General features: G+C 49.2%; 2 protein-coding genes, 4 non-coding genes and 1 pseudogene across 8 annotated transcripts; 6 read left to right on the top strand and 1 right to left on the bottom strand.

Moving 5' to 3' along the window:
* Positions 1–11,946: 11,946 nt before the first annotated feature.
* SYNGR1 (synaptogyrin 1) lies at positions 11,947–39,277 on the bottom strand. Of its 3 annotated transcripts, none has more exons than XM_066358447.1 (4): positions 38,986–39,277; positions 21,811–22,048; positions 20,247–20,392; positions 11,947–15,643 (listed from the first exon to the last, which is right to left on the bottom strand). In XM_066358447.1, exons 1-4 carry the CDS (start codon positions 39,085–39,087, stop codon positions 15,422–15,424), a joined length of 708 nt encoding a protein of 235 aa, XP_066214544.1. In that variant the 5' UTR covers positions 39,088–39,277; the 3' UTR covers positions 11,947–15,421. The 3 variants fall into 3 exon arrangements, with proteins under 3 accessions (XP_066214544.1, XP_066214546.1, XP_066214547.1); XM_066358449.1 differs by lacking the exon at positions 11,947–15,643 and adding an exon at positions 18,656–18,972 and having other exon boundaries at positions 38,986–39,263; XM_066358450.1 differs by lacking the exon at positions 11,947–15,643 and adding an exon at positions 18,979–19,492 and having other exon boundaries at positions 38,986–39,275.
* A 7,362-nt stretch (positions 39,278–46,639) lies between these two features.
* LOC136389447 (heterogeneous nuclear ribonucleoproteins A2/B1 pseudogene) lies at positions 46,640–47,750 on the top strand (annotated as a pseudogene).
* An 8,069-nt stretch (positions 47,751–55,819) lies between these two features.
* On the top strand, positions 55,820–63,117 carry RPL3 (ribosomal protein L3). Its single transcript, XM_066358443.1, has 10 exons — positions 55,820–55,971; positions 56,947–57,139; positions 58,314–58,482; positions 59,075–59,210; positions 60,221–60,407; positions 60,832–60,992; positions 61,837–61,938; positions 62,275–62,370; positions 62,700–62,819; positions 63,015–63,117. Exons 1-10 carry the CDS (start codon positions 55,969–55,971, stop codon positions 63,057–63,059), a joined length of 1,212 nt encoding a protein of 403 aa, XP_066214540.1. The 5' UTR covers positions 55,820–55,968; the 3' UTR covers positions 63,060–63,117.
* LOC136389789 (small nucleolar RNA SNORD43) lies at positions 56,472–56,535 on the top strand. The gene has a single exon (XR_010748361.1). It is a non-coding gene; the product is annotated as a small nucleolar RNA SNORD43 (small nucleolar RNA).
* Positions 59,019–59,074, top strand: LOC136389968 (small nucleolar RNA U82P). Its single transcript, XR_010748505.1, has one exon. It is a non-coding gene; the product is annotated as a small nucleolar RNA U82P (small nucleolar RNA).
* LOC136389943 (small nucleolar RNA U83B) lies at positions 60,468–60,561 on the top strand. Its single transcript, XR_010748485.1, has one exon. It is a non-coding gene; the product is annotated as a small nucleolar RNA U83B (small nucleolar RNA).
* Positions 62,144–62,224, top strand: LOC136389944 (small nucleolar RNA U83B). The gene has a single exon (XR_010748486.1). It is a non-coding gene; the product is annotated as a small nucleolar RNA U83B (small nucleolar RNA).
* Positions 63,118–69,910: the final 6,793 nt, after the last annotated feature.

Here is a 69,910-nt window from a genome sequence, read left to right as displayed (position 1 = left end):
CGACTCCTGGGTGCCTGGCTCAGGGTTACAGAAACAGGAGCACTAGAGGAGCAGATTTGGACCTGAGCTGGGAGGACTTAGGGATCGATAAAGGAGCGTGGGGATGGAGAGGACACTGAAAAATTCAAATCTGCAAACTTGGTGTATTATTGCATGCATTCCAGACATCTGTTATAGAAGGGCAAGACCAAGGAAGTGGCTGAAGCGATGATAGGAAGTGGATAGTTTGAACAATATTTAGGAAGTTGAATCAACAAGATCTGGGGGATGCTTGGATTTTTGAAGAGAAGGACAAATGTCAGATAATAATCCCATGGGGGATCTCGGGGATGATGGTACCTTTTTCTGAGATGAGGATCATGGGAAAGAAGGAGGTTTGGTGGGAACATTAACTCATTAACTCAACAATTCTCAATTAAGTACCTACTACGTATATGCCAGGTACTTTTGTGTTTGGTATAGAGCAATGACAAAGTCCCTGCCCTCATGATGCTTACCCTCAGTGAGAAGAGCCAGACAAGAAAGAAATAAACATATGGCAAGTAGTAAAGTGGGGGTGGGGGCTCATTTTTAAAAGGTATGAGCAGTGGTGATCCCATTGAGAAGCTGTCATGTGTACAGAGCCCTGGAGGTAGGAAGAACACTCCAGTTAGGGGAAACAGCGAGTGCAAAGGTCCTCAGGTGGAAACACACTAGGTGTGTTCTAGGACCAGCAGAGAAGCCAGTGTGGGCGAAGCAAGGGCAGAGTGGCAGACTGTGGGATGGGAGAAGTAGCAGAGGCAGATCCTGTGGGGTCATGTAGGTCATTATAAAGATTCTGGATTTTATGCTGAGAAAGACAGGAACGCTTTCTGAAGAGTTTTGAGCAGAGGAGACCATGAGCTGACTTGTATTTTAAAAGGTTAGTGACTAAGAATTCCTTGGTCTTTAGATCCCATTCCATTCCTTTCTAGCTATGTGATCTTGCATAAGTTATTTAATTTCTCTATGCCTCAGTTTCATTATCTATAAAATGGGGATAATAATAGTACTTGCTTTATGTGGTTATTGTGAGAATTAAGGTTAATGTAAAAAAAGCCCTTGGAGCCTGACCTGTGGTGACACAGTGGATAAAGCATTGATCTGGAACGTTGAGGTCTCCAGCTGAAATCCTGGGTTTCCCAAGTGAGGGCACATACGAGTTGATGCTTCCTTCTCCTCCTGATCCCCCCTTTCTCACTCTTTCTCTCTCATCTCTCTAAAATAAATTAATAAAATCTTAAAAAGAAAAAAAAGAAAGCACTCAGAACAGTATCTGGCACATTCTAAGCACTGTATATTGGGAGCAGTTATTATGATAACAATTATTATCATGGCTGCTGGTGGTGAGGACAGACTGGAAGGGCCAGGGCGGAAGCAGGATGTCATTTGGGCAGCCCTGCAGTGGTCCAGGAGAATGACCAGCATGGCTTAGACTGGATCGGCCACAGTGGAGGTGGAGAGAACTGGTCAGAATCAGGAAGAGGTGGAGGTGGAGAGAACTGGTCAGAATCAGGAAGAGCTGACTGAATTTGCCGATGGATCCAATGTAAAATATGAGAGGAGGAAGAGCTGAGGATGGTTCAAGGATTTTTTTTAATGGGGTGACATTGATAAATCAGGGTACATATGTTCAGAGAAAACATCTCTAGGTTATTTTGACATTTGATTATACTGCATTCCCATCACTCAAAGTCCAATTGTCTTCCATCACCTTCTAACTGGTTTTCTTTGTGTCCCTCCCCTCCCCCAACCCCCTCCTTCTCCTCCCCCCCATAACCCCCACACTCTTGTCCATGTCTCTGAGTCTCATTTTTATGTCCCACCTATGTATGGAATCATATAGTTCTTAATTTTTCCTGATTTACTTATTTCGCTCAGTATAATGTTATCAAGGTCCATCCATGTTGTTGTAAATGATCCGATGTCATCATTTCTTATGGCTGAGTAGTATTCCATAGTATATATGTACCAAAGCTTTTTAATCCACTCGTCCTCTGACGGACACTTGGGCTGTTTCCAGATCTTCACTATTGTGAACAATGCTGCCATAAACACGGGGGGTGCATTTCTTCTTTTCAAACAGTGCTATGGTGTTCTTGGGGTATATTCCTAACAGTGGGATAGCTGGGACAAAAGGCAGTTCGATTTTTAATCTCTTGAGGAATCTCCATACTGTTTTCCACAGTGGCTGCACCAGTCTGCATTCCCACCAGCAGTGCAGGAGGGTTCCCTTTTCTCCACATCCTCGCCAGCACTTATTCTGTGTTGTTTTGTTGATGAGCTCCATTCTGACTGGTGTGAGGTGATATCTCATTGTGGTTTTAACTTGCATTTCTCTAATGATTAGTAATGTTGAGCATTTTTTCATATGCCTATTGGCCATCTGTATATCCTCTTTGGAGAAGTGTCTATTCATTTCTTTTGCCCATTTTTTATTGGATTGTTTGTCTTCCTGGTATTGAGTTTTATAAGTTCTTTATAAATTTTGGTTATTAACCCTTATCAGATGTATTGTCAAATATATTCTCCCATTGTGTAGTTTATCTTTAGCTGTGCAGAGGTTTTTTAGTTTGATATAGTCCCATTTGTTTATCCTGTCTTTTATTTCACTTGCCCGTGGAGATAAATTGGCAAATATATTGCTGCGAGAGATGTCAGAGAGCTTACTGTCTATGTTTTCTTCTAAGATGCTTATGGTTTCACGGCTTACATTTAAGTCTTTTATCCATTTTGAGTTTATTTTTGTGAATGGTGTAAGTTGGTGGTCTAGTTTCATTTTTTTGCAGGTAGCTGTCCAATTTTCCCAACACCATTTGTTGAAGAGGCTGTCTTTACTTCAATGTATGCTCGTACCTCCTTTGTCAAATATCAATTGTCCATAAAAGTGTGGGTTTATTTCTGGATTCTCAGTTCTGTTCCATTGATCTATATGCCTGTTCTTATGCCAGTACCAGGCTGAGTACAATGGCCCTGTAGTATAACTTGATATCTGGAAGTGTGATATCTCCCACTTTATTCTTCCTTTTCAAGATTGCTGAGGTTATTCGTGTTTTCTTTTGGTTCCATATAAATTTTTGGAATATGTGTTCTATATCTTTGAAGTAAGTCATTGGTATTTTAATCAGTATTGCATTGAATTTATAAATTGCTTTGGGTAATATAGACATTTTAATGATGTTTATTCTTCCTAACCATGAGCACGGTATATGCTTCCACTTGTTTGTATCTTCCCTGATTTCTTTTATCAATGTTTTATAATTTTCTGAGTACAAGTCTTTAATCTCCCCGGTTAAATTTATTCCTAGGTACTTTATTTTTTTGGTTGCAATGGTAAAGGGGATTGATTCCTTAATTTCTCTTTCTGACAGTTCATTGTTAGTGTATAAAAATGCCTCTGATTTCTGGGTATTAATTTTATACCCTGCCATCTTGCTGAATTCATTTATCAGGTCTAGTAGTTTTTGACTGAGACTTTAGGATTTTCTATATACAATATCATATCATCTGCAAATAATGATAGTTTTACTTCTTCTTTTCCAATTTGGATGCCTTTTATTTCTTTTTCTTGTCTGATTTCTGTGGCTAGGACTTCCAGAACTATGTTGAATAAGAGTGGTGGAAGGGGGCACCCCTGCTTTGTTCCTGATCTTAAGGGGATTGCTTTTAATTTTTGCCCATTGAGTATGATGTTGGTTGTGGGTTTGTCATAGATGGCCTTTATCATGTTGAGGTATGTTCCCTGTATTCCCACTTTGCTGAGAGTTTTGATCATGATGGGTGCTGGATTTTATCAAATGCTTTTCTGCATCTATTGAAATTATCATGTGGTTTTTCTCCTTCCTTTTGTTTATGTGATGAATCACATTGATTGACTTGCGAATATTGTACCAGCCTTGCCTCCCACGAATAAATCCCACTTGATCATGGTGTATGATTTTTTTCATATATTGCTGGATTCGGTTTGCTAAGATTTTGTTGAGGATTTTAGCATCTAAATTCATCAGGGATATTGGCTTATAATTTTCTTTCTTTGTGTTGTCTTTGCCTGGTTTTGGAATCAGAATTATACTCACCTCATAAAAGGAGCTTGGAAGTCTTCCTTCCTCTTAAATTTTTTGAAATAGCTTGAGAAGGATAGAAGTTAGTTCTTCTTTGTATATTTGGTAGAATTCACTTGTGAAGCCATCAGGCCCAGAAATTTTCTTTTTTGGGAGTTTTTGATAACTGTTTCAATCTCATTTGTTGTAATCGGTCTATTTAGGTTTTCTGATTCTTCCAGATTAATTTTTGGAAGATTATATGTTTCAAGGAATTTGTCCATTTCATCTAGGTTGTCTAGTTTTTTGGCATACAGTTCTTCATAGTATTTTCTTACAATATTTTGTATTTCTGTTGTGTCAGTTGTTATTTCTCCATTCTCATTTCTAATTTTATTTATTTGATTCCTCTCTCTTTTTTTCTTGGTGAGTATGGTTAAAGGTTCATCGATCTTGTTTACCTTTATAAAGAACCAGCTCCTGGTTTCATTGATCCTCTGTATTGTTTCTTTAGCCTCTATGTCATTTATTTCTGCTCTGATCTTTATTATTTTCTTCCTTCTACTAGCTCTGGGCTTTACTTGCTGTTCTTTTTCTAGTTCTTTTAGATGCAGGGTCAAGTTGTTTATTTGAGCTTTTTCTAGCTTCTTGAGGTATGCCTATAATGCTATGAACTTTCCTCTCAGGACTGCTTTTGCTGTGTCCCATAAATTTTGAGTTGATGTATACTCGTTATTGTTCATTTCTAGGAATTTTTAAATTTCTTCTTTGATCTCATTGTTAACCCATTCGTTATTTAACAACATGCTATTTAGTTTCCACATGTTTGAGTATTTTTCAGTTTTTCTGTTGTGGTTGATTTCTAGTTTCATGCCATTGTGATCAGAGAAAGTACTCGATATGATTTCAATCTTCTTAAATTTGTTGAGACTGCTTTTGTGCCCTAACATGTGGTCTATCCTAGAGAATGTACCATGAGCACTTGAAAAGAATGTATATTCTGCTGCTTTAGGGTGAAAGGCTCTGAAGATATCTATTAAATCGAGTTGATCTAGCCCTTTAAGTCTGCTGTTTCTTTGTTAATTTTCTTTCTTGAGGATCTATCTAGTGATGGCTCAAGGGTTTTGTCCTGAGCACTTGGAAGACAAAGTTGCCATATGCTGAGATGAGGAGGCAGGGAGGAGCAGTGTTGGAGGGGAACATGAACAGTTTAGCTTTGAGTGTGTTAAATGAGAGATGTCAACTATATATCTCAGTATGAAGGCAGTTGGATATACATGAGGCCCAAGCGAGGGATGCACAGTTGGGACCAGTCAGTACCCACTGAATATTTAGAGCCATGAGACCAGATGGATTCACTAAGGATGGGCCTGGGCGACTGCCATGTTGGCAGCAAGGGCTCCACTGATGCCGCTGCCCAATTAATGTCACTTTCGACAAGCCTGCAGATTTTTGGAAAAGCTTCAGGAAAAAGCTTTTGATTTTGTTGGAAGTCCTCTCAAACACTTGATGTAGCATTTCTAGGACATGTAAGAGGGACAGGCTTGGGAAGACACAGAGGAGGACGGATGGGTAACCAAAGCTGAAGACTTTGCTGATCCAGAAACATGCAGAGTCGGGAAATGTTTGCATAAAGCAGCCTTTAAGAATATGTGACCTAAAAATGTATAAAGATAGACACTGGCTGGGTAGGTCAGTTGGTTACAGCATCGTTCCAATATACCAAGGTTTGGGGTTCCATCCCTGGCCAGGGCACATATAAGAATCCCCCCAATGAATGCATAAATCAGTAGACAACAAATTGATGTCTCTCTCTCTAAAATCAATCAATACATTTCTTTTTTAATTTAAAGAGTGGATAAAGATAATCTAACAAAAGGCAGCACAGTGGCTAAGAGCATGGGTTTTGGAGTGGGAATGCATACACTTCTTCAGGCTCTGCCAGGTGTGACCCTGGCTGCACCACTCCTCATCTGCAGTATGTTCTCAGCTCAGTGCCTCTATTACAGGTGCTAAAAGAAGTAAGACAGATAATGCTAACAAAGTGCTTAGCGTAGCTCTGGCCCAAAAAGAAAAACACAGTTTTCTTTCTTTCTTTTTTTTTTTCGTTGCGACACCTTAGTTGTTCATTGATTGCCTTCTCATATGTGCCTTGGCCGTGGGCCTTCAGCAGACCGAGTAACTCCTTGGGTCCAAGTTGGTGAGCTTTGCTCAAACCAGATGAGCCCATGCTCAAGCTGGCGACCTCGGGGTCTTGAACCTGAGTCTTCTGCATCCCAGTCCGATGCTCTATCCACTGCGCCACTGCCCAGTCAGACAAACACAGTTTTCTTGAATACTACTTGCACCAACACCTCTGACACCAAATGTGTGGTATTTTCCCCCACATCAACCAGTTCTCAGATACCAACCGGGTGTCCCACAGTTCAGTTCTGTTCAGACACCATCCACCTGAAGTTAGTGTCAGACCCCACAGGTTAAAGGCTCAGTCGCATTAGAATTCTCTCATTTCAGATACTGATCGCAAGTCTTTATTGACCAACCAACTGTAAACCAGGGGCTCCCACGCCCTCTCCCCAGGTTCAATAATTTGCTAGAATGGGGCACAGAACACAGGAAAGTGTTTTACTTACTATTGCTTGTTTATTTTCAAAGGATTTGACTCAGGCACAGCCAGATGGAAGAAATGCGAAGGGTGAGGTACGTGGAGGGGGATGAGAGTTTCCTGGCCCTCTCTGGGTGTTCCGCCCTCCCAGCAGCTTCTTGATGTGTTCACCACCAACAGCTCTATGAGCCCCTTTGGTTAGGTTTATTTTATTTTATTTATTTATTTTTTTTTTTACAGAGACAGAGAGAGTGATAGTTAGTAGGGACAGACAGGAAGAGAGATGAGAAGCATCAATCATCAGTTTTTTGTCGCAACACCTTAGTTGTCCATTGATTGCTTTCTCATATGTGCCTTGACCGTGGGCCTTCAGCAGACCGAGTAGCCCCTTGTTCAAGCCAGCGACCTTGGGTGCAAGCTGGTGAGCTTTGCTCAAACCAGATGAGCCCGCGCTCAAGCTGGTGGTCTCAGGGTCTCGAACCTCGGTCCTCTGCATCCCAGTCCGACGCTCTATTCACTGTGTCACTGCCTGGTCAGGCTGGTTAGGTTCTTATGTAGGCTTCATGACATAGGCATTATTGATTATGCCACAGGCCATTGTGCTTGAACTCAATCATCAGCCCCTCTGCCCTCTCCAGAGGTTAGGGAGTAGGGCTCAAAGTTCAGACTCTCTAATCATAACGTTGGTTCTCCTGGCAACCAATCCCCTATCTTTTGGGGCTTTCCAAACTCACCTCATTAAAATGCACTCAAGTGTAGTTAAAAGGACCTTGTTGCAAATAATAAAAGATACTCTTCTTAACCCTATCACTAAAATCCCAAAATTTTAGGAACTCTGTGCCAGGACCTGGGACTAGATGAAGACCAAATATATATTTCTTATTATAGCATAATATTAGAGACCCACAACTAAGTGTAGCCGTCTGATTGACACAGATACTAAACGCAGAAGAAAAAAAAGATACATCATAAGGCAAAAGGAATGGAGAGGGGGCTGGAGTCAGTGTTATGGGCAAGGCTGAACTCACGGGCATGTGACCTGTGCAGTCACACAGGACACTACCCTCAGAATGGACTCAGCTCCGGGTTTAATGTCTGCTCTTGCCATCTTGAAATTCTTAATATTTTGTCTCTGGGCAATTTGGCAATGAAGTATGTGTGTGAACATAGATGATACACCAGGTGGCAGCAAGCAGGCTCCAGCCAGCAAGACCAGTGGGGCAGTGGGCAGCGTGGGTGCTGAGCATTTGGCCCGGCCACCTGGTGTGCACCCACAAGGCTAGGCAGTCTGAGACACTGTGGGGCTGCAAGGGGGCATCTGGGCTGGGGTCTGTGCCCAGATTGGCTGCAGCAGCAGCAGCAGATGGCTGCCATCCACCAAGGCCACGGTGAGAGAAGGAACCCCACATGGAAGAGTCTGTCCTGGAGCATCTACACAAATATAAGTCTGGGCAGGAACTGGCAGCACTCACACAGTAAACTGTCAGTTAATTATTACAAAACCAGAGCCTGCACATGGACACTGCAGTGAAGCGTATCAGGGAGTTAGAATTCGTCAGTGTTTAGCATCTCTGGTTTTGAAAACTGCTGCAACATTGCAAAGCAAATAGCCACAGACTTTGCAATAAAAATTAAATTTAAAGATGAAATTCTATTTTGTTAAATGGTGTCACCCCAATAAATTCAATTAAAATATACTTAAAAAATAAAGATCACATTCTAGAGAAAATAATTCTATTTTTTTTAAATTTGATTGATTTTGCCTCACTGGGGGGGGCGCATTAGATATAGATTTTTGCCTCGGAATGCTGAAGTCCCATGTTTGAGACCCTGAAGTTGCCAGCTTGAGCATGGGATCATCATGAACATAAGGTCACTAGTTTGAGCCCAAAGGTTGCTGGCTTGAAGTCCAAGGTCACTTGTTTGAGCCCAAAGCCACTGGCTTGAGCAAGGGATCACTGGCTCAACTTGAATTCCCCTGGTCAGGAAATGTATGAAAAGCAATCAATGAACAACTGAAGTGATGCAACTATGAGTTAATGCTTCTCATCTCTTTCCCTCCCCTCCCCCACAAAATTGATTTTAGACAAATTTGGAGAAAAATACTGATCTGTTGTTTCACTTAGTTGTGCATTCATTGGTTGATTTTTATATGTGAACCTGCAGTTTTGGCATATTGGGACGATGCTCTAACTAACTGAGCTACCTGCTTAGGGCAATAGTTCTATTTTTATGTAAAGTTTCATTATTAATGAGGAAGGCAATTTTAAGATTAAGTCTTCCTTGTAAACAAAGATACAGCAATCAAATGCATAAAGAGGTTATTAAAATTATATAAGTCATGAAGTCACTTTCAGTTTATGTAAAACCTCCACAAGTCACAAAAAATGTTCGAGGAAACATTCAAGTGTCGCCATATAGGTCCTGGACGGGCAGTTCAGTTGGTTAGAGCACCATCCTGACACACCAAGGTTGCCAGGTCACCTACAAGCATCAACCAACGACTGCATAAATAAGTGGAACAACAAATTGATGCTTCTCTCTTATTTCTCTCTCTCCTCCTTTCCTCTATCTCAAATCAATTTTTAAAAAATGTTTAAGTATTTTAAAAAGTGTCACCACATCCATTTACATATAAAATTAAATTCAAACTTAGATGAAATTGATTTATATGGAGAGTTAAATCTTTTTTTAAAAAATTGTCCCATAAGAATCATCAGCTCTTGATGTACTAAAATCTACGTTTTTTGAAATAATTTATCAGAAATTTCTCCTAATGTGACAGCCTATGACAAATTCCTATTAACTCCAGTAACAGTGGCATCCATAGACAGATCCTTCCTCAAATAAAAAATTCTATTTTAAAAAAGTTATTTGTGCTCTTGAATTTGACAGGAACACCTGTTGCAACTTTTAATTACAGGCATACTTAGGAGAGGGTTTGGTTTCAGACCACGTAGGAAAGCGAGCCATCATCTTTCCCCTGTGGAGGGTCTTGCCTTCCGTTTGTAAAAATCACACCTGTGAAGCGCAGGAAAGCAGAGTGCAATGGAAGGAGGGGTGCCTGTGTCAGCTGAAGCGCAGCCGGCAAAAGTACACATTTTGATGGCCTAATAAATGAATTTGCAGAAAAACCTAAGGATCAATCAGCTATCATATTATTATAATATATAATATTAGGACAAAATATATCGCCATTCTAAGTTTATGATATTACTTATGTATCACTCTTATCCCATTATTTAATAAGGAATACAATATTTTGAAAAAAATGCTTTATATTTTAGTACCTTTAGCTGTATTTTTTTTTATTGCTTTTTGAACAACAGACTGTGCATTTTCCTTTTGAATTAGACCCTGCAAATTATGTAGGGTCCCTGATTCTGAAAGCTAGTATTTCTTTGAAGAGATTTTTGTATTTCCCCTAATTTTCCCGACTCTATTAAAACCCTTCTCAGCTTTTACTGACTTCCCTCCAGTCCAATGACTGACAATCACATTGTAACTGTCTAAATTCCACATCAGTGTGGGTGGCTGGTCCTCCTGGAGGGCTGACACTCTCCACTGCAATGTCCTCCCTACCCTTTTCTGGGACTCATTCTTCTCAGTTGCCCCACCCCATCCCCCAGCACCACTGGTGGCAGATCCTGTTCCTTCAGATGCTAAAGTCCTTTTTGGAGTTGGCATATGCGACAAGTACTTTAGTAACCACAGAATGGAGGAAATGATGAGGAAGACAAAGTGAAAATGGAGGGCCAGTGTGACTGTTAAGTGATCACAATGCCATTAATTGTTGGGGGAAGGGCTGTGACAGGTGAGGCCCAGGTGAGCAGGGTAGGAAGCTTGGCCAGGTGTTGGATCCCAGCTCCACTGTGTCCCAGGGGTCTGCTTCCTCAGATGGGCAGCAGCCTCAGGGTGGGTACCCCATGGGTGGTAGAACCTGACTGAGAGCTGTTGCAGCCCTCAGGCCACCGTGGTCAGCAGATTCCTCAAATATATCTTTTTGTTATTGTTGTTGTTTTGTATTTTTCTGAAGTTAGAAGCGAGGAGGCAGTCAGACAGACTCCTGTATGCACCTGACCGGGATTCACCCGGCATGCCTACCAGGGGGTGATGCTCTGCCCATCAGGGGTGTTGCTCCATTGTGGCTGGGGCCATTCTAGCACCTGAGGTGGAGGCCATGGAGCCATCTTCAGCTCCTGGGCCAACTTTGCTCCAATGGAGCCTTGGCTGTGGGAGGGGAGGAGAGAGAGATAAGAGAGGAAGGAGAGGGGGAAGGGTGGAGAAGCAGATGGGCACTTCTTCTGTGTGCTCTGGCTGGGAATCGAACCCAGGACTTCCACACACCAGGCAGACGCTATAGAGCCAACTGGCCAGGGCCTAAAATATGTCTTGATTTCTACTCTTCTCATCGTCATGGTGATCTTTCTGTCTGAACAATAGGCAGCACTCTCTTGACTGCCATCTGACCACTGGAGTGGTCTTCCACATCACTTAGCATGGACCAGACCTCCTTCAGAGGTCTCAAGGCCCTGGCTGTGGAATCCGAGTACCCTTATTCTTTCTGTCTGTCAAGCTCTTCCCCAGCCAGGGATCTCGTGCTTATCCCTCTCTCCAGCACACTCACCAGCCCACTTCCTTGCCAGTGAAGCCCTGCTCATCCTTGAGCTCAGGTTCTGGGTCACCTGCATCCGCACTGGGGTCTACACCACACGTGCTGACATTCTCTCAGCACTTATCATTTGCAATTTCGCTTGCATGTGGGTTAGAGTCTATCTTCCCTGCTAGAAACATCTCTGTGAGGGCAAGGCTGTCTGCCTCATTCAACGTGAAACTCCTAAGGCCCAGAGCAGTGTCTGGCACTTTATCAGGTCTAGATAAATACTGTGCCAGCTGGGGACTACTAACTTTAAAAATGGTGTCCTGCAAACATATGTCTATGTAGACGCATAGGAATGGTCTATGCTTCTTAATCTTGGAAGAAATGAGGTCAGACTCTTATCTTGAAGTTCCTTCTGGGAGTTGGGGATGGGACCAGGACAGGGAATGATGTGTGTATGCTTGTGTGTGCACTTGTCTGTGCACATATGTGTATGCCTGTGTGTGCACCTGTGTGTGCACTTGTGCGTGTGTGCACATGTAAAGTTGGGGGGCACTGGCTTCAACTGTAATGATTTTACTTTTTACTAAAAAGAGATGAACAAAGCACGTCCCAGGTCAGGGGAGATGGATGGGCAATCCCAAGCCACACTCTTGAACAAAAACACACTGTCACAAGCTGCATGCTGGTGGGTTCTGAGTCTTCACTTTATTAGTCACCAGAAGTCACCACCTTCACTTGGTTCACCACAAATAGACAGATGTCATAAAGGAGGGTGCCATGGGGCCCCTGGATTCCCTCTTGAGAGACTTAACCAGGTGATGGGGGAGTCCAGAGTGGGGACCTGGGATGGGGACCACCGTTCACTGCACACACGCACATACACGGAGATATATTTGTGGAGCCTTATATTATACATCTTATATATAGAAAATATATATATTTATACTATACACAGGCAGTAACGCTGCGGGAGTGGCTGGGGCACCCAGACAAGGGCCATGGGCACCAGGGGATGGGGAGGGTCACATCAAGGGGCAGTGCCAGGAGACAGCTGGACCAGCCCACCCTCCCACAAACTCTTGGGAGGAGTGCTCCCCCTTTGTGATCCTTAGAGAATCAAAAGGGGTCTTGGCCCAAGGTTGGGGGCCCCATGGGTAACAAGTGGGGGCTCTTAGTTACATGGGGGAAGCCTGGACCCTGAAAGTCTGTGAAGATCAAGAATCACCAGGGAAGGTTGGAGGGGGAAGTGAATGCCAGTCTCCTGGGAACTAGTCCCTCAATTGTTACACCCTGGGGTAGACCTAGAGCCACACCCAAGCAGGTGGCCTGTGACTGTGTGGGATGAGTGTCAACTCAGAGGCAGGAGACCTGGATCCTGAATCTTTAGCTCTGTGCTTGACTTTGGACAAGTTACTGTCTTCCTGGCCCAGACTCTTCTGTCTCTAAGGGTCCCTGAAAATCTAAACTTGTGTGGAACCCAGTGTTCCTGGGCTCTCTCTTGTGCTTGATGGGAGGAGGAAACCCAAACTCTGCAAGGTCAGGATGCTGGGGGGGCCTTCTCCAAGGAAAGGCTTAGAAGCAGAGGGAGTAGCAGGGAGGGAAAAGGGGATACTACTGGCTTAAGAGCACAGGCTTTCAGCTTGGGCCCCCCAAGGTGTCCTCAGCCAACAGAAGGAACAGGGCTTCCCCACCAACTTTCCGGCAGACGAGTGGGAGCCTTGGGTCTCACCCATACCCTGCCCTCTGATATCTCTCACCCTGTTTCTCAACTCCTCTGCTTGATGCTGCGATGTCTGGGCTGTACCCAAGAACGAGTGAGATGATTCTGCGACCCCCACTCCTGGCAGGGGTCTTGCAAACTCTCCCAGTCTGGGGTGGCAGGGAGAGTCTGCAGTGAACACCCAGGGGCTGGGTGAAGCTTAAATGTACCCTGCCCTCTGCCCAGCATCACCAGAGCTGGTTGGCGCTCAGGGAGAACGGGTGGGCAGCAGCCTGGGGTCTCCAGGTGCCCATAAGCAGGGGGTGTTTTTGGTGGAAAATCGGTGAAGGGTAGGACCTCTCACAGCCCCTTGCATGGGCACAGAACTTCTGCCAGAAGCACCCCCAACCCGATCGACCCCCTTACCTGCTCCGCAAACCTCTGGTCTGGTATAGCTGGCCAGAAACCATGACCCCAACCTGTCACAACGTGGGCCACCCAGGGGGAGACAACCCTTCCTCAGACATGGAAAAATGCAGTAACAACCCGCCACTGCTCAGCTCTCTGAGGTCCTCGCCCCTCACTGCTGCCCTGTGGGAGGACTTGAACAGACATGAGTTCAGATCCATACCCTACTGCTAACTCACTCCGAGCCTCAGTTTCTCCTTCTGACCGTGATGCTACTTCTCTGCTTAGGAAGTTCCTTCTCCTTCCCCACCTGCTGCGCTGAGTCCTGCCACCCTCAGGACCCTCCTGGGGAGCCTCCACCCACGGTGCACCCTGGTCCTGCTGTGGGCGTGGTGCTCATCTCTGACGGCCTGTCAGCTCCTGATCCCAGCACAGGTGCCCATAACTGCTGGCTGTCATCTGCCTCTTGGGTTTCCTGTGGGCGCATGGGGTGCTGGCGGTGAGAACACCTGGCACCCGCTGACCCATGGTCCCCTTGCCTTGCTCCCTGAGGCTCTGGGGCCCAGGTCTTCCCACATCTCTCCGTCCAGTGTTCAAGGTCTCCCTGTCCCTAAAGGCTCAACGAAGAGCCCATCTTGTAAAACAGCCCCCATCAACCTTCCTTGTACCATGGGGACACCTGACTTTCCTCTACAGCTGTGGCTCCCGGGGCCGACCACGCACCAGGGACTCTGACCATGCATCTTGGAGCAGTTTGTACACAGCAGCAGCTCCCAGGCTGGCTGTGCAAAGCCCAGAGTCCTTGTCCTCTCCACTCAGCCTCCTACAGAGAAAGTGGCCCCAAGGTGGGCCGTCTGGAGTGCCAGGGGAAGGACTTCCATCCCCGTGGCTATGAGAGCCCTTAGGCCCCTGGCTGACCCCAGAAGAGGGAAAGATTAGACAGTGTCCTAGATCAGCTGTTTCCTGGGAGGTCACAATGACAGGAAACCGGGGTATCTGTTGGGTAGTTGTGGTCAAGAAACCTAGTCAGCAAGCCCAGCTCTGCCACTCACCCACTGTGACTCTGGGCCAGCTGCTCCTTCTGGGCCTCCTTATCCTTACCCAGCCCCGGGCAGGGTCTTAGTGAGCCTCTCCTGGAGGCAAGGACAGTGGTCAGTACTTCGGGAGGCCACAGAGGGGGAGCCGAGCTCCCAGGCGGACACACAGAGTGGTATGCAGGGAAACGCCCACCCTGAGAAGGGCCGTCGGGATTTGCAGAGAGGGCCTGGAGGCAGGGCTGTCCCTCTGGGGAAGAGCAGGGGCAGAACAGGCCCCAGCTTGCAGCAGAGTCAGGGTGTCTCATGGATTGAGGTGCCCAAAGCCTCCCAGAGTAACTGGAGCACTGAGCAGCAGAGCCCCAGGCTGGGGTATGGGGGAATGTGGGGACACAGGACAGCAGGTGCCCTGCATCAGGCAGTCTGGGCTTGGCCCCACCTCCACCACTGGCTGCCTGAGTGACCCTGGATGAGTACTCTTGACTTCTCCAGGCCTCAGTTTCTACAACTCCTAGCAGCCCATCCACTTCTAGCAGGGCTATGGTATCATCCTTGGCAGGTGACAACCCCCAGGGTCTTGAGGATGTTCACACTTACCCTGCAACCATACCTAGCATCCATCTCTACCTTTCCCACCATTCCCACCTCTGGCACCAATAGGCCCTCCTGCACATCTCACCTTGCTCCTCTCCAGAGCCCATTTCCCTTTCACACCCCGGGCCAAGCATGGGCTGCATACACACCAGGCGCTCAGTGAATGCTCGGTGACTCGGTGAATGAGGGCAAACACCCAGGCCCCTGCTGGACACACCTGCACACGCATGTACACCTCACCCCTGCCTGCAACAGCTCACTGCCCCATCCCGCCCTGAGCTGCCCTGGACTTCAGTGGAGCTCTGGGAGGCTGATGAGGCGCTAGGCAGGGCAGCCTGGGGGGAAGCAGGGGTCTGGGTGTGGGTAGAGGGGGCAGGGGCGGTGGGGGCTGGGGAGGGGGAGGAGGCGGTCACTACCAGCTCAGTAGCCCTGTGACTGATAGCCCTGGGGCTCGGTGTCGAAGGCGCTGGCCGGCTGCTGGTAGGCGCCACCCATGCCGGTGGGGTCAGGCCCAGTGCTGGGCTCCACGTAGGGGGCGTAAGGCATGCTGGAGTCCTGGCTGGGGTCCATGTAGTCCTGGGAGAAGAGGGCCGAGTCGGCGCCAATCTGGTACCGCTGGAAGGCCAGCACAGCCTGGCCTGCCTGGGGACGAGGGCCGGTGGGGACAAGGATAGGTGGGAGGGGATGGTTAGGGGAGAGACAGACAAGAGCACAGGGTTAGTGGTGGTTAGTGTACCAGACACAGGAACTAGAAGGTTAAATATCCTCAGAGCCCCAAAGACAAACCAAGCTTGACGGGAAGAAAAGCTGTCCTTGCAGCCAGCCCTCGGTAGGCCCAGAACCACACTGTCCAGCCAGAAAGAACTTCAGAAGTCGCCTGCTCCATGTCTCCGAATCCCAGAGGTTATTCTGGGCCACCAAAACTTCTACTCTACATTGTGGAGTGTTAAAACGGCCTGAAACACAGATGTGATAGCTGGAACTCTAGCTGCCACGATGGACCATGAGACCCATGAGCCAAACTGTAGGGAGAGAGGCCTGGGTCACTCAAGACTTCGGGAGCCTCTACACCAGCCTTGGACTCTCTCCAGACCTGGACTTCATTTAAACCACTGTTATTTGTGATTTCAGTCATTTGCTGTAGAACCTAATTCTAAGTGAAACAACTTGGTCTAACAAGTTTGGGAAACTGAGTTAAACAGAGTGAGACAGGTGTCAGGACTGTACGACTTGTCAGGGCCTTGACCATTTAATGTACGCTGGAATCCCCAATGGAGAAATGACAAGCCACATGCACCAACCTTATCTGACCACTGAAGCCCCCTTTTTTCAGTTGGAAAAACTGTCTACAGCATACATGCATAGGTGAGAGACTCTTTTTTGGTAAAAGCAATTATATTGTTATTAAGGACAATGGCATTGACCAAACCGAGCCAGGAAATAAGTTAAATTTGTTATTATAAAAAGTTTGTAGGGGGCCTGACCAGGCGGTGGCGCAGTGGATAAGGCGTCAGACTGGGATGCGGAGGACCCAGGTTCGAGACCCTGAGGTCGCCAGCTTGAGCACGGGATCATCTGGTTTGAGCAAAGCTCACCAGCTTGGACCCAAGGTCACTGGCTCGAGCAAGGGGTTACTTGGTCTGCTGTAGCCCCATGGTCAAGGCACATACGAGAAAGCAATCAATAAACAACTAAGGTGTCGCAACGAAAAAACTAACGATTGATGCTTCTCATCTCTCTCCGTTCCTGTCTGTCCCTATCTATCCCTCTCTCTGACTCTCTCTCTATCTCTGTAAATAAATAAATAAATAAATAAAATAAACTTAAAAAAAATAAAATGGCCAATTTTACAAAAATAAAAAAGAAAAGAAAGAAAAAAGAAAAAAAACGTTTGTAGGTTTCCATTGAAAGTCTCTCCAGAGATCTTTCCAGCCCAGGTGACCTGTCTGCAATGGGAACATGCCAACCTCCTACCCCCTAATTTTCTGAGCTGGGAAGACTGAGACCCAGAGAAGGGAGGCCTCAGGGTAGAGTCAGTGCCAGAACCCAGACCCGAGCACAGACCTTCCAAGGTCAGGGCCCTCCCCAACTCCTTCCCTTTGACCAGCCCCCTGGCAAGGGACCAAATCAACCAGGAACCCAAAGGGCCATCAGGTCAGAGGCAGGTGCTTGGGGTTTAATTCCACGAAGTTCCAGAAGCCCAGTGACTAGGCATTAACTTTCTGTTTCTGTTACGGGAGAGAGCTCTGGGGGACAGCCTTCCTGGGAAGTGGCTGTTTAAAGCTAAGTGTCAGGGGCCCTGGAAAGGCAGGCCTACAGGAGTTGGCTGAGGAAATCAGGTGGGGCCCATGTGTATTTTCTGCCATCTTGGTATGAGGTCCTGGCTGCTGGAGGTTCAGATGCAGGAGCCTGGAGCAGGGAGGGGGAAAGCCTGCCTGGGGTGGTGGTCTGGTCTTCAGCACCCTGTGCCATCAGCAAGCCCACAGGAGCACATGAGAAAGGAATGAGTAAGTCCCTAGGAGAAACAGCTGCAGACCCAGCTTTCCCAGAGGGCTCAGGCTGCACTGCCCGGCTGGTGTCCTGCACGGTGACAGCGCCAGAGCAGCAGATCTCCACGGGCTTTCAGGGCAAGGCCTCGGACTACAGGCACCTCGTGCTAATCCTGTGGGCAGTCCTCTGCCCTCACTGAGTCAAGGCGTCCCTTAGCCATCTCACTCAAGGGGCCGCAATATAGAAGCAAAGGAGGGAAGTGGGCCCCTGTTGGACTGGGGCACAGGGGGGAGCCAGGGAGTTCTGCTCAGAGCCCAGGAATCTGGTGGTCCACCTGGCTCTGCTTCCTCAGATCAGGTACTCTCTCGAGCCTCTCTATCGTGCTGTTAGCAGCCTGCACTTGCATGCCTCCAGAGTCAGGAAGCTCACTCTGTGTGCTCTACTTTGGGGCCTGCTTATGCTGTTACCTCCTCAACTCCTACACAGAGTTGAGGGACAGATGGGCTCTTGCCCAGACAGCTGAGGGCCTCAAGGAGGGAACTTGTGCAGAACCGGAGGCCAAAGTCCTTTGGAAAAACAAGGACTCACCACATGAGAATCACCCCCGAAATCAAGATTGTGGAAGTGTCCTGACTCCTTGTACAGAATTAGTGACTAAAGGAAGGAGTGGATAAATAAATAAATGGATGAACAGATAAATTAATGAGTGGATAAAAGAATGAGGGAATAAATGAAAGAAGAAGAGACTCTATTCTATACATTTATTGAGCATCCGTGCAACAGCCCTGAGAGGCTGGTCCATCCTCACTCCTCAGTCAGGGAATTAGAGAGTAAGAGGTCCTGGCTGCTGGAGTCGCACAGAGTGCAGGGGTCTGCCCAGGGTCACACAGCACATGTGGGCAGAGCCAGGACCTCAGCCAGGCCTCCCTTGGCAGCCAGTCTGCACTGGGTCTATACGATCAGCCTTCATGCCACAGCCATGGGCAGGCTCTCACACTGTGTCCACGGCTCAGCACCCGGGCAGCCCATGTATGGAGCTACCTCCAACCCTGTAACAGCCTTCGGCAGTCCTTTTTGGGGAGATTTTGGTTGTCTGTCTCCCCTACCCAGCCTATGGGCTCCTGTGGCCAGGGATCCCATCTGATTCATCAACTATGCACAAAATAGCTGCTCAAGAAATGTTTACTGAATAAATGGACACATGAATGGACACATGAAAAGTAAACAAAAAAGGCAATGAATAAGTGACAAGTCTTAACTGGCCTCTCAGGCCAGCCTCCCACTGCCCTGGATGCCCTGGCATCCTGGCCGTGCTGGGCAGCAGGCCGCCCCATATCCTCGCCCACAGGGCAGGACACAGGGCTCCCTGCCTCAGGACGCCGGCAGGCCTACGGCTGTGCTGAGGTGGGAAACAGCGTGCTGTATTCCTCCTGGAAGGTAAGGTCCTTGAATCTCCGCACGGCCAGGGCGGCGGTCAGGCTCTGCCAGGAGAAAGTAGGAGTGAGGCCAGCAGGGAAGAGCTGGGAAGGGCAGAGGTGCCAGCAGGGAGACAGCTTCGGTGGGCCAGGGAGGCACCCACTATCTGCCCCTGAAAATCCTAGTGTCCAACCACCCATTCCTCTGTAAGCCCCGCCTCCATCTCAGGGCTTGCTGCTCCCAAACACCTCTCTCCTGGGCCCATGGGCCCCATGTCCAGGCACCTTCTCTGGTCTGAGATACCCTGAGGTCACCTGGTTTTTCCTCCCAGCCTCGAGAACCCAGAGATCTGGAGTGACCGTGGCTAGCCCCCTCTTTCATACTCTAGCTCCCAATATTGCACTGGGGTGAGGGGTCCCACAAGAAAATGAAAAAGAAGTCAACCCAGGGCAGGCCCAGGAGGGTGGGGGCACAGGGGCTCCTGCTTGCAGAAAGCTAGGCCCAGGACTGATGGCAGGCCTGGAGGAGGGCCGTGGGCAGTGAGGGGAGAATCCACGGGACGAGAGCCAGTGTGACCCCAGACATCTGCAGGAAGGAGAGGAGGAGAGAAGAAATGAGCTGAGATGACCTGGAGCCTTACTTCCAGGGGGTCTTGCCTTCATGCTAGTGGGTGCTCAAGACCATGGGGCTCAGAGCCGACAAAGAGCTGCTCTGGCCTGTCCGGTGCAGAGACACGCTCTCTTGACCCACATGCTTAAAAAAAAAAAAAAAAAAAAAAAAAACCTGAGTAAACTGCTAACACATAAAGATCAGATTTCACAAAGAAATTCCGGTTTCTGGCTTCTCTGGACAACAGAAGACCACGTGGCTGCTCTAGGTCCCCACTCAGAACAGGGGCCCAGGAGGGTGCCCTTCTAGTACAGGCATGGACATGCCACCTGGCCGGCTCATGCCCTCCCTTCTCATGTCTTGTCTGCCAGGTGGGCAGCTAAGTCTTGGGGGAGTGACACTGCCCCAAATCCAATCTCCTGAGTTTATAGATGGGAACACAAAGGCCCGGAAAATTAGAGGCAGCCCGAAAGTCTGACCCAGGTCTCCTGACTCCGAGGCCTGGGCTCCTTCCCAGCCTTAGAACATCAAAGCTTTATCTCTTCGTGTAGGCCTCAGCTTTCTGTATGTTAAAGAGGATAGGAAGTACCCACCACAAAGCCACTGTGGTGGGTGCTCTTAACCAAAGCAAAGGTCTGCCATCACCACGTGATTGTCTTCTCTGGCAATGGCAACAGTCTCCTTCCTCAGGAGCAGCCCCAGAGGCTGGCTGGGCAGGCTGTGCACTCACCCACGTGAAGATGGAGAAGAAGGAGAAGGCGATGGCGGCCCGGGCTGCGTCCGTCCCTTCGTTCAGTGGGTTGTCCTTGGGCTTGGAGACCTGCCACTGGTTGGCCAGGTAGCAGAAGCCCACGAACCAGAGGAAGGCCCAGAAGGCTGGGGTGTCCACCAGGGGCAGGGAGGACGGACAGTCCATGTGTGGGAAGAGGGGGAAAGTTGGGAGGAAACAGAAACCAAGGAATAGGCAGAGGTTCAAGAGCACATCTCCCATGCTCCCCCACCCCCAAAGCAGGGGCAGAGAGGGGAGTACAGAGAAGGTGAGGTGAGAACAGAGAGGTCAGTCATATGCACAGCCAGAGACAGATCATGGAAAGGAGCCAGCCAAGGCCCAGGGAGAACCAGGGGCAGTGAGAGGGTGGAAGGGAAAGAAGGAGAGACAGAGAGAAAATCAATCAGCCCAGGCCGGCATTTCTCTAACCTCAGCCAAACACAGATTGCCCAGCTATCCCTGACTGGCCCAATGTCCATCCTGAGGCCTGCAGCTTTCTGGGAGGACACCCCAGACACCCCTTCAGGCCTGACTGTAGCCTCCCAGAGAACTGGGTAGGGGGAAAGTGATGTGGGCTCAAGCCCAGCGGGTCTGAGCGTCTACCCCTAATGTACTTGCAGCCTCACAAAGTCCCTCAGGTCAGTGAGGGTACCTTTGAGACCCAAGGTCTGGGAAGTTCAGCACTGGGAACCTTGTGGTACCACGATCTTCTGTGGTGCTCATGGTCTGTTCAGGAAGGACCAGAGATGCTCAGATACCACAGGTGTGCCCAGTGGATGGGGTATCTAGACCCCAGTCCCTCTAAGAGACACTGCTGGGGAACCTCTGGGCTCTGTGGAACCCCAGCGTGAGAATTATTAGTTTTGTTCTAGTTCCTTCAAGCCTAGGGAATTACACCAGTCACAATCCTGCCAATTCCAGAGCAACCTGCAGCACCCTGAGTGCGTTACACATGGTACCTCATTTAACCCCAGACCTTGCTGCCAGGCTCATCCTAAGAGTCCCAGGCCTGGAAATAGGGAAAGGTCCCTGCCACAGACCTGAGACCACGGCCTAGGCTAATGAGGCCAAGTCTCCCTGACTCTTAACCTCAGCCTCTACCAATGAGATTCTCAAACTCATGGAACAGATGTCAGGTCAGCCCTGCTAAGGCCGTTTCTGAAGGGTAAGGGCAGGAGGCCACCTTGGCTCCCCAGCTCCAGGTTCCGGCCTTCCCCAGGGCACCTACTGTGTGCAGGGCCTTCAGTCACCATGCTGTTTCATTCTGAGGGGGCTTACCAGGGAGGCGGCCACTGAGAGTGGCGATGACTCCCCCGGATGGTGCACTCCCCTCCCCACTGGGGCTGTGGCTGTTCTGAGGTTGCAGGCAGCTCTGGTCCCACCCTGCCCTGTTGCCAGTCATGTGGCCCTATGTCTGTCCCTTCACCGGCCTCACTGATGTGCATGCGGATTAGTGGGCCCCGGGCTGGGACAGCCCCCTGCAGACTGTTGTGTGGAGGGCGTGCCCTCTGGGTGGGGGGCTCACCAGAGACACCGATGTCGGACAGGACGGCTTTCTTGCGGTCCTTTACACTGCTGATCTGTGGAAAGTACACGTCCAGGGCCAAGTAGAGCAGGCAGGTGAGGAAGGTAAGGACGCCCACAGCCACCCCGTAGCTGCAGGCGTTGGGGTTGCGGTTGTAGATGCAGAACTCCTTGCCCTCTGAGGGGGTGTTGAGGTAGCCCTCATTCACAATGGAGCCGAACACCACGATGGAGAACACCTGCGGAGGGCAGGGAGTGGTGAGGGAAGGCACGAGAGGGAGGCAGGCCCCACCGAGCACCTGTCCAGTGTGGGAGGTATGGGGGACTCAGTCTGCTTCCTGCCTTTCTGTGAGCCCTCAATAGCAGGCACTGCAGAGGGCAGGCCCAGAGAGGGAAGGAAATTTGCTTGGGGTCACACAACACAGGGCAGAGTCAATCGCTTCCATCCTCAGCCCCAAACACTGAGGACCCTCTCAATGTAGATATGGCCCACCCGCCACAGACAGGTCTTCAGAGGTCTTCCTGGGCTCTGATACCAAGTTTTCTCTAGGACTGGACCCAGCCTCCCAGGACCAATGGTCTTATGCCTTCCCGGGTGGGGAACTTGCTAACCTTCCATCTCCATCTTGTACACCCCTTCTCTCTACAGAGCCATGAGCTTTTCTGGGGTCTCAGGCCCCGCCCTTCTCTGTTGTCTAGGCCCCGACAAGTGGAAGAAGTAATAAATGAAAAAATTACACCAGTCACAATCCTGCCAATTCCAGAGCAACCTGCAGCACCCTGAGTGCGTTACACATGGTACCTCATTTAACCCTCAACAGGTCTACCTCAGTTTGGTTGGCAACCAGCTAAGGTGGCCCCATGACCCAACCTCCTGGTATTCACACCTGGTGGGCTGGGCCTAGTGACTTGCTACAGAATATGGCAAAAAGTGGTTGGTGGGCTATCACCTCTGCAAGGAGGTACAAAGGCTCTGGTTCTTGGCCCCTCTTGCCTGCTCGCTCTGATGGGAGCAACTGCCATGTTTTGGACGGCCTCATGGAGAGGCCTACCTGGCAGGGAACTGAGGGTGCCCCCAGTCAACAGCCAGAAGGGAATGGGCCTCTCAGTTCAAAAGCCCACAAAGAAGTGGGTCCAACCAGCATCATGTAATTGACCTTGAAAATGGATCCACCCTTAGTTCCGTTAGATGAGCCTATAGCCCTGACTGACACTGAAGGCAGCCTGGGACAGACCCTGAGGTAGTGGCCCCTCGTTAACCAGATTCCTGACCACAGAAACTGTGAGATAACAAGTGTTGTTTTAAGCCACTGCATTTTAGGGTAATTAGTTATGTAGCAATAGCTAACTAATATAAAATCAGTATCATCAGCATTTTGCAGAAGGGCAGTTAAGGTGCAGGTACTGGTTAATGTGCCCAGTGTCACACAACCAGTCGATGGCAGAGCTGGCTTCAAACCCAGACACCTGACTCTAAAGTTCGTGCCTTTTCCTGTCTCTTGCCTTGCCTACCGTGGAACTGTGAGGATGAGGAGGCCCAGACCCACGGACATGCACGTGAAAAGGCAGTGCTTTGGCCAGGAAGATTCACAGCATTCATTTTCCACTCCTCTTTGCTTTGTGCTTCTTCTACCAAAAAGCTATAATTTCAAGACATATTTTCATATTCAGCTGACACTTGGGATGGTTAGTGACGCCGGGGCAGTTGTGAGAAAAAATATAGGAAACAGTATTATTTTTTTTATCTTATCTAAGATTTCTACACTTGACATGGGTTTTATAACACACTGGATATATTAGTGTAGTAGAAATATATATATATATATATATATATAAAACAAGTAAGTCTACATTTAATGGGAGGACTGATTCAAACACTTTTCTTAAAGGCGTGCACGAGACCACTGGTTCATGACTCTGTGCTAAGGATTCTGACTCCCATGTCCATTGGATGAATGGAGAAGCAAGTGCCACTATATCCGTACAATGGAGTATTATCCAGCCATAGAGAACACAGATTTCCCAGCCATCCCTGACTGGCCCAATGCATGCCACAAACAGATGAACTTTAAAACAAGTGAAAAAAAAGCAAAAGAGGCCAAACACAAAAAGTAAATATTACATGATTTATTTTATGAACTGTATCCCTAATATAGACAAAAACTAGACTAGAGGTTAGCAAAGGATGGGGAGGGAAGTATGGGGACTGATTACTTAATGGGTATGGGGTATTTTAGGGGGTAATAAGAAAGTTTTGAAACGAGAGAGAGGTGGTGGTTACACAACATTATGAAAACATTAAACTCCACTGAACTGTATGTATACTTTAAAAGGGTTTGTTGTATGTTATGTAAATTTTTCTGCAATTAAAAGAGAGAAGATTGGCAACGAAGAAATGAAGCTTCTCATCTCTCTCCCTTCCTGTCTCTCTGTCCCTATTTGTCCATCCCTCTGACTCTCTCTCTGTCTCTTTCAAAAAACCCCAACAATATGACCTGTGGTGGCGCAGTGGATAAAGCGTCGACCTGGAAATGCTGAGGTCACCGGTTCGAAACCCTGGGCTTGCCTGGTCAAGGCACATATGGGAGTTGATGCTTCCAGCTCCTCCCCCCTTCTCTCTCTGTCTCTCCCTCTCCTCTCTCAAATGAATAAAAAAAAACAAAAAAAAAAAACAAAAAAAAAAACCCCAACAATATAATTATCTCAATAGAAGCCAAAATAAATTCATACCCATTCATAAAAAAATAAATTAAAAAAAAAAAAAGAGAGAGAGAGAGGATTGTGGGGCCGTGTCCTGGTTCAGCCATGGGCACAGAGGTAGATTGTGAGCCACACGTCCACCTGTCCTGATTTGGGAGGGTAAACATAGTTAGTCCTTCAGATCCGGGCAGGCACCCTGGCTCACAGCCCTGCCCTGTCACAGGGTCTGTGTCTTCACTATCATGAACCAGAGAGGGCAATTTGTACTGTCCCTAATCACAGAGTAAAAAAAACTGAGGTTCAAAAAGAGTTGACAGTGATGTTAGCAGTACAGGCTGAACTTGAACCCAGGTCCACTGACTCAGCCCTGTGCTCTTTTCCACCTGATCAAGCTGACTTTCAGCCTCAGGAGGTGCATCCTGAAGGAGGAGCAGTTATTTCCTGAGACTTGAGGGGTCAGCAAGAAAGCATCAGTGTGGCTGGATCAGACAGTGTGACTGGAGAGCCAGTCTGGTGCTCAGGGGCACAGAGGGGAGAGACAGAAGGTTCTGACTTCAAAGCACTTCCTGAAATACACTCTCCCTGAGGGCTGCTGCCAGAGTGGGGACAAGGGTGGACCCCCTTCCAAAAGCAGGCCGGAGGCGATGGGAGGAGAAGCAAGAGGGCAGAGGTCCCTGTGGAGACAGCAGAGGAGGAACCATTAAGACAGGTCCCTCTCAGAGGAGAGAAGGAGGGAGTCCCTGGAGAGACCAGGAGGACAGTGTGGAAGGCCACATTCCCCCACGAGGATAAGGAGCAAGATCAAAACACCCTCCGCAGGACAGGGCAGGGCGGGAGGAGGAGGCTTCACGCCAGCTCCCTGCTGCCTGCCCTCAGGCCTCTGGACCCCCACCCTGCAAGGGTAGGGGAATGCTCATTTCAGGCAGGACAGAAAGGGCGAAGGCCGAATGTGAGAGAAGGCCGAGGCTGAGTATGACCAGGGTGCTGGGACTGGAGAGGTATGCAGGGGAAGAGGGGCAAGGCCTGGAGGGCCACAGTGGGGGCACGGAATTGAAATGCAGTCAGAAGTCACAGGGGGTTGACAAGATCTGGTTCTGCGGATCATGGACCTCCCCGCCCCCACCCCACCACCACCACAGCACAATGGTCCCATAAGCGGTTCCCCACTGCCTCCTGCTCATGATTTCAGCCAAGAGGCTGAGGAGTGATTCCCACTGCCTTCTGGGTGCAATTCAAGCTTCCAGGGTGGGTGGCGAAGGCCTCACCTGCTCACGCCCAGGTCCTTTCCACTGCCTATTCCGTGGAAGCCAGTTTCCATGCCACACGTCCTGAGCTGTAACTGACTTTCCCGCATATATTCCAAGGAGGTCGAGTGAGCTGCCAGGTGGCCCTTCTGCTGGGCATGTGCTATCCGACCTGACTGCTCTGTACCCACAGGGCCCCTTGCGTCCTAGGCCATGGAGGTCTCATTTGGAGGCCCGAGGACTGGGGCTTGCCACCAGTTGTTCATTCACTCAAAAATATTTTCTGATCACACAGTAGGTCAGGGGTCCCCAAACTTTTTACACAGGGGGCCAGTTCACTGTCCCTCAGACCATTGGAGGGCCGGACTATAAAAAAACTATGAACAAATCCCTATGCACACTGCACATATCTTATTTTAAAGTAAAAAAACAAAACGGGAACAAATACAATATTTAAAATAAAGAACAAGTAAATTTAAATCAACAAACTGACCAGTATTTCAATGGGAACTATGCTACTCTACTCTCGCTGACCACCAATGAAAGAGGTGCCCCTTCCGGAAGTGCGGTGGGGGCCAGATAAACGGCCTTAGGGGGCCGCATGCGGCCCGCGGGCTGTAGTTTGGGGACCCCTGCAGTAGGTGCCAGGCCCTGTGCAAGAGGAGGTGGCAAAGCCTGTTCTCATCAAGAGAGACAAACAGTAAACTAATAAATATTATATGTAGGTAAGTACTGACAAGAGTCCTAAAAATGCATAAAGCAGGGCCAGAGGGGCCGGACTAGGTGATTGGGGCGAGGGGTTCTGATGAAGTGACCTTTGAGCAGAAGACCAACATTCCAAGAAGTAACCCAAAGGCCCTGGGGCACAAATAAGCTTGTGACTTAAAGAGGCATATGGTAGCTGAAGCACAGTCAGTAAGGTGAGATGACAGGCAGGTAGGGGTTGGCTCCCACTGCCTTGAGGGGTAGGGTGAACTCAGGAGCCACTTCAGCCTTATGAGCAAGTTAGTGACTTGATCTGACTTAGGTTTGAAAAGAATTACCCTGGCTGTGATGGAGAAAAAAAAGACTGTTGGAGCAAAGGTGAAGCGGCGCCCAGATGAGTGATGAGGGAGCTGAGCTGGTGTGGGCAGTGGTGATGTAAGAAGTGGTGGGGTGCTGAGTGTATTCTGAAGGTGAAGCCATCAGAACCTGCTGACATGTCCGCCGTGGGGAGTGAGGGGAGGAGTGGAGAGCAGGTTGGGGCGGGGATGGGCGTGATGACAAGCAGGAACGGCGGTGTGCGTGTCAGGTCTTCTGCTGGCTGCAGGGCTGGGCCAGGCCCGACAGTCTACAGATAGAGAAATTGAGGCTTGGGGAAGGGAAGAAACGTTGCCAAGGATACACAGTCAGCCCCTTTCGGTCTCCCAAACTCCCTCCAGGATCCTGAGCCCCCATTTAATGTCTCCATTTAGCTGACATCTCCTCACCCCGAGTGAGGACAGGGCATGGGCCTCCATTTCTGTTCCTCAGCCACTTCCAGGCCAATCAGGATAACGGGGTGGGGGTGGGGGGTTGCCTCAGACCCCACTGTGTGGCTCCGAATTAACTCCACATGGTTCATGCACTTATTCTCATTCTACAGCTGCTTCCCAGGTCATATGGTTAGGGTGAATCCACTCTCAAACCCGAGTTTCTAAATCCAAGCTGGCGCCCTGCAGCCTCCGAGGTGACTTGCTAGGGCCAGATCTGCAGGGACAGCAAGGAGCACACAGAACAGCCACTGAAGAACCGGAAATTAAGCCAGAATGAAATTCTATACTGTGCGGCAGAGGCATGAGAACTCATCCTAACAAGCAGGTTGCTGCAGGGCCAGGAGACAGGCCGCGGAAGCAGGAGGGTAGAGGGCGGGCGGCCTAGGGGAGGACCAGACAGGCTGCTGCTCACTGGCAGGCGCAGGAGAAACCATCTTCCTTTGAGCTACAGAAAAATGCGAAAATAGAAAACAAAAAACCCCTAAACAAAAAAAACCACCAAGGTAAACGGGCCAAGGCTCTTTGTGGGTTTTTTGGGTTTTGTGGGGGTTTTTTTTTGCCATCTTTATAATCCAATCCTGGGTCTTTTTAAAAATGGATTCCAGATGGCACTTGGAGCAGAGCTGTGTCAAACTCAGAAAAACAAATCAGAAGGAATTTTAGAATCTCGGAATTTCAGGATTGGACTACTGGATTCGGCTACCAACAGAAACAGAGAAGTGCCCCCTTCCTTCCCCCCAGCGGCTCCCCTTCCCCACCCCCACTCAGCCCTCCCAGAGGGCTGGGGCTGGCACTGGTTGATAATTTCGCACTTGCTGTTAGCACCTCCCCAAATGCCTTTCCCCACATTTTTCATTTTTCAAATAGGAGCAAACTCCTTCTCACCCTTCAAAACCCTACTGGGAGGTGATGACTCCTTGCTACCTTCTGCGACACCCTCCTTCCCAGTCACTCACTCTCTCTGACCTTGACCCTGCACACACTCCTCAAGACTGACTTACCAGCCTGTCTCCCCCATGAGACCACGACAGCCCACAGCCCGCACCAAGGGGAGTGCCTGACAAAAATTATCTCCTTTAATCCTCACCAAAACCTCTAAAGATAAAATAAACCTAAAAACACCCCCAGCCCGTTTCAGAGAGGGAAGCTGAGGCTCAGAGAGGCCTTGACCTGGCCGGCCCAAAGCAGGTGGGCCGGGCACCGGGCCTCCTGCCCAGGCCTGTCCCTCAGCCCCACTCCTGAACGGGAGCCAAGCCTCTGAAGGAGCGAATTCCAGATCCCGAACTCTAGGATCAGCATGAGACCCATGAGGGACATCTGCTGTCCCAAGCTACCTGCTGTCTGGGGCCATGTCACCACCCCACAGTGCGGAGGCGGGGCAGGCCCGCCTTACTCCACCAGCTGTAGTCAGAGCTGGCAGGCTGTGTGGACACTGCCGGACACTGGGCTAACCCAGGCTCGGGGGTGAGCTGAGCCCAGCCAGTGTGGGGTGCAGAGGCCACTGCTGTTCGCCTAGAAATTCCCAGAAGCTTGGCTTTAAACATCTTCAGGCATATGCTAAGTTTTCCCCCAGATAAGCTGTAGAGATGAGGTCTGAGTCCCACAGCCCTCTGGGCCTGCCAGCTCCTAATGGCACCATCTATCACCCTGCACAGAGACATCTGTTCTTAAGTCCAAGTGGCTGGGAGGAGTCCCTGGTCCTTACACCGTGCTACAGGCAGCCAGCAAGCTGGCCTGCTCACCGGCTCTCCCCTTTGTAGTCTCAACTGTGGCCTACTTCCAGGCAGGCGGCAACGTCACTTGCCTAACCCAACACAACCTCCTCAATGGTGTCCCTGCCTCCTCCAAGCCTAACTCACCAGCTCCTCTCCTGGCTGAGGGCAAAGTCCCTCCTCCATGCAGGCTCTCAGATCCCGTTTGGGCTGCTGGTCTCTGCTGCAGCACCCCAATGACCTCAATCTGCCCTAATCCTGGCTCCCACCCAGCTGCTCAGACCCCAAACTGGGCTCATCATCCTCAGACACATCCAATCTGGCATCAAGCCTACTGCTTCACGCCCCCCCCCCCCCAATAACTCAAATTACTCCACACTCCCACACTGGTCCAGGCCAACACTGCTTCTTGCCAGGCCGTGACAGCAGCTTCCCAGTCTGGGCGTCCACTCCCGCCCTCTGCATTGTCCTCTTTATAGTAGTTGGAAGGATCTCTTTAAACCTAAGTCAGACCATGTCATCCTCCCCTGCCCCCCAATCAGAATCCTTTCCTACCACTCCCTCTCTTCTGGGTGCCTTCCAAGCTTATTCCTGCCTCCGAGACTTTGCACTTTGCAAATTTTTTTGGCTATTTATTGGTTCACTTGTTGGGTGTACCTCTAATCCCAGAGCCAGAGGGAGAATCAGAAAGGCTTTGAGGGGAGCAAACAGTAAACCTGATAGATGGACAGAGGCACAGGCAGCACAGAAGTCTGGAGAAATGAGCTTTCTCCCATTGGCATCCCTGGCTTGTGCCCACACCTGTGACCACGGGGAGCTCACTCACTCCCTTACAAGGGGGCTGCTGAGTCCAGCTGAACCTGCCTTCCTGCCAATGTCCCCTCCACAATCCTCCATCCTGTGTCCTGAGAATCCAGGGAAAGGCTAAGTGAAGAAAGGAACCACCATGCTTTTGAAGGATGAGTCAGGCTGCCAAAGGCCTTCCTTCACGGCAATGGGGCCCTGTCTTCCCCACGGTCATGTGAGGAAACGGCTGAAGCCAAGACAGAGGCATGTGACGGGCACTGGGCAGCCACTTGGCTTCCTGAAGAGCCTCATGCAGAGCCTCCAGGCTGAGCCAGGGTGGGTGGGGCACCTGGGTGGGTGGGGCATCCGGGGTCCCTTCTCTCCTCCCCGACCAGGCACCACGTTCTGCAGCCTTGGATGTAACCTGCTGGGGATTAAGCCATAATCTTCCCATAAGCTGTCCTGTCTGACTCTCAGCGGTGGGGGTGGGGAACGGGCTCTGTTGGGCAGGGGCCTGACGAGCAATCCCGTCCTCAAAGTGCTGAGACTCAGCCAGGTTGATCTGAAGGACCTCTCTTCTCTCCACACTGTCCCCATCCTCACCCTCCTGTGACGTAACATGGGAGCCAGTAGCCATTATTATTAGAAAGGGGGAAACTGAGACCCAGAGAGGGGCCCCAGGCTCACACTTGGTGGCAGAATTATCCGGATGCCCACTTTATAATCTAAATCCCAGGTCTTGCTATCTCTGCCTTCTTCAAGATGAGGAGCAGGTCTGAGGTAGTGAGCAATGCCACCCCAGAAAGAGGTTTTAACACCAACCAAGTGTGGCCAGGCCCTCCCAGGCAGGACCTCTGTGTACCTCCAACTGACAGGCAGGGAAAACAAGGCTCTGTGAGGTCCCTCCCCTGGTAAGAAGGATAAACCACCCAGTGCTGTCTGCTCTTCCTTACCTCAATGCCTGCCTCTGCCCTGCCAACCCCTATATGCCTGACATTGGTCCCGTTTCTCTCCCTCTGTGAAAATTCCAGGTCTTCAGAGATAATGTGGTCCCAGGCCCTGCCTCACATTCTAGAAGAGAAGACAGACAGAGGGGGAGAAGCCCTCTGCTTTGAGAGTTCTCACAGCTGGTCACACAGAGCGAAAGGGAAGGGGGAGGACAAAGCAAGTTTGGAGGAATCCTGGAAGGCTTTAAGGGGGAGGGGATATTTGAGTTGGGCCTTTAAGGCTGCGTGGGAGACCTGAATAGGGATGGTGGGTTGAAGGACAGAGCAGTGCGTTTCACAATGTAGTTCACCCACATGTGGAGTCCTTACGAGGTGCCAGGCGTGGTCCAGCACTGGGGATGGGTCAGGGGTATAACAGACACGGACCCCGCAGCCTCGCACTGCTCTCCTGCACCTCTCAATCTTTACCAGACCTCTGCATCTGCTGGGAACTCTTTGCCACTACTCTCCCAACGGGCCCCGCCCCTCTCATGTCAACTGTACTGTCACCTCCCACCCCTGACCCGAGTGAGTGTCCCCTCACTCTAGGACTCATGCTCCTCCATTTTAACTGGTTTCTCCATCCCATCAGCCTCACTGAGGAGCCGATACCCAGCATATCTTGACGTGTATGCTGAATAGAAGATGAGAGGTTGTCTGCATCCTGAAGCTTCCGGGCCCAATGGAGGACATACAGACCGCTCACAGCCTGCTAGATGTGCCTGAGAGATCCATTAATAACCATCAGCCACAGGATTTGGGAACGTGAAGGTCACAGGCGATGGAGAACCGGGGGAGAAAGCCTGGCAAGGTGCATGTAAGAAAAGAACCGGAGGAGAAACAGTGCAGATGGTGACTGCAGACAAACCTTCGAAAGGACACGAGAAATGGGCCAGGGGATGGAAATGACACACCTGTAAGGTGACGGGAAAGAGCCAGCGTGGGGAGGGCAAAACAGAGGGTGGAGGAGAGGGAGGGAGGGAGGGAGGGAGGGAGGGAGGGAGAAAGGGAGCCAGTGGTGTCCCTGAGTAGGTGACAGGCCAGGGTCCGGTGAGAGGGAGGACCACTTGGCTGAGGGTGGCACCCAGCAGGAGGGTCAGTGGCTCAGAGGTCCCAGGCCCAAGGACCTCTAGAATCAGGGTAGGCGAGAGAGAGAGAGCTGGGGAGACAGAAGGGGTGGCAAGAGGCAGCCACCAGTGTGTGTGCCTCTACAGCAGAGGATGGCCAGGCCTAGGGTCCACGTGGCGAGAGTGGCTGAGGCAGGTGAGAACAGATTGTGGGAGGAGGGAAGGCCAAGGAAGCGAGAGGCCCAGGCGTGAGAAGAATCATGACAGCGGACACTACAGTGACCAGGAATGAAGATGGGGTGGTGCTGGAGAGAGCAGCCACCAAGTCTGGGCATCTGGAGGGAGAGGGGAAAGTAACCCAGGGCTGGCTTACGATAAGGGAAGAGGCTGATCCTGGACCATCATGAGAATCAAGGCTGAGGAGAATGGTCTGGAAGCAGCCTCAGGAGACAGAAGGGCCCTGCCCACTTCCAGGCCCAGCAGAGGGAGGGGAAGAGAAAGACCAGCTCCCACTGAGAGGGCTGCTAAGAAAGCAGGTCCGGGGAGGGCCAGGGATACTCACAATTAGGGATGTTCAGATGGTGCTGAAGACTCAGGGACATGGGCCACATCCACATGCCACTCACCCGTAAGTTATTTGAGAAGCTCAGGGTTTTTGAAAAGCTCAGGGTTGTTGAGATTCCTGGACGACAACGGTCTAACAATCAGGGTCTGAGGACCTGTCCCAGTCAGACAGCTTCCTGGAAGTCCTCCTTTCCCCACAGCCTCCTCGCTTGCAAAGGGGAGCTGAGTGACAGTCCATGCCTGGAGGGAAGGCTGCCCCAAAACACAGGGCACAGCTGCCCTGCCAGGCTCCACTGTCACTGCTCTGCTCATACGCACGAACCTGGGCCCAGGCCCCTGCTGCAGGGCCCCACAAAGCACTGCGGGCAGGGGCACAGAGGTTCTTGTTGTCACTTCTTTAGAGACCAACCAGCCCAAACATTCCTAATCGGAAATCCGCTAGGAGCAAGAGTGGAGTGAGTGTGGAAAGGTTGGGAACCATCAACCCAATTTGGATTACCTTTTTCCAATCCAACAGATGAGGAAACTGAGTTCCAGAGAGCATGGCATCTTGCTCAGATGAACTGCCAGGCAGGGTCAGAGTGGGTGTAGAAAGTGGCCCTGGGCACTTCCCAGTGTCCTGCCCTGCTTCCCTTCCCCTGGACAGACGCTGGTTCTTCGTGGGTATGCAGTATGGCTCCTTCACCAGTGCTGCCATCTGTCCTCTCCCGTTCCTCCCCTCCTCCTGGTTTTATTTATTGACTTTTTAGAGAGAGAGGAGTGAGAGAGAGAGACAGAGAGAGAGAGAAGGGGGAGGAGCAGGAAGCATCAACTCCCATATGTGCCTTGACCAGGCAAGCCCAAGGTTTCGAACCGGCAACCTCAGTGTTCCAGGTCGACGCTTTATCCCACTGAGCCACCACAGGTCAGGCCCTCCTCCTCCTGGTTTTAACTCCTCCTGTGCCCTTCCTCCCCCAGCCTTCTTTCTTTCTCTCTAGGCTCAGGCCTGCCTAACAGCTTTGCACAAGCAGACTCTTGTGGCTGGGGACTCCCCAAAGCAGAAAGCAGGGGTCATGTCCTCAAAACCAGTGAGGGCTGTGATCCCAACAACTCCATTTAAGCTTCTCACCTAAAATCGGGGCTACAAAACCCACTTTGACCAGGATCTCATGTGCCTACGAGGAGCAGACTGTATGTTCATTTCTTTTTTTTTTTTAATAATTTTTTTAAATTCATTTTAGAAAGGAGAGAGAGAGGGGAAGAGAGAGAGAGGAGAGAGAGAAGGGGGGGAGGAGCTGGAAGCATCAACTCCCATATGTGCCTTGACCAGGCAAGCCCAGGGTTTTGAACCGGCGACCTCAGCATTTCCAGGTCGACGCTTTATCCATTGCGCCACCACAGGTCAGGCCATGTATGTTCATTTCTAAAACCTTCACCTCTGCCCCAAACCCAGGCACTGCAATCCCATGTTACAGAGGAGGTAATGGAGGCTCAGAGGCCAGGGTTTTCCCAAGGTCCCATTCTGGGGGTCCTGCTCTTGTAGACAAACTCTCCCAGGGTCCTCAAGCTCTTGCACTGCTCCTGCACACAGAAAATGCCAAGACACCTGGCAGAATCCTAACGGCCAACATTTCCTGAAAACCAACTTGTGTCTGACCCAACCTTATACCTGAGAGATGGACCAGCCGAAGGCTTAGCCACTGGCAGGCAAAGAGGCAAGGAAGGTTCCAATACTGTCAGCGATAAACACCAAAGCAGCACTGGCCCTACCTACATGGACCTTGCTCTCTGAGTAAGTGACAGGGATGTGACCAGTGCTGGGAGAGGACAGGCTAGAGAAGACCACACATTTCATCCCAGGACACCTGCCCCACAGCCCTATTCAAGCCATGCTTCCATAAGGTAGCCACAGGGAGCTTCTGAAACACACCTCTTCTCTGCCTAAAACCCCTCTCTGTGACTCTCTATGGCCCTCAGATAAAGTTCAGCTTGCATATCTAACACCTGAGGCCCTTCCTGAGCTGTCTACCCCTACCTGCCCCTCTAGCCTTTTGACTCATCACTCTCACTCATATACCTGGGGACCCTAAGAATTCACCATCACTTCTAAAATCCACTCAGACTTTGTGTACATTCTGTTCCTTCTACCTGAAATACCCCTGATCAGAGTCAGCTCAGGTGTCACCTCCCCTTGAAAGCCCTCCATGCCTCTACCCTGCAGAGATACTCCTGAGCTACGCCCCACTGGATCTCCTTGTAGCATCCCAAGCCTCCTGGATGGTGCTTGTCGACTCAATTCTGTTCTCATTGGACTGAGGGCATCTCTGGTGCATCACACAGGCCAGCACTGACAGGGGCTTGGTATATGTGGAAGGAATGAATGGAGGCCAGAGCTGGCCAGGGGCTCTGTCTGCACCTGGACCCCTTTCACCTACCCTTCTGATGTATGACATGGGCATGCAATCTGGTTGGGAGCTGAGGCAAGGGGTCTTGTCTTGAAGCTGCTGCATTTGCAAAGCATGGTCAGCTTGTATACTTAGTGTTCACTTGAGATGATTAAGGGGACTGATACAAAAGAGGGTGTAAAATCTCCCCCCTTAAACCACCCCTTGGTGCCACTGCGACTCAGACAGGGAAGCCATGGGGAATACATGGAATGATGACCCTGCAGACCACGTGCAAATTGTGGCTCTGACAGTCTGAGCCTTGAGCCAGTACACTAGACCCCTCATCCTGTACCTAGCCTCTGTCTTCCGGGGCTGGGAGGAGGGATGACATACATCCTACGTACAGAATCCTGGATGTTACAACCAATGCCCTTAAGACATCAACCCTGAAAGTGGCAAAATTTCAAACAGTTTATTGTTTTATTTTGCTAAAACAGAGCATTAATTTAAAAAAACCCCTCTCCTCTACCAGCACCAATATTCTTCTCCAACAGATCATATCCACTCTCTGAAAGAGACTACAAATTCTAAATAGAAGGTCCTTTACATCAGATCAGTTAGTTCCTTGCTGTAACTCCCTTTGTCCCACTCAGCTCCAGTAGAAAGGAGTCACAGGTGGCAGTTACGGATCAGGGCACCTCTGACCTAGCCTGGGCCTCCTCGTTCAGAGGGGGAGACTGAGGCATGGGGGGTGGGCACAGCTGGTGCCTGTAGGAGTAGGAAGTGGCAACAGAGCTGGCCCCCTGCAAGCACAGTCCCATCCTCCCCCAACCTAGGTCAGAGGCAACAAGCAGCTCTGGGCTTGCCTTTGGACACTGTCCCAACTCAGCCATCCCCTCCTCACCTAGGGCAGGATCTGCCAGAGGACTCACCAGCTCTCTTCCCCACCTTTAACCAATGGGATCAATTCCTCTATTCTTGCTGTGAGCGATTACACTGACAAGTGTGGGGGTGCAGGAGGTAGCACAGAGGTAGAGGGGAGCCGAGAAAGCTCCAGTCAAGAGACTAGGGGAGTCCTGGCCCTGGCCGGTTGGCTCAGTGGTAGAGCACCGGCCTGGCATGCAGGAGTCCCAGGTTTGATTCCCGGCCAGGGCACACAGGAGAAGCGCCCATCTGCTTCTCCACCCCTCCCCCTCTCCTTCCTCTCTGTCTCTCTTCCCCTCCCACAACCAAGGCTCCATTGGAGCAAAGTTGGCCCAGGCACTGAGGATGACTCCATGGCCTCTGCCTCAGGCGCTAGAATGGCCCTGGTTGCAACAGAGCAATGCCCCAGATGGGCAGAGCATCGCCCCCTGGTGGGCGTGCCGGGTGGATCCCGGTAGGACGCATGTGGGAGTGTGTCTGACTGCCTCCCCATTTCCAACTTCAGAAAAAAAAAAAGGAGAGACAGAGACTAGGGAGGTCCTAAGACCTGCCCTTGCCCCAACAAGGCTTGGGGGCTCAGGTTCCAAAGTGGGTTCAGGTTTCATGAGGCCCTGAAGCTTATATGATTTGGGGGCCCTCTTTTAGAAAAAAGAAACAGAAAAAGATTTTTTTTGTTTTTACAAATTTTATGAAATTACAAGCCCACTGCACACATTGCTGGGCCCCTCCAGGACTGTGGAAGGAGTCTATGTGAATGTGACATAGGAGTCCCGGACAGAGAAACCATTCAGCTGAGTATCTGAGACTGGGCGGGGGGGGGGGCTCCCAGGCTGTGAGACATGCAGTACAAAGGCTGGGAAGGTCCCACAGACCAGGATGAACTGGCCCCCTGGCCCTGGAGCCCAGGCTTCCTTAGTGATGGCAAAGCTTCCTGCCAGCCTACCAGACACCCCCCCAAACACACACATACACCACGTGCCGAGGTAGTGAGAGGGTGAAGGGTATGCTCCCCAACATGTTAATGCATCAGCATACCACTTATTTTTGAAAAAGACTGAGGGGAGACAGCAGCCCTCCTTAAGTGATGGGATCTCACATGATTTTTTCCCCCAATTTTTCTTTACTGTGGTAAAATACACATAACGTAAAACTTACCACCTTAACCATTTTTAAGTGTACAGTTCAGTGGTATTAAGCACATTTATACTGTTGTGCAACCATCACAAGCAACTTCTATATTTCCCAATAACTGGTTTTACAATCAGAAAAAACCTATGTATATGTATTTCTTTTCATTGAATTTACTGGGGTGACACTGAAAAAAAATTATAAAGGTAAAAAGCCTAGGAGGCTGGAAGGGCAGGAAGATCTGGGTGCAAATTCTCCATTTGCCACTTACATGCGGAGTAACCACGGGCTTCTCTGAGCCTCAGTTTCTTCAAATGTGACACAGGCTGTTGGGGGAACTAGCTGGGTAATTGTGACAGTTACCCTGCATATAGGTATTCTACCAAAGTTACTTTTTCTTCCTCTTGCCTGAAATGTCTTCCCCACACCCCAATGTGCATATATACATGTGAACACTCCTCATCTTTTCAGGCCCAAAGTAACACCACTTTCTCCATGAAGGCTCTCTAACTTCCCGGGGAAGGCAGGGAGACCCCTCTCCTGGCTCACTCCACAGTGGGACTGAGGATACAGTGGGACCAAGGGCTGCGTCTGAGTCATGCTGCCTTCCCTCAGGGCCCTGCAGACTCAATAAAGCTTTGCCAAATGAAGCCATCACAGGCAGAAGTGACCCAAGCAGACAAACTGCCCCCACCCCCGCACAAAGCCAGTCATTTCACCCTCCCAGGCCAACGAGACCCAGAAGCCAGCAGAGGGGAGCAATGCACACAGGCAACCCCCAACCAGGCAGGTAGACTCAGAGCTCTACCTTTGCCAAGGGCCTGTCAGGTGTTTGGGGGAGCTGGAGGCTGGCACAGATAAATGGATTCAGTGCCACAAACCCTCATGGACCCAAAGGCTAACAGAACAGGGCTTCCCTGCCCTCACAGAGCTCCCATATGCTGGGTACCCTCCCTGTAACACCAGGAGGTTTTAATGGTTTAAGACCCTAAAAAATAGCTCTATCAGACCATAATAGGGCCCTGCAAATCCAGGAAATAGAGGGAGCTTGAGCACCCCAAGGCCTCAGCTGGCTTTAAGTGTAGCCTCCTGGAGTCACTAACGGTGCTACTGACTAGTGTCTCCAATCGAGCTCCAATCTAGCACCTTCTAGTCTGGGTGCACAGGAATTTGCCCCAGGCCAGAAGCAAGACCCTCTAGTGAGGGTGTCTGGGCAATGGCCAGCCAACCCTCAGGAGCCCAGACACTTCCCAGAGCACAGCAGGCTTTCTTTCCCAGGGGTGCTACCGGGCCATGTGAACCCCTTTTTTGGTCCCATTCTCCTCTCCTCCACCTCTGGTCTGAACAGGGACCCCACTCAGCCCTCTGCACTGGGGTGTTCTGCCCCCACCAGGCTGGAGTCCAAATCAGGTCTTTCTGTTTTTCACTGGGGGGAGGGGACCTCTCCCGAGGCTCCAACCCACAGGCATCCAGGTGTATGTATGTTGGTGGCAGCACTGAAGGGGGACTCAAGAAGGCTCCTCCCATCTCTTTACACATCGGGAAACTGAGGTATGAGTGAAGAGGTTATGCTCCCACCTCAGAATTTAATTCCTAATTTCCCGTAAACATTTCTTGGGCGGTTTCCAGCCCAAGGTCACGCTGTGAAGAGGCAGTTCCAAGGCGGAAGCCTGGTATCTGGCTCCCGACTCATTGCTCCACACTGTCCCCACTAAGCCACAAAAACCAGATCCCCTATCCTCTCCTCCTTGAACGTCCACCGCAGGCGCGGCGTGCACGCTCTGACCCACCCCCCAAAAGGCCACCTGAAACCCGGGCTCCGTCCCCACGGTCGCCGGTCCGCCCGGGCTGCCGCGCGCAACCCGAGCCGCGGGCTGCAGGGCTGCGGCCTGGAGGTCACGGCGCTGGCGGGCGGGGGAGGGGGACAGGAGCGCACCAACTGGGGGCGCCGGGAAGCAAGGCCCGGGGAGCGGCAACCGGCGCCCCTCGCGAGCGTCGAGACCCCCGCCCACCGGGCCGGACGGAGAGAAGGACGGGCACCAGCACCCCGCAGGACTGCTCCCGCCGGCCGCCGCGGCCCTGCCCGGGGTCCGGTGGGGTTGGGGTCCACCCGGGCGCGCCGCTCTCGCCCTCGTCTGCGCCCCACCCCACCCCCGGCCCGGCCGGGCCACCCAGCCGTCCTTACCCAAGACACGACGCGCAGGATGGTGTGTGGCTGCCGAACCAGGGTGTGAGGGTCGAAGGCGCCCCCGGCTTTACCCGCTCCGTACGCACCCCCTTCCATCATGCCTGCACCCGCACGGTGCCCCCCGTTCGGCGCGCGCCGTCGGGCCGTGCGCGTGCGCGACGCCCCCGCCCCGTCCCCTGCTCGCGGGGCCCGGCGCCGGGCCTGGCCCAGGGCTCCCGCGAGGGGGCGTTGTGCGCCGAGGGCGTGGGCGGGCTGCGCGCGCCCTGGTGCGCCCCCGTGTCTGCTGCAGACCCTGCGGAGGGTGCGCTTGTCGCTAGCGTGGTGACCTCTTTGCGAAGTTGGGGGTTGGGAGAGGAAAGTGTGTGTAATAAACGCAGGACGTGTCCCCGCTGCAGGTCTACCTGGCTGCCCTGCCCCCATCACAGCCGCTCCAAGCCTAAGGCTCTGGCTGAAACCATCTTCGTTATTTATTGGCAGTCGCTCTGTCTACCTCCAATATAGCGCGAGGGCAGGGGCAGTGTTTGTCCTCCTCAGAGGATGCTCAGCACACAGTGGGTGCCGCATGATATCGCGAATGAATAAATGAACTACGGCTGAATAAGCCTTCTCTCAGAGCCCCCCAAAGCACAACCCAATCCCCTGAAGGACCTTTCCACCTTTCACATTGACGTCATTCGGGTCTCAGTGTCTGCGCACCTCCCATCCCCAGCCCAGAGAGGTCTGTCACACCCGGTACAGACGTGGAGACTGAGGGAGAGCAATAGATTCTAGTCATCTCCCCAACTCCAACAACCTACCGTTTTCTTTAATCCAGTAATAAATTATGTAGTTATTTGTTCATTGTCTTCCTTTGCTAGTCTTTGGGTTTTGTCTACCTTGTTCACTGCTGTAGCCAAGGGTGTGGCACACAGTAGGTGTTCAATAAATAGACCCTGGTCCCCATGACCCCATCACAGCTCAGGCTAAATCTCTAGGTGTTATGGAAACTGAGGCTGGATGGTGGAATGTGTACTGCAGTGAGAAGAATCCAGGTCTGACCTTTCTGACAACCTGTAGTTCCCAGGGCTTCTCTCTATGCTTCTGGTTACTTCCACTGGTTCCAGAAGCAGGTTGGACAAACATGGCTGCAGAGGTTTTTGCCACTGGGGTGATGACAGGACCCCATAGGAAAAAATTATGGAGGTGGATGTCTGTCTTAGGCTTTATACTAAATGTTAACTCTATGCCAGACCCTGTGTTATGGGTTTACACCTACTATCTCTTTTTTTTGTCTGTATGTGACAGAGACAGAGAGGGGGACAGACAGACAGGAAGAAAGAGAAATAAACATCAATTCTTCATTGAGGCTCCTTAGTTGTTCATTGATTGCTTTCTCATATGTGCCTTGATCCAGGTGCTACAGCAGACCTAGTGACCTCTTGCTCAAGCCAGCAACCTTGGGCTCAAGCTAGTGAGCCTTGCTCAAACTTGGTGAGACCACACTCAAGCTGGTGACCTCAAGGTCTCAGGGTTTCGAACCTGGGTCCCCTGCGTCCCAGTCTGACACTCTACCCACTGCGCCACCACCTGGTCAGGCCCACTGTCTCTTTTAATATTGCAAACTCATGAGGTGATATTATATATACACACACACACACACACACACACACACACACACACACACACATATATATATAAAAGGTCTACCGGAAAGTTCTGTCCGTTTCTATCACAAGTTTCAACACGTAAGCACGTTTATTTGGCGCATGTGTGCCTCTCTATTTTTATCACTTAATGTATACATACTGACGTAGCAAATTAACTAAACAAAGTTGATTCATGTTAGTCGTATGTGTGAAGTGATAGTGTACCCATGGCTACTGATAAAGTTCATTTACGCCACTGTAATTTTTACAAATTTCACCAAGGAAGAAATGCTACAGAAGCATGTCTGTCGCATCCACCATATTCCCTGGACTTAGCACCTTCCGACAATCACTTGTTTTTGTCCTTAGAAAATTTTTTGAAGGGCAAAAAATTCAAAAATGAAGAAGATATCAAACAAGCACTGTTTCAATTTTTCGCATCAAAAGATAAAACGTTTTTCAAAAATGGGATATACAAATTGCCCTCACGCTGGCAAGAAATCATTAATAATAATGGCAATTATATTATTTAATAAAGTTTATTGACGGTAAGAAAAATTTGTATTTTGTTTTATTCCAAAAACAGACAGAACTTTCCGGTAGACCATATATATATAACTTCTAGAAAAAAACATAGAAAATTTTTGTGACTTTGGGTTGGGCAAAGGGTTCTTAGATGCTTACCAAGTGCATGATCCACAAAAAAATAACAACCCAGGATAAATTGGACTTCATCAAATTGAACAACACTCATTGAAAAACATTGTTGAAAGAATTAATAAAAAGGCAATATATGAGAAAATACTGGCAAAGTATATACCTGATAAAGGATTTGTATCCCAAATGTACAAAGAACTCTAAAAGTCAATGATCAGAAACTAACCCACTTAAAAAAAAAAAAGTGTGCAAAAGATTTCAACAGGCACACGTCACCAAAGAAAATAAGCAGATGTCAACTCAGCACATGAAAAGATGCTCAACATCATTGGTCATTAGGAAATGCAAATTAAAACCAGAATGACATACTTTCACACACCTAATTAAAATGACTTTTTTTTTTTAATTTGACAATACCAACTGCTAATGAGAATTTAAAACAACTGGAACTCTTGTGCATTGCTGGTGAAAATATAAAATGTTGCAACCACTTAGGAAAAGAGTTTAGCAGTTTCTTATAAAGTTAACTATATATACTACTCAAAAAAATTAGGGGATATTTAAAAATGAATATGAAGCGATAAAATATTCCCTAAGTTTTGTGAGCAGTATATTTACCATATGACTCTGCAATCTCTTGCCTAGGTATTTACCCTAGAGAAATGAAAAGTTAGGTTCACAAAAAACTCTGTACAGCAGTGTACATAGCAGTTTTATTTACAATAGCCAAAACCTGGAAACAACCCAAAATGTCCCTTAACTGGGAAATGAACAGACAAACTGTGGAACAGCCATATGGTAGAATATTACTCAGGAATTACAAGGAATAAATGGCTAATGCACTCAACAACATGGATAAACATCCAATGCATTATATTCAGTGAAAGAAGCCAGACTCAAAAGACTAGACTGTATGATTAGCCTTTATATGACATTCTTACAAAAGCAGAACTATAGGGAGAGAAAACAGATCAGTGGTTGGCAGGGACTGGGAGTGGGGATGGTGTGGCAGGGGAGGGTGCAGAATTTACTACTAAGGAGCATGTGAAATTTAAGGGGTTTGCCTGACCAGGCAGTGGTGCAGTGGAAAGAGCATTGGCCTGGAACGCTAAGGACCCAGGTTCCAAACCCTGAAGTCACTGACTTGAGCATTGGCTCATCTGGCTTGAGTGCACACTAACCAGCTTGTGGAGCACTGGGTCACTGGCTAGAGTGTGGTATCATAGACATGACTCCATGGTTGCTGGCTTGAAGCCCAAGGTCACTGGCTTGAGCCCAAGGTCGCTGGCTTGAGCAAGGGGTCACTGGCTTGGCTGGAGACACCCCTCCACCCCCCACCCCCTGTCAAGGCACATATGAGAAATCAATCAATGAGCTACTAAGGTGCCGCAACTACAAGTTGATGCTTCTCATCTCTCTTTCTCCCTCTCTCTCTAAAAAAAAAAAAAAATTAGGGGGATAATGGAACCATTTATATATACTATTTATGGTGATGGTTATACAATTAACTATATGTGTTTGTCAAAGCTTGCAGAACTGTCCATAAAAAGGATGGTTTTTACTATATATGTTTATATATATATTTGTTTATTTGTTTATTTTTCTGACAGAGAGAGGGACAGATAGAAACAGACAGACAGGAAAGGAGAAAGATGAGAAGCATCAATTCTTCGTTGCAGCTCCTTAGTTGTTCATTGATTGCTTTCTCATATATGTCTTGAAGGGAGGGTGGCTACAGTAGAGCCCCCAGCCACCTCGGGGTTTTGAATCTGGGTCCTCTGCATTCCAGTTCAATGCTCTGTCCACTGCGCCACTGCCTGGTCAGGCTACTATATATGTTATACTTAATGTTTTAAATTATAAATTAGGAGAAAAAAAGTGTGCAAATGTGATGGACAAATCAGTGAGTAATTAATATTTGGATCATCAGTGACTAATATTCATTTATTCATTCAATAAATATTTATTTGAAGGCCATTACAGACAGGCTTTGTGCTGGGCATGGGGATATAAGGACTGAAGAATTTAGAGACTGTCTCTAATCTTCCAGCACTAAAATTTGATCACACTAGTAAATTAAATCTCAGTAAGGGTGGTGTTTAGGAACCTGAGCTTCAAACTCAGAAATTCTTGGATAAAAGTCTGGGCTTCCCCTCACAGTCACTGTTTCCTCATTTGAAAAAAAATAATAGCCCTACCTGGTGACACAGTGGATAAATCGTCTTCCCAGAGCACTGAGGTCTCTGGCTTGACCACCCCGGGGTCACCAGCTTGTTTCTGAGGTCCCTGGTTCAAGCCCTGGTCATGATACGTATGAGAAGCAATCAACGGGTGCACAACTAAGTGGAACAGTGAGTTAATGCTTTTCTCTCTCCCTCCCCCTCTCTCAAAAGAAAGAAGGGAAAGAGAGAGAGAGAGAGAGAGAGAGAGCGCGAGAGAGAGAGAAGAAAAAAGAAGAAAGGAAGAAAGGAAAAAAGAAAGAAATAGTAGCTAGCAGGATTATTGTCAGGATTAAATGAGAGAATGCACAAAATGAGCTTAATGCAGTGGTTCTCAAAGTGTGCGCCCTGAAAGATTTCCAGGTGTGCCCTATGGTATTCCAGAGAAATATGTACCTGTTGGGGACCATAAAACCGATAGGGTTTTTGGAGTTCAGATTTTTGGGGGACAGAGGTGTGGGGAGTTGGCTATAAGCTGACAGTCTGCCCAGCCTCCCACCTCACTTGCCTGATTAGGTTGTAAAAGGCTGGTAAGCTGTGGTGTTGGATTGTTTACACTACCCCCCATGTTCCCTGGGAAGACTGGAGGCAAGTTTCTTCTATCCTTTGTTTGGTATGAAGTGAAATGATATGTATGGTGGGGGTTTTCTGCACTTGATAAAAATTCTTGGGTTGCCTTGGAAACATGATCAAAGATCTCTTTGATTTGCTCATGGCCCACTTTGCCCTATAAACAAAGCAAGATGCGGTTTTGGGGCACACTTTGTTCTTGCCAGCAGCAATTATAGGGCCCTTCTGACCCTGTATTTTCTTAATTCTGCACCATTCCCACTTTGGACCTGGAATTACTAGCTGTGCTGGTTCACATGTGTGCCCAGATATAAAAATAAATATAGTTACTCTATTATACCATTTCATTACGGTCTTTTTGTTAACACATCATTATTATATTTGTTATTAACACATCATTATATTATTTTTAGATAAATACACCCAAATAAAATTGATAGATTTCTCAAAAAGAAGTGTAATATTGAAGAATCCGATTCTGGAAGTGAGCAAAAGTTAAGTGTAAATAAAATAGGACTTGAAGGCTGACGGGCAGAATTTAATTTATAGCATTTTCCATCACTTAACACTGAACAATACGATTGGATTAGATACCTATTCATGGAAGCTTCAAGTGATTTAAAGAAGAACTGGCAGCTATACCCACTGATTGTGGATGATGATTAAACATAAGGAATTGTCTCTTGAAGTTTTTGGATTTCTATAAAAGAAGAATATATGGCAATATCTTAAAAAGCTTTGCACATTTTACTACAATTTTCAACATCCTATTTATGTGAATTAGGATTTTTTATGCTCAACAAAATTAAGAGTAAAAAGAGAGGAATTCTTCCATGTATTGACGAGAAAATAAGAGTTTGCCTTTCAAATATATGCCCAAACATTGAAGAAATCGCTAGGACACATCAGGCTCATGTTTCTCATAAACGCAAGAATGAAAAAACTTAACATATTCACCCTGGCCGGTTGGCTCAGTGGTAGAGTGTCGGCCTGGCGTGCAGGAGTCCCGGGTTCAATTCCCGGCCAGGGCACACAGGAGAAATGCCCATCTGCCTCTCCACCCCTCCCCCTCTCCTTCCTCTCTGTCTCTCTCTTCCCCTCCCAAAGCCAAGGCTCCATTGGAGCAAAGTTTGCCTGGGCACTGAGGATGGCTCTGTGGCCTCTGCCTCAGGTGCTAGAATGGCTCTGATTGCGGCAGAGCGACTCCCCAGATGGGCAGAGCATTGCCCCCTGGTGGGCATGCCGGGTAGATCCCGGTCTGGCACATGCGGGAGGGAGTCTGTCTGACTGCCTCCCCGTTTCCAACTTCAGAAAAATACAAAACAAAACAAACAAACAAAAAAAACTTAACATATTCGCGCCAGGACCTGCCGATTTACTAAATCTTCCTAAGAATGTATCTATCTATCTATATATAAAAAGATAACTTTTTGTCGTTTTAAAATTTTTAACCCCTCTTTTTTACAAATTCTAAAAAGCATAACTCAAAAAATGTAACATAAAAATGTTTTTTAATGTCAGAATAAATTTAATTTTGTCATATTTATTTAGTTTAATTACCATAAAAGCACGATTGGACTTTTTATATTTTCTTTAATATTTGACTTAATTATTATAACATATTTGTCAAAAATTTGTATATAGTATGCCTACAATTATTTGTAGGATTTTAGCCTGACCAGGCAGTGGTGCAGTGGATAGAGCGTTGGACTGGGATTGCAGAGGACTCAGGTTTGAGACCCGGAGGTTGCCAGGTTGAGCACGGGCTCATCTGTTTTGAGCAAAAAGCCCACCAGCTTGAACCCAAGGTTGCTGGCTCCAGCAAGGGGTTACTCGGTCTGCTGAAGGCCCATGGTCAAGGCACATATGAGAAAGCAATCAATCGGTGTTGAACAACTAAAATGTTGCAACGCGCAATGAAAAATTAATGATTGATGCTTCTCATCTCTCTCCGTTTCTGTCTATCCCTCTCTCTCTCTGGAAAAAAAAAAATCAATAAATTATTTGTAGGATTTTAAATGCGCTCCAACTTCAAAAAGTTTGAGAACCACTGGCTTAATGAATAGTGCCTGATAGGGTTTTAGTAAATGTTATTAGCCTTCCCATCACTGTTGGTTTTCAAGGTAGGTACGCACAAGGCATGTAGGCATTTTCTTAGCAATGGAGTTATAGAATTGTGGTAAGTTTTCCAGGTTCCTCCATGAACCTCTACTTTATAGCTATCACTGCAGATTATAGAAACATCCCCCTCCTCTACCGTCTGTATTTGCGTTTTGCGTTTTGCCTTAGCAGCAAGGCCAAAGGAGGAAGTCAGGCTGTTCTTTGTAGGTCAAGCCTTTGCAACCCCAGAGCTGCCTACACCTCGCTCTTTTCTGCGGGGCAATTCGAGTTCCTAGCTCAAGGCTAGCGGCATATCGCCTTTACTCCTCTGCTGCCCCCTTGAGGCTGCTTTGGTATAGAAGGTGTTCAGGTCTTTTCTGAGTGGGGAGTTGCTAGGGCAGAGGGGAAATATATTCATTGTGTTTGAGTGGATAAGTCACAGCATAATTACAAACTTAAAGATTTGCCATAGGGGTAGCAGCAGCGCCGGCTCGCCGTGCGAAGGTTCTCCCAGAGTTGTTGTTTCTCCAGCGGCGGCAGTTCTCACTACAGCGCCAGGATGAGTCCGGTTCGCGTCCGACCGCGGAGACCTCTCTCATCTCGCTCGGCTGCGGGAAATCGGATGAAGCGACTGAGTCCGCGATGGAGAGAGAAAAGGAACAGTTCCGTAAGCTCTTTATTGGTGGCTTGAGCTTTGAAACCACAGAAGAAAGTTTGAGGAACTACTACGAGCAAGGGGGGAAACTTACAGACTGCGTGGTAATGAGAGATCCTGCAAGCAAAAGATCAAGAGGTTTTGGTTTTGTAACTTTTTCATCCATGGCTAAGGTTGATGCCGCCATGGCAGCAAGACCTCATTCAATTGATGGGAGAGTGGTTGAGCCAAAACGGGCTGTTGCAAGAGAGGAATCTGGAAAGCCGGGATCTCATGTAACTGTGAAGAAGCTTTTTGTTGGTGAGATTAAAGAAGATATTGAGGAACATCATTTCAGAAATTACTTCGAGGAATATGGAAAAATTGATACAATTGAGATAATTACTGATAGGTAGTCTGGAAAAAAAAAAGAGGCTTCAGATTTGTTACTTTTGATGACCATGATCCTGTGGATAAGATTGTGTTGCAGAAATACCATACAATCAATGGCCACAATGCCGAAGTAAGAAAGGCTTTGTCTAGGCAAGAAATGCAGGAAGTTCAAAGTTCTAGAAGTGGAAGAGAAGGCAACTTTGGGTTTGGAGATTCTCGTGGTGGTGGTGGAAATTTTGGACCAGGACTGGGAAGTAACTTTAGAGGAGGATCTGGTGGCTATGGAAGTGGTCATGGATTTGGAGATGGCTATAATGGGTATGGGGGAGGACCTGGAGGAAATTATGGGAGTGGAAATTATAATGATTTTGAAAATTATAACCAGCAACCTTCTAACTACGGTCCAATGAAGAGTGGAAATTTTGGTGGTAGCAGGAACATGGGGGGACCATATGGTGGAGGCAACTATGGTCCTGGAGGAAGTGGGGGTTATGGAGGGAGAAGCCGATACTGAGCTTCTTCCTATTTGCCATGGGTTTCACTGTATACAATAAACAGGAGAGGATGAGAGCCCAGAGGTAACAGAACAGTTTCAGGTTATCGAAATAACAATGTTAAGGAAACTCTTATCTCAGTCATGCATAAGTATGCAGTGATAGGCAGAAGACACCAGAGCCGATGCAGAGAGCCATTTTGTGAATGGATTGGATTATTTAATAACATTACCTTACTGTGGAGGAAGGACTGTAAAAAAAAAATGCCTTTGAGACAGTTTCTTAGCCTTTTAATTGTTGTTTATTTCTAGTGGTCTTTGTAAGAGTGTAGAAGCATTCCTTCTTTGATAATGTTAAATTTGTTAGTTTCAGGTGACATGTGAAACCATTTTAAAGATTTTTCTCAAAGTTTTGAAAAGCTATTAGCCAGGATCATGGTGTAATAGGACATAATGTTTTTCCTTTAAAAAATTTAAGTGCGTGTGTAGAGTTAAGAAGCTGTTGTACATTTATGATTTAATAAAATAATTCTAAAGGAAAAAAAAAAAGATTTGCCATAGGTACCTTTCTGGAGAACTGTTTGGCAATGTGTTTCTATTCACTAAAGAATGTATCGTTTGACCAAGCAATCCCATCCATTTCTCAAGGAAATGAACACAGTAAATTAAGCCAGCACTTAGCTCTAAATGTTTATATTACACATTCATCTAGATATTTGGTCAATATATATGTGACACTGTGTGCCAGGCCACTGAAGAGCCAACATTCACGTAGCACAGGGTCTCTGCCCTAAAGGATCTTACTGTCCAGGGGAAAAAATAAACAAGGGAGGCTGAGGAAATATGGTCACAAATTCTTTGACTCTCCTCTATTGAACATGGACAGGCTTGTGATTGGTTGATCAATAAAATAACATTGTACATTTTCCTAGCCCAGGCCTTCAAGAAAATATCACCTTCCACTTTCCATCTCTTGAAACACTCTCAGCCCTCACCATCATGTTGAAAGTCTGACTAGGATGAGATCACCAAAAACCTCATGTTCATATGCAGGACAAGGGTCCCAGAAGAGCCCAACCTTCAAACCATCACCACCACTGACTGCCCTATGTACCCTCCAGACTGACCCACATACCAGCTGAATATACCAAGTAACCCCAGTCAATGTCATAAGGAAAAGAAGAATCACTCAGCCGAGTTTCTGCCCAAATTCCTGAAGTACAACAACACCATGACATAATAAAATGGATGTTGTTTTGAGCCTCTAAGCTTTGGAGTATTTGTGCAGAAATTGATAACAATCATGACCACAATTCAGCAGAAACAGAGCAATGGGAGAGGACTGAAGCCAAAGGCCTTGGGCTCTGGGTCCCAGCAGGCAGCGAAGCCTTGGCTTGTGTACGGTAATAAAGGAATACACTCCACAAGAGACAGAACCCGAGCCAGGCTTCTGTCTGAAGCCAGCAACAAGGTGGTACTCCACCACTGGGAAAGGAAACAAAAAATGAAATGGCAGGGGTCCCTGCCCGGGACTCTGGCTTAGAGAAAGTGGTGGTCGCAGGGAGGGAGGACAGAGGTTGAGCTTGCCCACCGAATGCTGAAGGAAGCCTCCTGCTGGCTCCTCAATGGAGGCTTCGGGGTCCCCAGTATGGCCATGGGAAGGAGCCCTAAGATCTGTTTCTGGATTGTGGGCCCAGAAGCCTGGTAGAGGTAACAGCAACTTTCCTAAACAGAGTGGGTAAGCACACAGGGAGAGAAAAAAAGGGAAGGAAAAATAAAACCTGCTTCCAAACGAGGCTCGAAAATGAAATTCCAAAAGCTTTGTTGAAATCCCATGGGCAACAAATTCAGCACTCACAACAAGCAGAAGATGAAGTCGCTGCAGATGATATGAAGTCGGAGAAAGAAAAAAGACTTTATCTTTAAAATAAAGTGTATTTGGAATCCTCAGAGAAAGAATTGGGGGGGGGGGGAGAACAAAACCAATAGTAGAAAAGTCTAGATAGCAAAATAAATTAAAATGCTAGGAAAAGGAAAGAAAGAATGGATGTCAAAAAGAACAACAAAAAAAGAAGGAAGACATAAACCCGGAAAGGTGAGCATCAGCTCATAGTAGTTGCTTCTTATATGTGCCTTGACTGGGCAAGCCTGGGGTTTTGAAATGGCAACCTCAACATTCCAGGTCAATGCTTTATTCACACCACCAGCACAGGTCAGGCCTAATTATTTATACTTACAGAAAAGGAAACTAAAGCTGTGAAGGGTGAAGGGACCTCCCCAAGGACACGGTAATGACTGAGCTGAAACCAGGTCCCCTAGCCCAGCCCCTGGCATGCATGTGACTTGCATATTGCATACCACCCACCCTTGCACCTAGCCCAGTAAATGCCTAGGGGACAGATCCGATGCTATTCAATCTCTCACTGACAAAGTAAGCGAGGGACATACCAGAGGATGGTTCACACTTGATCATTTATTTTAAGATTTGCATGAAGAGAGACGCGGCATAGATATACAGAAGAATTATGAGAACACAGGTGGCTTTGACTTGTTGTGCAAGTGCCTGCTTGGATGAAGACCTGAAGGCCATCTTGCTTGTCCTGTTCCTCTGGAACCTGGTGCTAATGGGCACTTTAGTGGCCCCAAAGCCACAGCCTCCCTTTTCCTTGCTGGCATGCTTATTTCCTACCACGAGGCACAGGTTGATGGAGGCTGGTGTGAGCCTGCTCAGGGTGGCTGGGTCAGGGCCAGGGAAGCGCTGGCTAAAAGGGACAGTGGTGGCTGGAAGGATGATGGTAACTGCATCCAGGTCTTTGGAGGCTACCCAGAATAGCCTGGCCCATTCCAGGGGTTGAAGACGACTGTGCTGCATGGCCTGCAGGGCCACTTGTCCCAGGGCTACCCACAGCTTGTCTAGGCAGCGGACCAGCAGAGACACAGCCACCTGCTGCAGCACAGCCCGCAGCAACTGCTCCAAGCCCTTGCTGTTCTCATGGCGAAAGCTGACCAGGCTGTAGTAGGCCCAGTGGGCCACAGAGAACAGGGGTAGGCCAGCTTCCCACTGCAAGAGCTTCAGGATGCTGTGACGTGCACCATGGCTCAGGGTGGTGAGCAGCTGAAGGACCCGGGCCCATGCGATGATCAGTGGCTGCCACAGGGCCTGTTGGACATGTAGCAGCACCTCCATGGTGCACAGTTTCCGGGCCAGGATAGTGTTGAACACAGCACCCAGCTGCAGACTGCTGCACCACAAGATGCAGAGACCCAACATATATACTGAAAGGCTGTGGGAGGCCATATTTGCCATGGCCTCCTGGAGTCCCAGGTGGGGCGTATAGAATTTCACCAGCCCTGGCCCACACAGGAGCAGGACCAAGAGCTGCCAGGTGCCTCTGGCCAGCCGGTTCCCATTCTGAGGGGCGTCTCTCTGGCAGCTGGTGGTAGAGGAGCAGAGGGTGGGGTCCTTCATGACCCAAAGGCTCTGTGCCCAGGCTCCTGCCCCGAGGACATGGGGCTACGCTCATGCCACAAGCTCATATTAACTGACCCTCTGGCCCAAATGCCCCATCATCTGGGCCTGGTGGTTTTGCAACAGTCAATGACAGCATAAAAGATCAGAATGTGCGCTCATGTCAAAAAGGGTGTATTATTGCTTCAATTGGCAAGGTAGGCAGCCTTTGAAAGTGAAACTGTGCTGTCCTAACTGGGGCCTGTTCTGCTCATGCCCTCATCTGACCAATGTGAAGCGGAACCTTCTCTGCGCCAGGCCCTGCATTGGAGCTGAGCACACAGGAGCAGGACACAGTCTCTACTGTCACAAAGCTTCCAGTCTGGTAGGGCAGATGAATGTCAGAGCACCCTCTGACTAAAGCTGCCTCACTCAGCTCCTCTCTGGCGCGCTTGCCTCCCTATTCTGCTCCTCCTCGTGTCCTCCTAACCCTTATCATGGTTAGGCCATCCCTCGGGTTTTACCTGGCAGCAGGGAACAGCTGCCTTTCAGGTTTTTAGCAAAATCCTAGATGCTTTTCTGTTCCTTTTTTTTTTTTGTATTTTTCTGAAGTTGGAAATGAGGAGGCAGTCAGACAGACTCCCGCATGCGCCCGACCAGGATCCACCCGGCATGCCCACCAGGGGGCAATGCTCTGCCCATCCGGGGCATTGCTCTGTTGCAACCAGAGCCATTCTAGCGCCTCAGGCAGAGGCCATAGAGCGATCCTCAGCGCCCGGGCCGACTTTGCTCCAATGGAGCCTTGGCTGCGGGAGGGGAAGAGAGAGACAGAGAGGAAGGAGAGGGGGAGGGGTGGAGAAGCAGATGGGCGCTTCTCCTGTGTGCCCTGGCCGGGAATCGAACCCGGGACTCCTGAACGCCAGGCCTACGCTCTACCACTGAGCCAACCTGCCAGGGCCCCCCCCCTTTTTTTTAAAGATTTTATTTAATCATTTTCAAGAGGAGAGAGAGAGGAGTGAGAGAGAGAGAGAGAGCAGAGGGAGGAGAAAGAAGCATCAACTCCCATTTGTGCCTTGAGACCAGGCAAGTCCAGGGTTTCAAACCAGCAGCCTCAGCATTCCAGGTCCACACTTTATTCACTGCACCACCACAGGTCAGACCCTTTTCTGTTCCTTACTAGTGGTATTTTGAAAACAGTAATGATGGAGGACCATTTGTAAACAAAATCAATCCATTCCTTTCTAGACTCTGGATTTTATCTTTGCGTTAAACCAGCAATCCAGGATCAGGTAACTCAATCCCCTTGTTTTGGCCCCTTGTAAACAGCTTGCGCATATCAGATTGGCATACTGCCATGCGTTCATTGGTCTGCACTGAGTTTGCACAGCTGTTGTGTGTTCACTGTGGGACGGTGTTCAGGCCTCATCAGTGGCATCCTACTCTGGCTCCTCTGGGAGAACCTTGTCTCCTCAAGAGAAATTTGTCTCGTCTTATTTCAGGCACAGTGAACTCTTGGTCACTGGTTTGTTTTTATCATGTGGATATTGTAAATCATGTTACTAATTGTATTTATTTATTTATTTTTTAAGAGCTTAGTCTTTAAAGTTTTTATTTTTATTTATTTTTATTTTTTTTATTTTTTAGAGAGGAGAGTGAGAGAGAGAGAGAGAGAGAGAGAGAGAGAGAGAGAGAAGGGGGAGGGAGGAGCAGGAAGCATCAACTCCCATATGTGTCTTGACCAGGCAAGCCCAGGGTTTTGAACCGGCGACCTCAGCATTCCAGGTCGACGCTTTATCCACTGCGCCACCACAGGCCAGGTATTTATTTTTTTTAAAGATTTTATTTATTGATTTTACAAGGAGAGGGAGTGAGGAGTATCACCTCATAGTTGCTTCACTTCAGTTGTTCATTGGTTGCTTGTCGTATGGGCCTTGACTGGGCAAGCCCATGGTTTTGAACTGGCAACCTCAGCGTTCCAGGTCGATGCTCTATCCACTGCACCACCACAGGTCAGGTGTATTTGTATTTATCTTTTATATTTAGCCTCACAGAGGCTCAGAACCAAATGAGGGGACATAAGCAGAGTTCTGCAATGTGTGTTTGGGTGTGAACCCTGTCTGGGTTAGTCTTATTTTGCTTTCCTCACTTCTTTTTTTCTTGGTATGTAGCCTTAGGCATGTTCTTGGAAAGAGAAAGGATACAGTTAACCCCATAAATGAGTCAAAACTCATATATATATACATATATATATAATATATGTAATATATTAATATATGTAAATATATGTATATGTAATATGTATAATATGTAATATATGTAATATATTATATATTATATATATATAAATTAAACTCTCCTTTCTAAAAGTAATACTAATACCCAATATTCCAAAATGGATATCCTGACTCAGGCCCTTCCTGCTTCCTCTGCCCAGCCCCAGCCCAGCCCCAGTGACTCATACAAATAGTCTGCAGATCCTGGCCATCCTAATAGCTCCTGCTTCTGCTCCTTTATGTCAGTGTCCCTTTTCAGGTCACCCACTGTGATGGCTTGCACAGAATAGTAAAAGCCCTTCTACCTTATCCCCACCTCCTAGCTGGCTACTCCCAATCTAGTTGGCCTCATAGTGTCATTCTTAGGCAAAGCAGGTTCAGTACATGTTTGTTAAGTGAATGAATGAATGAATCTCTTATTTGACATATGGAGAAACTGAGGCCCATTGTGATATCCCAGTGAGCTTTTTGCACAATTGGCATGGTACTTTCTCATGACTGCTGAGAGGGAATTCCTTTTGGGAATAGTTTGTCCAGGACCTTCAGTGACATTGTTTGTTAAATCTTTTTTAACCCTCATCACAGTTTTAATGTGTTTATTTTATTGGTTTTAGAGAGAAGGAAGGGAGAAAGAGAGAGAGAGAGAGAGAGAGAGAGAGAGAGAGAGGAACATCAATCTGTTCCTGTATGTGCCCTGACCAGGGATTGAACCAGCAACCTTTGTGCCTCAGGGTGATTCTCTAACCAATTGAGCTATCCAGCCAGGGCATCTCATCACAATTTTAAATAGTCTTATTTGGTTTGTGACGGTGGCCATCTCAATCTACTCTGTTCCCACAGCCTGTTCAGTACCTAAACCACGGAGCTTCGGTAAGAATTTCTTGCTGAGTAAATGAAACACTCAGGACCCAGAGCTCCTTTTCTAGTGAAGGGGCTACTGAACCCCTAGTCTAATGTCATGAAAAAAACAATGTAGACTCAGACTAGAGCTCTGCCCTTCATGAATTGGGTGATTTTTGTCAAATTATTTTCTCTTGGCCTGAAACTTACTTTTCTTGGTAAGAGGAGACAATATGGATCATGTTATTGACTTCTCTACAATTCTGATATAAAAAAAAACCTTCCTAAGTCACTTGGTGAAAAAAAACTAAATTGACCTGAATTTTTTTAGGCAGCTAAGTCAGCCTCAAACTGATTAATGGGAGGTGATTTATATTTATCCCACTTCATGTGAATATTCATGTTTCTTTACAGAATTGTTTCATCAAAGAGTTTTGGGAGGATTACATAATATACAATATGTGCACCATATTGTGCGATATTATCTAAAACAGGAAAAGAGCTTAATTTGGAAACACTTCTGGCCCCAAAGATTTCCATGAAGGGACTGAGAATCTGTCAGCCTTGCCCCTGAGGGACGGTGGGAGCTTAATGAGAGAAAGTTTTTTTTAAACAACGGTGTGAGCAATGGCCAGACCCGGAATTCAGAATCAAAGAACAAGATAGGGTGGGATGGAGGTGTGAAGTGATATAAGGGAGAGTGTGTGCTCGCCCTTAGCAGTGAGATAGCAGTAGCCAGTTGGGACAGAGTCGGTGTTAGCAGCCTCAGGAATTAGGCTTAATCCTGAGCAGGTGAAGGCATGGGAAGTAACAAGATGAAATTTGATTCTCGGAAAGATTTTGGAGGGTCAAGCTTGGAGACAGGGAGAGCAGATAGGAGCTTCCCGAGTCACCTGGGAGCCCAGGCAGACATCAGAGAGGGTCCTTCATGCAGAGGGTCTGGAAAGCAGGGAAGACCAGCCAGGTTCCCTGAGGGTGGGCAGCTGGACCCATGATCCCGGGTAAAGAGACATTTTGCCACTTCGGAGACTGTCAGAACCAAGCTAGGGCCACTGCAGCTGGACAGTGGAGGAGTGGCCAAGATGGGGTTTGAAGAAGGGGCGCCCCAAATCAGGATGCATTAGAGGCAAGTTGGTGTCGCGGAAGCGGCTCTGGGTTGGGAGCCAGAAAGCCAGGGGTTCAGTCTTTTTTCTCCAACTCAGAGCAGGTGAGAGCAGTGCAACTCGTTCCAACTCAGTGTGCTTGCAAAAGGGCAACAAAACTGACCTACTGTGTGGGACGGAAATGGGCACCATGTGTGAAATTGCTTTGGACTGAAGCCCACAGCTGGGTTATTCAATACAGGGGTGACTACATTTCATGTGAAAAGAAGCGACGCAGCCATCTTCCTTCAGCGGAATGGTACATTTCATCAAATTTGGCTGCTGCCTATCGCCACAGACTCACTGCATTACAGCCCTTTGTCAGCCTTTCCGAAGCTTTTCACTAAGTTTGAACCTAGCCACTCGCCGTAGAGGTTCTAACTCTTGCCTCCGTAATCCACAACTAGCTGGGAACAAGTTTTAGGCGACGACGAGTGTGCGTGGAAATAGCAACCGACATCAGTCCCCCGACCCGACTTCCGCCGCGGGTGCGCGCTCGCACGCCGGAAGAGGCGGGGCCAGACAGCCCTTTATAAATTGCGCGCCGATCTCCACCCGACCTCTACCGGCAACGTTAGGCGGCAGCATGGTACGTAGTATGGCCCCTTCCTTCTTGTGTGCAGTGGCGGCGTGGCTCAGGCCGCATCGCATCGCCGCCATCTCGGCTCACCCAGCGCCGGGGGCCTGCTCTGGTAGCGCGGGGCACTCAGCGGGATCCGCATTCAGTCCGATTTTCGGGAAACACTCAGGCCTATGGCTGGGTTTGGGCCTACTGGTCGGCTGGCGAAAGGCCTCGGAGCGGGAGCTGGGGGACCCACGCCCGGCAGTTTTCAAGCCATGGATTATTTCTGGGTCTTGATCTCACCACGTTAGTGCTTATCGAGATTGGAGTCCATGAGCACTTGGGCCAGGAGGACCTTAAGTGGGGCCGCTTGGCACTTTAATTCTTACCAAACTGGGAGGTGCATAAATCGAAGCAGCAGGCTGGAGGGGAGACTTTCGGCAGTTAGGCGGAGGTTGTTGAGTCCTCGTTTTTAAATGTGTAGGGCGGTTGGAACAACTCCTTAGGCCTCTAGAGTTCCCAGGAACCACAGATGATGAACTTACTGACGGGCGGACAGAGAATGTGTGCTGATTGTCATGTTCTGATTTGGCTCTGTCGAGTTCTAGTGGCCTATGTATTATAGTCAGAGGAGCCTTTAGTACTATTACTACCCGCTACCCATCCATTTGTCTCAAAAGTCCCTTTCGTGGTTAAGTCTTTGATTGCATCATAAAGGCACCTGTAAACTAGTTTTTTAAGTTTGGTGTGCTTTTTTCCCTATATATAGAAAAGTGGGTGTTTTCATTTTGCTAAATGATAAAATGAGGATTTGAGGTAAAAGTTAAACCTAGGTGAATACAGCTTCAGGATGTGTGATCCTGAAAAAAAAGGAGTCAAATTCTAATTCAGTTGCTGGGTTTCTGGTTTGAGCATTGCCGAGGCTGCTCATAGGATCATTTAGACAGGTAGGAATCAAGAAGTGAGTTATAAATTCAGGTATTGATGTTGGTCATCTCCTAGTCTCACAGGAAGTTCTCAGCTCCCAGGCATGGATCCCTGGGCTTCTTACCTCGGAAACGCAGCAGCCGGCACCGCGGGAAGGTGAAGAGCTTCCCCAAGGATGACTCCTCTAAGCCTGTCCACCTCACAGCCTTCCTGGGCTACAAGGCTGGCATGACCCACATCGTGCGGGAGGTCGATAGGCCAGGATCCAGTATGTACAAATTGTATTCTTCAAGCTGGTTGGGGGGGGACGGGGACGGGGACGTGACCAGACTAGTTGGGGCCAAACTGCCAGAGGGCAGACTTAAGAGATCAGTATCTCAGTAGCTGATAGAAATAGAGAAATGAAGGTATTTTAGGACTGATTAATACTACTAGGCTACAAGTGGCTGGCCCTCCCAAGTGTAGGTGGAGGAATGTATTGAACTCAAGGAGTATGATGTGGATAAATTTGACAAAAGTCACAGCATACAGAAGTATGCTGACTTAAAAAAAGTTTGGCCTGACCTGTGGTGGCGCAGTGGATAAAGCGTCAACCTGGAAATGCTGAGGTCGCTGGTTTGAAACTCTGGGCTTGCCTGGTCAAGGCACATATGGGAGTTGATGCTTCCAGCTCCTCCCCCCTTCTCTCTGTGTCTTTCTCCTCTCCCTCTCTGTCTGTCTTTCTCCGCTCTAAAAAAAAAAAAAAAAAAGTTTGCGTACTACCTGTCTTTGGGTTGTGAAGTTTGAAGTAGAAGTCACCAAGCAGGAGGACACAGCATTGGTTCCTTATCCATGGTAGCTATTAATGTTAGGTAGTTAATATCTACCTGAGTATAGTGCTATTATGAAACCCCATTATACTTAGTATCTTGCATTGTTTAAGTGATAAGGAATTTGTTTGCCTCTAGAGATTTCTATGGTAGACAAGAACTGAAGCCAGGCTGTTAATTTGCCATTATAGAGTCCTATACTTTCTATTTTCATTAAAAATGTCAGTGTATGGCCTGGCCTGTGGTGGTGCAGTAGATGAAGCATCCAGGCTTGTCCAGTCAAGGCACATAGGACATAAAAATCTAAACAACTTTCATATCCCGGATGAGCCCCCCCCCCCAAAATCAGTGAACAACTAAAGTGAGGCAACTGAGTTGATGCTTCATGTTCCCCACCTGCCCCTTCCCCCACCCCTGCTCTAAAATCAGTGAAAAGGAAAAGGTCAGTGTATGTAATAAGGGCAGCCCTTGGTAGTGTAGACTGCTAACATGGGCTCGTTTCTCTAACCTTCCCTGTTATCTGAAGTAAGTCATCCACTTGCCCTTTGTGAGCACCTCGCGTTTTCTGCAGGACACCCCTCTTTGGGGATTATAGTTAGTCCATTCAATTCTGACCGCCTGCTTTCTTTGCAGAGGTGAACAAGAAAGAAGTCGTGGAGGCTGTGACCATTGTGGAGACACCGCCCATGGTGATTGTGGGCATTGTGGGCTATGTGGAAACCCCTCGAGGCCTCCGTACTTTCAAAACCATCTTTGCTGAGCATATCAGTGATGAGTGCAAAAGGCGCTTCTATAAGAACTGGTAAGGGAGGGGACACCATGCACCCCTAGGTTAGGGACTGGAGAGAAGGAACATCTGTGCAGGGGCTTCTTGGCTCTAGCAGGGAGGAGCTGCTCTGGTGTTGGGGTTCGTTGCCTCTGGAATAAAACAGTTCTTAGGGACAGACCTTGAGCAGCTGGTGGCTTCCTGGGCTGGGAGCAGCACCATAAGACTTGAATAGTCAGCTTAGTGGGTGTTGGCTGAGGACTCTGTTTGCAGTATTTTCTTGGTTGCTGGGAACTACTAATAGTTAGAAACGAGCAGATAGCAGTGTAACTTACCTAGTCCATCTGCCTGGGACACGTGTGGTCTGGGTAATGGCTAGACTGGAGCATGAATTAGTGTGTGTTTGAATGTTTGTGACATATATTAATCTTGTGGACCTCTGCTCAGCTCCGCTCGGCTTTGCCCGATGAGCTCCATCCAGGCTCCGCTTGCCGGTGGAAAAGGCTCCTTAGAAGCCGGCAATGAGCCCTATCCCCACGTGGTGCCCATATGCCTTCCTCTCATCCCGTGGAGGGGTGATGAAGGCCTGCACCCGGTCCCCTTCCCCATCTCTGCTCTGCTCCTGAAGGCATAAATCTAAGAAGAAGGCCTTCACCAAATACTGCAAGAAATGGCAGGATGATGATGGCAAGAAGCAGCTGGAGAAGGACTTCAACAGCATGAAGAAGTACTGCCAGGTCATCCGCGTCATCGCGCACACCCAGGTGAGCGCTCGCCAGTGTGCCCAGATAGCAGATGTGTCTGCTGCTTCCTGTCTGTGGAGGTGGGGCTTTGAATATTGGGAGTCACCTATTTGGGAAATTCTGTTATCTTGAGTTTGTCCTCAGCACAAACTGATTTTATGCCAAGCCTCTGGATTTTAGGGGGTTGTTAGACTGGTTCAGGTTCCTCAAACTTAATTTCCTAGTGGAGGAAATAAGTCAGTGAGCAGCCTGGGGGTTGTTTGAAATTACACAGCAACATAGCCCAGACATTGGCCTGCCCTTGAATCCTGGGTTCCTGGAGTCAGGTTAAGGCCCATTGCACAGGGGCCTAAGAAAGGGTATATAGTACCTCGAGGACTTGTGGGTTGACTTTTCACTTGCCAGCAGGGGGCACTGTGTCCATGTTGACTCTTAAATTAGGGAAACCAGGCCCCATTTTAAGGAATGAGTGTGACTCATGAACACTGGCCGTATGCATTTCTAACTTGGCCAAAGGAGCTCTTGGCTTGGTTACAGTGGGTGCCTCTTTTGTAGTCTGGACACACTCCTGGGCGTACACCCTGATTCTGAGTGTTCAGTGACCCTATGTAGTTATTGACAACCGTAGCACAGATTTATAGTAGTCCATCACTGAAGAAAGTTCTGTAGGCTAGCACTGGCATGTCTTAACTAAAAGTTTTAGGTTTGGGTTTGTTTTCTAAATGTTACAGTTTATGCTCTTAGCTGTAGTGCTGTCCTGCTGTCCAAAGTATAAGTGTCTTGTTGATAGTAGAGTGAAGTAGATAGATGGCCAAAGTAAACTAGGGTTACGATCAGGAACATTCAGCTAGTTGGTGGCCAGGATCTAGTTAAGTTGACCTACCCTGATGTGGGCCCCGTGTGTCTGTTATGAGTTGGCTCATCAGAATTTAAAGGGAATTCTACTCATTGGGGAGTCACAACACAAGAAGGTGACTCCTGTGGGAGAACAGCTTGGAGCTCGGAGCTAAGCTGGATCCATTTCCTCCTAGATGCGTCTGCTTCCTCTGCGCCAGAAGAAGGCCCACCTCATGGAGGTCCAAGTGAATGGAGGCACAGTGGCCGAAAAACTGGACTGGGCCCGTGAGAAACTAGAGCAGCAGGTCCCTGTTAACCAGGTGTTCGGACAGGACGAGATGATAGATGTCATTGGGGTGACCAAGGGCAAAGGCTACAAAGGTGAGCTTTGCAGTGGCCAGATGCTGTGGTTAAATCTTGGGAGAAGGGGTCTCCGACCCAGCTGTTTGGTGATGAGGCTCTGGAATGAGCGCTGGGCACAGCGCCCGAGTCATGCTGCGGAAACATTCCTTGCTGCCTTCCTTCTGAGAACAGTCCTGTGGTCGGGTGGCTGGGGACGTGACCTAGTAAAGGACTAATTTCGAAGACCTGTTCTTTGCACATTTAGAACTAGACAGATAGTCGACTTGGGATGATGGGATCATTAGAGGGTAACATGCAAATTAAACTTATCTTTGTTATTAAAACTTACCCAGTTGTTGGTTGCATATGTTGACTAAGCAGTGAACTCAAGTGGGTCTTCCTAGCAGGAAAGGGCCAATGGCATGAGTGCCAAACACCCAGTAACAGCATATGTCTATTCCAGGGGTCACCAGCCGCTGGCACACCAAGAAGCTGCCCCGCAAGACCCATCGAGGGCTGCGCAAGGTTGCCTGTATTGGGGCATGGCATCCTGCCCGGGTGGCCTTCTCCGTGGCCCGGGCTGGGCAGAAAGGCTACCATCATCGCACCGAGATCAATAAGAAGGTGAGGTGCTGGGGGGTGGCGATCGGGATAGTTGAATGCTGGGAGGGGGAAGGGGGAAAGTGATCCCAATATAATGGGAGTGAGGAGTCCGGTCCCTGTCACTGCACTTCATTGGTGGTGAAGATTCTGAGCATCACATGGATTTAGCCGCTCGTGCAGTGGGCACAGTTCTTGCTCTCTGGTGCTGTAATTTGTAAGGTACCACCCTCAAAGGTGGTTCTGGTGCAGTTGACCTTGGAGTGACTGGCAGTAAGAGCCTTGTCCCTTCTCATGGAGTGTCAGGCTTCTGTCCACTGCCTCAGTTGGATAGCAGAATCTTCTGAGCCTGGGACACCCCAGCAGGACCTAGGCCAGAGTTGCTTTCCCAGAGTCCTTTGCTGGCTAGCTCTACTGCTGGGGGGGGGGGGTTACTTGTTCCTAATGGCAGCTTTGCCATCCTCTGTCTAGGGCAGTGGTCCCCAACCCCCGGGCTGCGGACTGGTACTGGTACGCAGAGAAAGTAAATACCTTACATTATTTTCGTTTTATTTATATTTAAGTCTGAACGATGTTTTATTTTTTAAAAATGCCCAGATTCCCTCTGTTACATCTGTCTAAGACTCGCTCTTGACACTTGTCTCGTAAGGTCGACAATTATATTTAAAAATACCACAGTTTTTACGCTGGTCACATAATTTTATTTTGTGCATTTATCCGTCCCACCCTAAAGGCCGGTCCATGAAAATATTTTCTGACATTAAACTGGTCCGTGGCCCAAAAACGGTTGGGGACCACTGGTCTAGGGGATATGTGTGAGTCTCCCGTTTCCCCTTTCCCAAGAGTTTACACTCATTCCCTTATTCAGATCTATAAGATTGGCCAGGGTTACCTCATCAAAGATGGCAAACTGATCAAGAACAATGCCTCCACTGATTATGACCTGTCTGACAAGAGCATCAATCCTCTGGTGAGTAATGGAAGCTGTCTTCTCAAAGCCTCTGAAGTCCTGGGACTGGCAGATTTTTCTCTAGTTCTTTTCACCTATGGGGCTGGTTGATTCATGAGGCTGTGTTGCAGTCAATTAATTGGTTCCTGTATAGCAGCCAGCTCTGTTTCCTGCAAAGAGCCTGTCATCTGTCCACTGGTTGGTGAGAAGTGGAATTGCTGGCCTACCTGTTTTGTGATGAGGCTCTGGAATGAGTGCCTGAATCTACTGCAGAGACCTTCCTTGCTGCCTGCCTTCTGAGAACAGGTCTTACCCCGTTCTTAGCTATACTGACTTAATGGTCTTGCTTTTTCCCAGGGTGGCTTTGTCCACTATGGTGAAGTGACCAATGACTTTGTCATGCTGAAAGGCTGTGTGGTGGGAACTAAGAAGCGAGTGCTCACCCTCCGCAAGGTAAGATTGGGGGCCAAGGGGGTACCAGGAACCTGGGGAGGAGGGCAGAGAAGTTTGTTAGCATAAGGAGCACAGTCCAGCAGATAGGCTGAGCTTTGTTAAGGAGGAGACTTCAAAGGAAAAGAAGCGGATCTGCTGTTCTTTGAAGTCTAGGAGGAGGAAATTCCAGCATGGCCCAGCTGTTTGCTTCTGTTTTCATATGTGAAGCCAGTTCCTTGGCTACAACCAGCCCAACAATGAGAGTTGATCTTCTGTTCTCTTAGGCCTATGAAATAAGATGGTGTGGAGAAAAGCCTTGCTCAGAACTAATCTTTCTCCTTGGCCCACAGTCCTTGCTGGTGCAGACCAAACGGCGGGCCCTGGAGAAGATTGACCTTAAGTTTATTGACACCACCTCCAAGTTTGGCCATGGCCGCTTCCAGACAGTGGAAGAGAAGAAGGCGTTCATGGTGAGCACCTGCCTGGCTGTCCTCGGGCTCAGGTTGGCGTGGCATGCAGTTACTGTCATCTGTCAGCCTGCCTTCTGCCCATCTGGAGCTGGGGAGACTGGCCCAGAATCTCTGATCTTAGTAGGATGTCGCTTGTTCTTAACAGTCTGCCTTTTTCTCCACCTCTAACTTTGTCACCTGTACCTTTTCTTACAGGGACCACTTAAGAAAGACCGAATTGCAAAGGAAGAAGGAGCCTAATGTTAGGAATAGATTGTGCAGCTGGTGGGGTTGCAATAAAAATTATTTTCCATTGATATCTGCCTCTGATTTGACTTTTCCAGTGTTGACTGCTTTCACATGGCCCTCGTGCTCCCCGAGCAGGCTGCCCTTGGCCCCTTACACCCGTGTGCCTCCTTTGCCCTGCCCCCTGCCTGGCCCGGTGCTTGGAGCAGACTGGTGTAGGGGTAGGCTAAAGCCTAGTCTGAGTCTGCCTTGAACTTTCGAAACTAGCCTGGGGCAGTAAGCTTTGTGCAAAATGTTTGTCACCTGGGTGAAGCGGAGGGGGATCAGCTGTAGCAGTGTTTGCACAGCTTGGGTGGCAGCTGTGGAGATGGGAAGGTGGTGAGGACTTGCTGTTCCATGACGTTTCTGTTGAGTGTGCAAATGAGCAATTTAGTTAATCCAGGCAGGAGCAGGATCCAGTTACGGCTTGCTGAGGTTCTCTCGTGGCCTGCAGCCAGGTTTTGACACTGGCAGAGGACTGGTGGGAGAGGGGCTGTCATGTAGGCCTGCCCTGCACCTGGTGCTGGGTGGAAACACCAGTACTGTATTGGCTCAGAGGTAGGCCCTGGTGGTTTTAATGGGTTCACCCAGCTTTATTCAAGATGAGGCTGTGGCCATGTATAGGGTAAATGCCCTGTCCAGGCCCATTTTGGTCTGGGTCTCCCTGGGGGATTTGGATCAGCCCCACACCTTGCTGGAGGTGTCTATCTTGTACTGTCAGCATGTTGAATGTGTGCCATTGACCAGGCTAGACACTGAATATTGAGTATTGGCTTTTCTAGAACAGCCAGGCCTATGATTTGACCTACTTTTTAGGGATCGAATTGGTCTCAGTGAACCCCAACAGCATTTAAAGGCTGTTCCCTGCATCTGTCACTGCTGAGGGCAGAGAACAGCTGGAGCCACTGACTGTCCTGTGCAGTCTGGTAGCTAAACCAGTCACCTGGGTTCTGGTTCTATTCTGAAAAGTGGTGATGGGGTGGGGTTGATAGGGAGGAGCAGGAAACGTCAACTGCCATATATGTGCCTTGTCCAGGTTGTTTAACTGGTGACTTCAGCATTTCAGGTTGACACTTATCCACTACACCACAGGTCAGGCCCATGTACTGGTTCTTAATGGAGGTGGTCCACATTGTCTGGTTTCCAATAAGCGTGGCACCCCCACGAATGAAGGCTTTAAAATATAGTTCAAGATCCAGAGGAGATTATTGATTGGGTCCTGAGGCAGGGGGAGGCTTGGAGTAAACTGAGCAGGAGTCCTTGGCCTAGGTCCCCCATGTGTCTGCTCAACATTTCTGAAGCCCCTTCTGAACTTGGATTAAACCTAAGCAGTCACTTCTGGGCTAATACAGAAGACCCCCTCCCACTAACTCCATAGTGCAGGGGTCTCAAACTCGCGGCCCGCCGAACAATTTTGTGCGGCCCGCAGACTAATCCACAAAGTTCAAAATATTTTGGATAAAATTAAGTAAGCCTAGGGGCCTACTTGTATTTTTCATTTCTCTAGCATCCTAGCTAGATATTAGCTTAGTTAACAGCAGTTGTGATGCGAACTACAGTTTCTGGTCATTTTGTGACACTGAGTAAACTGCATGTACGATTGTGCTTGTACTGATTTTTTTTTGTTTTCAACTGCAGTGAGAAAAGTGTTGCGTAACGGTTGCCTTTTGTAGACCTAGTGCGGCCCACCGAAAGGCTGTGATCTTGTTCTGCGGCCCACATGCTGAGTTGAGTTTGAGACCCCTGCCATAGTGCTTCCCACCTGTTCAGGATTTAGTGCCTGGAGCTGCACTTCAGGATGGAGCCACCAGGGGGTGAGAGTGGATGACACCCAGTTGGGCCAGCTCCTCAGTTCTGCAAGATTGCCTCCCTACTGGCTTTGAAGGGGGCAGAGTGCCCTCCCCTCAGGGTGTCCTATGATGCTCCACTTCTGGGAGCCAAGCCCACAACCAGAGGGGTCAGGACCTGCCCAAGGCAGAGCTACAGAAGGGGCTTGGGCTCTGCTGTGGGAGTCCGTTTCTAGTCAGGTCCTGGGGAGGATGCTGAGCAGGCTGCACCTAATGCCCTTGCTCATCCTGGTGGGCCTCCCCTCCCACCTTTAGGCCTGCCCTGGAGTGCAGCTGCCCACCCAGCCCAGGTAGGAAGGGCTTTGCTGGTCTGATTCTGGCAGGTCTCGCCCTGTCCAGGGCTCTGTTCAGTTGTAGGTACAGGTAGCTAGGGCACTTCTGCGGCTGTAGGGTACAGAGGACAAAAGTTCCCCTCCCCCCCAAGAAGAGTAGCCTGCCCCCTCCTAGGCTGGGAACATGTACACATGCAGTACCACAGGTACACAGGTAACAGGCTGTCACCATAGTCATGTGTCCCCGTGCATGTGACACGCATAGAAAGTCATTTTCAGGGGCAGGCTTGCTTGACCAGGTGGCTGAGCCTTTGGCTCCTGATCATTCCCATAACCCCCATCCTCATTTCTGCCCTGCCCGTGGCCAGTGAATGACCTTGGACACATCCCAGAACAGTTTCAAGCCTTAGTCACATCTAGTGGTGACTTGCTACCTCAGTGGTGATTTGGGCACCAAATGAGGAAGACCCAGTGGGTGCATAGATCAGCTGGAGTTACTGTGGTTAAGATGAACAATAAGGGCTTCCTGGGGCCAGTGTGAAAGCACAACTGCGTGCGTGTGCGTGTGCGTGTGCGTGTGCGTGTGTGTGTGTGTGTGTGATCAGCTTCACTTAAGAAATACTGAGTGCTACTGTGGACACAGCAGTCCGGCAGGTGCTGGGAGCGATGGAGAACTCAAGGCCCTTCTCTCAAGGACCTTAATTTCTAGTTGGGAGTTGCAGACAGTAAACATTGGTAAACAGAGTTTTAGGAGTGATGAATGCTATGAAGAAATAAAACAGGCCACTGGGGGTGGTGGTGATAGGGGCATGGGAAACCTGAGAGTGTAAAGGATTCAGCCTACAGTGACAACCTAAGCAGTGGGAACAGCAGGTGCAAAGGCCCTTAGGTGGGAGCGAGGCTTCTGGGCTCAAATTCTTGGGAGGCAGCTCCCCAGAGCAAGGTCTGAGGAAGCTCAGTGAAGGCAGGACTGGCTCCCTTCTGCTTCCCTAGTGAGGGCCTGGCACATAGTAAGTGCTCAATAAATGTTATTCTCTATGTCTCTGGGATTCACCCATGTTTGTGCATGTGTCTGGGTATCCCAGACCGGGGTCCCCAAGCATTTCGTGGGCCTGTGGTTGATGGGGCAGCTGTCTCTGTCTCTTGTAGTCTGTGCCTGTGCTTGTCGCTGAGGGTGCGTCTCTGAGTGCCTGTTGGCCTGTGCTTCCTGTCACCAGAACCCCTAGACAGGCCTCGCTGGAATCCTTTGGTGATAGAACAAAGATCTCATTCCATTCCTCCTGGAAAAAAAAATTTTTTAAACCTGTTGGGAATTTCTGAGCAAGTGGGAACAAGGAGGTGGCAGGAGCCACCATCGCCTTAAAAGGCACGACAACCGGTGACTTTGCTGAGCTCACCTGGTGATAGCCTTGGGGGTGGGGGGTTGGGTAGCTGGCTGCCACCTGGTGGGCACACCTTAAAATGTTTTCCACTCGATCCATGCTGACGAGCTTGACAGTGGGGGGCTGCGCTGCTGGGCCCTCTGCTCTCTTACCCCCATTCCCCTTCCACTGGCTCTCAGCACATAGCTACTCATCTAAATCTTCAGTGGGTTCCCTGCCCTCCATGTGGTGTCTCCCTGCTCAGGCTGTCACTCACAGTCTCCAGCATCGTGCCTCTCCCTGCCAGGTCCAGTATCCTGGCATGCTCCCAGCAGCCCAAATAGCTATCCCCGCCCTTTCAGCAGCAGGCTCAAAAGCAAGGCTGGAGGGTTGACAGGGGAGGAACGCTCAGGAGCCTAGGAATGAGGGAAGCAGCACCCCGGAAACTTCCAGGGCCTATTAACACACCAGAAATGTTAAAATGTCATGTTCTCAGCATTCATCAGCCCCCTGGGCCCACCAGCACAACACTGCCCAAGGCCCAAATTCATCAGCCCCTGGCTCACAATAACTGGTGCTCACAATGACTTCGAATGCCATGCCCAAGCCAGCGGGGTCGTAGTAATTGTGAATACCTTACCGATATCAGACACTGTCCTAAGTACTTTAGTATATAAATATGACCTTCTACCCTTTCAGGCAGTTTCTATTATCACCTCATCTCACAGATGAGAAACTGGGGCTCAGAGAGGATGAGCAACTTGCCCAGGGGCACACAATATATATGGGAAACCTGAGAGTGTAAAGGATTCAGCCTACAGTGACAACCTAAGCAGTGGGAACAGCAGGTGCAAAGGCCCTTAGGTGGGAGCGAGGCTTCTGGGCTCAAATTCTTGGGAGGCAGCTCCCCAGAGCAAGGTCTGAGTGAGCTCAGTGAAGGTAGGACTGGCTCCCTTCTGCTTCCCTAGTGAGGGCCTGGCACATAGTAAGTGCTCAATAAATGTTATTCTCTAAGTCTCTGGGATTCACCCATGTTTGTGCATGTGTCTGGGTGTCCCAGACCAGGGTCCCCAGGCATTTCATGGGGCTGGAATTTGAGCCTGGCACCTCTTGACCCTAACCCTCATTATGCTGCTAGGGGTCTGTAAGGCACATTTCACTTCAAGGGAGGAGTGGGGTGCTCTGATTGACCACCTACCCTGTGCCAAACCTTTTGCTAGCCTCTTTCAGAGTTCCTTTATCTAATCCTTACAACCACTATTCCCATTTCAGAGATGGGGAATGTGGGGGCCTAGAGAGAGAGAACACTTTGAGGTCACAGGGCCAGAGTATGTATGTTCTGCCAGATGTCTCAGTTGCTGCATCTCACTGAGTGGTCACAGCAGTCTGTGAGCTGTGAGCTGTGAGTCCGAGTTCCTGTCACCACTCCTGCTTTCACAATGAGGAAACTGAGGCACGGAGCAACAGCCTCTCAGCTCAGCCTTTTAGGAGCTGTGAAGCAGGGCTTCAAATCCCAGCTCTGGAAATTCAATGTGAACCACTGTACTGCACTGCTCTCCATGTGGGGGCCTGGAGGCTCCTGTGAGATGGGGAGAGGGTGCCACTCCCCAGCAGCCACTACTGTCCCAGTATGCCCCAGCCCCTCACAGGCTCACGTGGGCCCCTGCTTGATTGATAGATGGGGCAGTAAGGGATGCTGCCCTGGGGCTGCTAGCAGACAGGTCGGGGTGGGGAGCCGACCACAGCCAGCCTCATCCTCCTAGGGCCCTGTCCTCACAGCTGGCTTCAGGTCACTGGCTTCATGTGACTTTGGAGAAGTGGCGCCTCAATGCCCCAGCCCCACACAGCCAGCAGAGAAAAGCGCTATGAGAGAAGGCACTAAAGATAGCCGGCCTGAGACTTCCCCATCCTCACTAGCCACCGCCTTGTCCTCATGGCTCTATAGCAGCTGCGCCCCCCCCCCACCCCCCATCAGGCCACTCCTTGGAGCCAGGTCACCCAGCCTGGAGCACAGCACAGGGAACATGCGATCGTCATGGTATGAAGAGCCATCACCTTCTGGGTACCCCACCAGACAAGAATATGCCTTGTCCTGCTCATGCAATCCCCTCGATAAGGGGCGGGAGCATTATCATCACTTCTCGGGGGGAAGTCAGAGCAGATGAGACAGGAGCCCATTCACATAACAGTGCCCCTTGACACTGACACAGCACTCCATTTTTCATGTGGCCAGGGCCCTGAACATGCTAGCATGGCAACATTAAGACCCATTCAGACATCAGGCCAGCACCCATTTACCTGTGAGTCTCTCTCTACCGTGTAGAAGCATTTACACCAGGGAAATTGGTGACACTACATTTGGGCTGTTCTTCCAGACAGCTGGTTGTTAAACACTTACCAACACACAACCGGCCTCCCCCTTCTGATCTCCTGCTGGAGACTCTCAGGCTGAACCTAACCAGAAGCTGGCAAAGTTGCTGGGCTCATGCGTCCCTAGAGGTCAGCAACCTGGGGCACAGGACAAAGGATGAGAGGGTAAATCTGGAGAGGCAAGCACAGTGATCCAGCCCCATGACTAACACCTTCTCTGCCTCCTTGGGCCAGGCACTATCCTGAGCACTTTACAGAGATAATCAGAGGCAGCCCCCCTCCACTCCGAAGCTTTCTGTGGCTCTACATTGCACATTCGTTGATTCATATATGCAAAAGATATATGAAGCATTTTCTGTCAGGCACCTTGGTGTGGCATTCAAGGCTCCTTACAATTTGGCCCCAGACTAGCCACCAGCTCATCACAAGCTGCTGTGCCTCCACCATGTGGGGCCACCAGAGTTGTCCTGCCCAGACCTCATGGTTGTGTCAAAGTGGCTTCATGCAGTGGGGCAAGAGCAGGCAAGTGCTGGGTCCTGTCTGTCTCCTCGCAGGGCCTCATAAACACTCATAAGGCTGGAGGGAGGATTCATTGGGACCCTACACAGGATGTGTGCCCAGCCCAGCTGCTGGCATGGGGTCCACACCCAAGGTGTTGCCCACGTTCTCCATTAGTAAATACCAAGTGGGTGGCTGCCACATGAGAAGGCAGTATTATTTCTTTCTTTTTTTTTTCTCATTTTTCTGAAGCTGGAAACGGGGAGAGACAGTCAGACAGACTCCCGCACGCGCCCGACCGGGATCCACCCGGCACGCCCACCATTGGGCGACGCTCTGCCCACCAGGGGGCGATAATCTGCCCATCCTGGGCGTCGCCATGCTGCGACCAGAGCCACTCTAGCGCCTGAGGCAGAGGCCACAGAGCCATCCCCAGCGCCCGGGCCATCTTTGCTCCAATGGAGCCTTGGCTGTGGGAG

Source organism: Saccopteryx leptura, chromosome 1 (assembly GCF_036850995.1).
Source record: "Saccopteryx leptura isolate mSacLep1 chromosome 1, mSacLep1_pri_phased_curated, whole genome shotgun sequence".
Lineage (NCBI taxonomy): Eukaryota > Metazoa > Chordata > Mammalia > Chiroptera > Emballonuridae > Saccopteryx > Saccopteryx leptura.
Note: the sequence above shows the minus strand (reverse complement) of the source record. Positions and strands in the feature narration are given on the sequence as shown.

Coding starts and splice junctions, on each gene's coding strand:
- RPL3 (XM_066358443.1), top strand. Junction 61,939..62,274: donor ACAAGAGCATCAATCCTCTG/GTGAGTAATGGA, acceptor GCTTTTTCCCAG/GGTGGCTTTGTCCACTATGG. Junction 62,820..63,014: donor AAGAGAAGAAGGCGTTCATG/GTGAGCACCTGC, acceptor CTTTTCTTACAG/GGACCACTTAAGAAAGACCG.
- SYNGR1 (XM_066358447.1), bottom strand. CDS start 39,087: ATGATGGAAGGGGGTGCGTACGGAGCGGGTAAAGCCGGGGGCGCCTTC. Junction 20,393..21,810: donor GTCCGACATCGGTGTCTCTG/GTGAGCCCCCCA, acceptor TGGACACCCCAG/CCTTCTGGGCCTTCCTCTGG. Junction 15,644..20,246: donor TCTTCTCCATCTTCACGTGG/GTGAGTGCACAG, acceptor CCTCGTCCCCAG/GCAGGCCAGGCTGTGCTGGC.